Source organism: Electrophorus electricus, chromosome 2 (genome assembly GCF_041902795.1).
Source record: "Electrophorus electricus isolate QZ-2024a chromosome 2, ASM4190279v1, whole genome shotgun sequence".
NCBI lineage: Eukaryota > Metazoa > Chordata > Actinopteri > Gymnotiformes > Gymnotidae > Electrophorus > Electrophorus electricus.
In genome coordinates, this window is record NC_137498.1 from 27,585,705 (window position 1) to 27,657,793 (window position 72,089).

Genomic DNA, 72,089 nt, shown 5'->3' on the forward strand with positions numbered 1-72,089 from the left:
TGTTCCAAATCTATTTGAGCCACTTTATTACAGACACTTAAAATGTATGTGCATCATAGGTGTACAATTTCAAACTGTAATCCATCTGTTGGCATGTACAGCTGGTGAGCCTCTCTATAGCCCAATACTTATTCCTGGCACTCAAATTCAAACTAGGTAAAGGCCAGGTAAAAAATCTGCAGGAACCAGCCACAAAGGAACAAGGGATGCATATCAGGGGTTATCTGATTCATCACTAATACATTTCCTACTCTAGGACTGTCACTGACCAGATGTTCATTTGAGTGATGGACCACACAACACAGTATTAACACAGACAATGTAGTGTCATGGTTGTTTGGTGTTGAGCTGGTACCTCATCAAGCTAGGATTTTTACATGTCAGCACCTATGCTGGCTTGAGTGTGGAATTTTACTCAAAAATATCATGTCAATGAAGGGCTAGAGCAGGGCCACCAAATTCTAGTCCTGGAGGGCCAGACTCCAGTGTAGTTTGGTGATTTCACTGGTCAGACACCTACCAAATATGCCAATTAACTGACAGGTTGAAACTGGTGTGTTGGAAATAAATTATATAAAATGGCTGTCACTTGGTAGAACATTAGAAAGGAGGGTATCTAGTGTCAGAAGGTATCTTTGGATAGGAATTTTGAAACCTACCCTTAAAAATGACATCATGTTATGTATACAAAGGGTTTGTGAGCCATTAATGGTTCAGATATTAGAGATGTAGATGTTCTTAAATATCACTGACATTTTACATCTCATACTTACATTTGCAATTAGTTTAGCTGATTAATGACATCTATGGCTCTTCAGTAACAATGCAAAACAATCCATGTTGCAAAACATTTAGATTTGGATTTCATTTATGTGCTAATTTTTGCTATCAAATTGAATATTTTAATCTCCAACAGCTTACTTATTTAGGATCATTTATTTACATTCTTCAAGGAACTTCCATGCAAATATATGCAGCAGGGAATGTCAAAATAATAGGCACCTATCCAGCAGTTTGCTTTGCTCTTTCTTCCAAACTTTAATTATTGCATGATTCCACTTTATAACATGGATGTCTCATGGCAGTCTGTACTATATGCACACTTATGTGCTTGTATACATGTTTGTAATGCAATGTGTGTTTTTGTGCAGCATAATAGCTCTGTGAAGAGGCTTAGGAATTTATATGAATATGGGACCAGCAAAAGAAAAAATAATGTTTTTCAATAATGTTTGATGAAATTGTCCCAGTTTGCATACTATGTAACCCAGTTTTTTTTTTAAATGGCATTTGACTGTAAATTAAATACTAGATCAAGTTATCACTTTGTTAACAATAAATTTGATATTGTCTGTCTTTCAAACTTAAAGCAACAAATTGAGTTCCCAGAACTCCTTTTTACTAAACAGTCTTCAGGCATATGGCCATCCTCTCCAACATTCTGATAATTTAATTTATTTTGCTTATAATCAAGCACACAGTCATTTGCTTTCCTCCTGTAAATCACAAGGTTGTTCTAAATACTTAATTATTAATAAGCACTTTGGGTTTGTATACGTCAAACACTTCATAATTATTTTGCAATATTTTATTCTTGTTTAGTATATCAGTGACCACTGATTAGTAAATGTACAGTGCACTTACTACAAATTTGTAATAATTACATGTTTTATTGTAAGCATCCTGAGTCCCTACCTTTCTAATGAGAATTATACCATGTTTCTGTCATTTTAATGTGCTTGGTTAACAATATTCTATATAATATATATTACAAATATATTGGATGACATTCAGTATTTATATTAATTTCTGAGGTTTCTGAGGTTGAAGAAATTCATGATTTAATCTGTAACACATCAGTTCTTTCTAAGGTCCCTTAACTAATGATCTAATACATTTCACTTTGAATGTTTAGTCAGTGACAGACTTATGGGATATCTCATGAAATGATGTGGCAGATGATAAAATGATGATCAAAACTGGACCCAGTTCCCAGAAGTTGGTTCTTGTTGTGGTGCTGAAGAAGGAACAGAGCTGTAGGACAAATAACAGAGCAAAAAAAAAAAGTAATGATGTTGGAACACCATGTAAATGAGATGGCATATGCATCTCATGCTGTTTTTAGATCATGTTCATGTGGTCTCTTGCTCACCTGTTTTAATGATTAGGACTTTGAAAAGGTGGACTTAGAACAGCAGTTAAGATTGTCTGGGGTTGTTACCTTGCAGTGGAAGAGAAGTCACCCCACAGGTCTGAACTCAGGTTTGCCTGAACCACTGTATTGGAGTTACTACTATCCAATTCTAACAAACAACCTGAAGGGAGACCAAACATGCAGAGTAAACCAAACTCAATTACTTACATTTTGTCTATAAGTCCCTAAAACTTCAATACAGCTTCAATTACTTTACAAAGTGCAAGTAAGTGTAGGTTTGTTTTTTTGTATACAGAGGTAGCACTACAAGGGAGTTAACAGAATATATTAAGCACTGCGAGATTAATTATACTGTTGACAACTGTCAGACCAAGCATAAATAGTAATACCAAAAGTAGCTACACAAATTCAGACCTCATTTCTGTAGTGCAAGATATAAACACATTTGTGCCTTCTACAGGCTCAGCTAGAACAACACAGCAGTTCACATGAACATGTGCCCAGACACACCGTACCACACATTTACAGCATTTAGATGATGTATTTATCTAAAGCAACTTACAATTATGACTGAGTACATCTTGAGCAATTGAGGGTTAAGCGCCTTGCCTTAACAAGGCAACCTTATGATTACAATTCAAGTACCTTAACCACTGAGCTACCACTGCACACTTCTACCTACTGAGTGAGTAGGTGTTGCTACTGTATCAGCATGGGAGCAACAAACTCAGCTACAACATAATGGACCCTGAAGACAGCATGTCCATCCTGCATGCTTCATTTACTTGTAGAGTCCAAATGGGACATTTCTGTACTTCTGTACTGCTACAGGGTGTTGCAGAAACATTTGGGTTCCATCAAACAAAAGGTTGCATCAGAACTAGCAAGCATAACTTGAAAAATGGACATTTTCACTGAAAGAAATTTTACTTCTGTTAACGCCATTTCATATACACTAATCCAAAATTTTGCAATAAAAAAGTTGTATATTGATTACTTTTTATTTAGCTGCTGTAAACAAACAAAAACCATACCAATCTGTGCTCCCCCTAGGTGTTGTTCCATGTTATGTTTAGAAGAAGGTGGAGGGGCTATTTTGCCTCCAGGGGGAGGTGGGAGAAGGCCAAGGCCTCCTGAACTCTGGGGGCGGGGCTTATCCCTTTTTTTGCCTTGCTGAAAATAAAAATGGAAAATTATCAAAACAGCAAACAAGTGTACACACACACACGATACAATTTAATTAAACTATAAGACATTCAGTTTATTAAAACCATGAAAAGGTGACAAATATTGAAGTTCACTGGAATGATGAATCACTGCAAAAAACCCCCCCAAAAAACAGCATAAAGCCTGATGTGTTGTTAAGACCCTATATTTACCCCAATGTTGAGTGTAATGGTCTGTCCCTCCTTAAAGCCCAGCTCCATCTTTGGCCCAGAGTCTGCAGCCTGAGCACTTTTGCTGATTTCATTCTCCTGTTTCACCCACCTTACAAAGAGAGAGAGAGAGAGACAGAGAGAGAAAGAAAGACCCTTTGCATTTTGGCAACTAGTGAAAAAATTAGCCATGAAATATGAAATAAAAGCATGTACTAGAACTATATTTGCTTTGTTCAGGCAATGGCTGTTGATTGGCTTCTCTTCCAAAAGACAAAAAGTGCCTAGTCTTTGGATTCATTTAATGTTAATATGTTAGAAAAAGGAGACTGACTTGAAATGATCCTGCAGAGCAACACTGAAATCAAACGCATCACCCCTGTCACTGAATCCAACCCCAATGTATGCACTCCGACCTAAAATATGAAAATGCAGTGTTTATTAGTGCTTAAATCATTTCAGCACATTACTATTATACAAGGTATCTTTATATGCAACCATAAAACAACAAAAAATATGTACCAAAAATATTAAATAGTAAGCTATAATTGAAAATAAAAGCAAAAAAATAAAGAAAAACAGTGAAAAATGTAGTGATAAATGATTTAATATCTGGTTAAAGTCAGTAAGGCAGTCTAAGGCATGCAGATAGACACCGTTATCATCTTGTATTCGGAGCACGAAGTACCGGCTGGAATCATTAACCGTCTCCACGGCAATACCAGGGTATTCCTGAACTGGTGCCTGAGCAAACAGCTCACCTGATGAACAGGAATCAAACAGGATACACATTGATATTTGTTTGTTTTTTGTTTTTTTTGTCATATGTGGTAGTGCAGATTTTAAAATCAGAGGTGGCATATTTATTACATGGCACCAGAGACAAAAGCAAAATGAAGTGCAAAAAATCTGTACTTTTTAACTTATTCTTGTTTCTTCTATGTAAGTGTCTGAAAAAAAAAAATGCTTGCACTACTTCGGTTAAAAAATTATTCACTACTTAACTCTTCCTTCACCTGAGAGTTTGTCTTCCAGTTTGATATATGCCACCTTTCCCTTTGCAGTTATCCGCATCCGCCCTGTCCAATCAGGAGCATCCAACTTCCAGTCAGCCGCTCTGCCAACAGTAGAACAGCGGAGATTAGATTCACAATCATAACTAACAAATAGCTGTGCCCAAAATTCTCAATGTATTCTCTTGGTACCTCCAAATAAGGAAGATAAATAGGTGATCAGCAAACATAATATTGTAAAATCTATCCAGTGTTAAAACATTCTGTGCTGTAAACAGCACCATTACATATTGTATAGAATAAGGTTTCCTAACTTGCGATTCGTGATGGTATTGCAAGGGGTTTGTAAGATTATGAAAAACATTTCAATCTTACATCAAATTACTTTTTTAACAAATAAAAACAAACTTTAAAATGTCATTTTATTGTGACCTCATAAATAAAATATGACAGAAGTCATGTGATAACCATTTGCAAGTGAATGTCCAATGTTCATAATTTACAGTTAAGATCAAGTATGTTTTTAAATGTGGGAAAGGACTTAATTAAAAAAAAGATCATGAAAAGAAAATCAAGGGAAGATGAATATCCAAGCACAAGTCAGTTCCCAAGCAAGAAAAGCTCTGTATATACAATGAGGAATATTTAAAATTTGGGGGTTTACATGCACAGATAGTGACAAGGACAAACCTTTCCCCAAGGGTGTAGTATATCTGGAGCAGCTTTCTAATGAAAGCATGAAACCAGCTTTTTTTGAAAAGGCATCTGGAAACAAAACCTAAAAACCTATCTGAAGGTTTCAAAAATATCACTTTCTGATAGTAACATTTCTAGGAGAATACCAGAAATGTCACTCGATATGGCAGAAAAATTAAGGCCTGCATCTGGTTTGAATTTGCTGAAAGGCTGTTAAGCTGTAATTATAAGCTGGGAAACAGTAATATGAAAAACATTAATGGAAGTAATATTTTTCAGAAGTCAAACAAATCATGCCTAAATCTTTAGATTTTACAACTTAATATGTTATTCTAAATAAGGACTGGGGATCTAAGATTAGCAAAACCCTCCCTTCCCTTGAAATTCTTAAAAAGCTGTTGCTTTTTTAATTACATATGCCTTTGAGGTAAATCATCATGATTCTGACTATAAAAGTACCAATAAAGTTTGGAGACGAATAAATGTTTATTTATCTGCTTATACCTAGAGTTAACGTAAACAAAGTTTTCATTGTTTCACTAGAGCGTTTTCACTCTTGGGCTGTTTCAGCATTTCAAGTGGTCTCAGACTGCTGAGTAATAGACCAGTGACAGGTGAAGAACTTTGACGATATCTTTACAACTCGTATCACAATAAGCTTAAGATAAATGGCAATATACAATGAAAACCTTAAAGTAATGTCAAAGTGTCAGCATTTATTTGTAACACCAAAACTCAACATACTGTACATCTGCATAGTAACTATGTCCAAGTAATATGTTTTAAAAGTATAAGACAATTGTGCACAGCATACATCATCTTGTGAATTGTGAAAGGTCAGTCGCATAAAAACAAATTCAGTACTTAATTAAAAATATTTTCTATAAATACATTTAAAAAAATAAGACAACTCGGTATAAGATTGTGCACTATGCCTCTCTTGTATCTACAGCATGTATAGTGACAGTGTCTGGTTTCAGGGAGGCCTCTTGGCAAGTCACAAACCCATGGACACATTTTTTGCCAAATGGTTGAGCTTTGGAAATACTGCTTTGTGATGCACCACCAATCCAGTGAATTTTCAACACTATCTAACTTGGCAAGCTGCAAGAAGGTAGACAGGTTCATGTTATTGGCCTCCATCTGTGATTCAGTGGATGTGGAGGATACTGTTACACTTAAGTGTGGTCATCTTTTTCACCTTTTCTTTCTTTTCTGCATCCTCCTGAGGTGTAGGCATTGTAGTCGATGATGAATTAGATGGTCCCTTTGCTTCCTGAGTTACAGGCAGTTCTGTCATTCTCCAAACTGCCCTGGTCAACCATAAGGGACTCCATGCTTATCTTCTTCAATGTTGTCACAGGCAATGGCATGTACTCTTGAACCTGAGGTCTATGAAGGATACCATGGCCTATAGGCTCTGTGGATCATCAAATTTTACAATGAGCTAATCTAGAGTAGAAGAGTTGATGGCTTTTATAAGTGTTGTGTCCTCTTCCTGATAAACCAGAATGATGGTATTGAACAAAGGCACACTGGTTTGATGTAGGAGACAGTAACAATTTGCTCATCTTGTAATGCATTGGTGAGCTCCTGGAATTAGGACCTTGTTAATTCTAGGACTTCTACATTTTTGCCAGATTGGAACAAAAATCCAGATCATTTTGTCAGATGCCAAGACTTTTTACAATAGCTTGCTCCTGCTTCCGCACCCTCTCTGTAATTTTCTGCCTTGACCTCTACCTGGTAGGAGGCTCAGTGATAGGTTGGTGTTTAACTTTTTACAGTTAAATAAGTAACTGCTGACAACGTTCTTGTACACAGCTACAGCATGGTTGATTCACAAATATTTCATACTTTCATCCAATGTTTCTACACCAAAATAAAAGGTGTCAGTTGATACCTGCACAGACACACACACCCACACCATTTTTATCAAGGCAAAACAATATTTTTTATTTGAATAGTTCATTACACAAGCTATTTCGGAGCATATCATCTTCCAGAACATTACAATTTCAGACAAGTTTTATTTATAGTCCTCCGACATCTACATTTTCCATAATGTTACCACTTTCACCTATATGCTTTTCCTATTGATGGGTGACCAAGGCAATGCTTACTGCAATCATGGAACTCTATAAAGTGTCATTGCTAGCATTCTTATTAAAATTACTTACCTATTGCCAAGTGCAGGTGATGATCAAAACTCTGCAGCCTTGTCCACTTGTACGAACCGATGGGTTTGACAATGTTACTCACATTGTCTGTTGTAATACAAACTTTCCATTGTTCTTATAATCCCTAGGATTTCAGGGCATCTCTCAGGCCTTGGAGTCCTTTTGCAACTATGTCAGCTGTATGATCATTTGGAAGCATGCATGGCTTGCATCTGTTGCTTGACCACAAATATATGGTTGTAGTGAAGTAGCATTTGATAACTTTTGTGAAAGCCCATCTTGAACTTTATTGTACAGTTTAGGCAGTGCCTGCTTCGCAAAGTATTTACATCCAGGAAGTACTTGCGGTCAAATGGTACGCCACTGCAGCTGTTATTTCTTGCCATGATGCAACACTTTCCATTGTTATTTACTTTGTGACATTTTACTCATAGCAGAAGTGGTCTGTCAGTCTTCAGGGCATTACACTGACTCAGCACTCTAATCTGGGTGATGTTGCTTGAGGTGGTGGAATAAATTTGTTGGGCTGCTACTTTTAGTTGTGATGATTCTACATCATAATTGGCAAAAATTGTTCTCTAGTGAGCATCATTCCTCCAGAAATTGACCGTTCTTTATAGGAATTAAATCTTCTCCATTGGCGTCCTGTTTTTCCATTGTTGAATGGCTTATCAGTTATCACTGAGGTATGTGACAGTGTGGGAAAGTGAAGAAAATTGCTACAGTAACATAGGGTGGCAATGGTAGGCAGATGTGGGGATGCTGGTGTGCATGCAAATACAATATTACTAATATGGTCATTACTTCTATAAAATACCATCAAATATCAATATTCTTTATATTACGCACAGCTGTACTGTCAACAGGTTTGATACATTAGGCACTTATATTATATAAGGAAACAGTCAGTTCTAGAAGTTGAGTTCTGTTGGAACCAGGAAAAAAGAAATTAATAAAAATAAAATAAATAAAATAAAAAAAATCAGCAAGCATAAGGATCTGAGGTGCCACATTATTATGGCCAGATGATTGGGTCAGAGCATCTCCAAAATGGCAGTTTTTTCAGTTGTTCATGGTATGGCAGGGTTAGCACATACAAAAAGTGGTCCATGAAAAAACAATTGGTGAATCAGCAACAGGGTCATGGGCTCCCGAGGCCAAGTGTTGTATGTGGGGAATAGCCTGTCTGGTCTAATCTCACAGTAGAGCTACTGTTGCATATACTGTTGAAAAGGTTAATGCTAGGTATGATAGAAGTGTGTCAGAACAAACAATGCATCACAACCTGCTGCATATGAGGTTACACAGACATAGATTAGTCAGACAGAGCACCCAGGGTGACCTCTGACCACTGACAAAAGCACTGGACCATCAAGCATTGGAAGAAGTTGGCCTGGTATAATTAATTTTTTTTTAAAACAAGTGGATGGCCCAGTGTATGTGTATCACTTACCTGAGGGAGAGATGGTACCAAGACACACTATGGAAAGAAGTCAAGCCTGCAGAGGTAGTGTGATGCTCTGGGCAATGTTGAAACAGGGAAATCTTGGGCCATTCATGTGGAGTTACTTTGACATGTACCACCTTCCTAAAAACCACTGCAGACCAAGTAGACTGCTTCATGGCAATAGTATTCCTTAATGTCAGTGGGTTTTTTTTCAGCAGGATAATGTGCCCTGCCACATCACAAAAATTGTTTATGAATGGTTTGTGAAATGACAGTTCAAGGTATCGACTTCACCTCCAAATTCCACAAATCACAGTCCAAACAAGCATCTATGGGATGTGCTGGAAAAACAAGTGTGATCCATGGAGTCCCAGTTTGTAACTTAGAGGACATAAAGGATCTCCTGCTATTGTCTTAGTGCCAGATACCACAGGACATCTTCAGAAGTCTGTGAAGTCCATGCCTTGATGGCTCAAAGCTTTTTGGCTGCACAAAAGGGACCTACACAATTATATGGTCCGTTTTTGTTATATTTGAAATATGAAAACAGGATCATTAAATATGGCCATCTTGACTACAATACACTGTCACATAGATGGGGTCTAAGTTCTAAGGTAAGGGGCAAACTGACCTGAGTATCTGCCTACGGAGGGCATCAGGCAGTTGGATGGTGTTGGTGATGGACCCTTAACTGTATTAAGTGGGATGTGTTGGTTCGAGTCAGAGATTAGTCAAATTTATATTTAATTATATACATATATATACATACACACGGTCTTTTGACTAATTGTAGCTTGTCCTACCAAGGCAGTGTGCAAGGCTAATATTATATTTTGATACACAAAGTAATTTTGTTGAAATATCTAAAGAACAGGTGGAACATTAGTCATTACCTTGACATGACTGTGGGCAATCTTAAGAAATGAAGGAAGAATCACTCAGAACTCCACATACTCATTATAAGGAGCCTGCACCTTTAGGAAGCAACCATTCTCTTTTGAGCTTTCTTATTTTTTATTTATTCATTTTTGCACATGTACAGAATGTACTCGAACATCGTTCATCAGCTGTAGTCCGTTCGAGTGTAAATACACATGGATGACGAGCAGTGACAATGGGCTGACAGAAGGCTATCATCAGTTGCTCCTAGATTCCATTAGATCTTCAGTGTCAGTTTGGTGTGTCCCTAAGCATAAAGGAGCCTAAAGGGAATAAGTGGTCTTAAATCTCATCAGTGCTAAAGAGTACCAGAAAGAGAACTAGTTCAAATGTGAACTTAAAAAGAACTAGAAGGCAGTAGCCGCCAGTTCCTTTTCTGGTTAACTAATGAGTTCAGTTTATTAAGAACCACAATCTGCCTATGTGATGTGAAACTCAATTTCAACCATGGTTCTTCCCTCTTTAAATTTAGCGTGTTAAATACCAAAAAAAGTATACCATTTTTGTAACAAGGAAATTAGATATAGGATATTATGGGGTTTCAAATAAATTTGAGCAATATTTAATTATTTATAATATGAAGATTTTTTATTTATATAATGAATAGCCTAATAATATACTATAATTAAATACAATTAAAGACAAATGGTAGACCTTTCCTACACGTGTTTTAAAACTCACACGTTATATTTAATTGATTTATCTTGCTAGCATTTTCTTTACCCCAATAAATAAATAAATAAATAAATAAAAAATAAAATAAAATAAATACAAGTCGGTTAATATCATGTAGTCTAACGTTTAACTATTAGATTTGTTAGCGAGCCGTTGGCTAACTATGTTAAATAGGATAGCTCAGATAAACCGTGCAATAACACCACGCGAAATTACAGTGAATTTTACTAAGCGTAATAAAGACGTTCTACATTTATTTATAGGATAGCTTACAGGCTACTGTGGCGTGAGGCCTTCATTAGTCTGTATACAACATCCTTAAACTGGGTATTTTAAGAACTCTATATAACCAATCCTATAATTAAGGGTCCAACGTTAGTAGTCTATGTAATGGTACATCTTTCTGTAATACACTGTCCCCGACATCAATAATTGGAAAACTCCTTTGGTAGCTAAAAGATTAGCCTAAACGCTGTGCAAGCATTTAGATATTTGTTATCTTCATAAACGCTCCACGTACAGTGGCAAGTAGACAAATACAGCGACCCGGACGAAAAATGTTTAAGCAATTAACACAATTTACGGTACCTTAATGCAGACACCTGTCCTTGGATGAGGCCCACACATCTCATGATTTAGCCTACCTGTATCCACGATTCGTAGCTCGAGGTGGGATGCGGTAAACACTGATATCTGGTTTAACACAGATAATTGATTCGTATTCCCCCTCAGTCGTCATCTTGAAAGAAATCTACTTTATCGACGTGAGACGTTTTAAAAAAAAAACTTCATCCGATTTGGTTTTGGGGAACAGTCGCCTGCAGAGACAAAGACGTCGGTGACGTTTACGATATCTAGCTACTCAAATCATTGGCGCTTGGGTTAAGAATTACGCAATACGTATACCTCGAGCTAAAAGAAAAAAGGATCAGCTGATACAAGGATCAGCTGTCGCAATATTGATTAAACAAAAGAATATCCCACTTTTTAGTTTAGTTAATGAGTCCGTGTAATAGCAAATCACAATTTTTATTTTAGTCGTATGTTTAAAAATGACAACTACAGCGTTCAATGAAAACTAGGTCCCCTCCTTTACAATATATATACAATTAGGACGCATGTGCGAGTTTCTTTCTGACAGGTAGCTAGCCACGGAAGCGGAAATTTCCGCCCCTGTCGGAAATAGCACTATTATTGCATCTCCCAGCTACTCGTCTTACCTCTCCAAGGTAGGTATTATTAACATTTGCATCAGTGTCCTGTTGTAGTCTACAAAATGAATCATCCAACAAAAGAAATGCAACGAATTTTCTAACCATTAGGTTAGCTACACAATTCCATGTCAACGGGTGTGCTCATCTCCATGAAGGCTACATATAAACTAGCTCTCTAGCTAACTACCTAGCTATATCGCTAGCCTGCGTAGCTATCCGTGATACAGATAGCCTGCCTATCAAATTACTGTAAGCGCAAGATCAAGCGTGATAACCAAGTGAAAGTTGGCAATATCGTTGTTAACCTCTATCCTTGTACACGGGCAAACGTTAAAACTGTACTGGCTACCGTGATGCACTCTCCCTGTCTTAACAGCTCCCTGAAAATCAGTCATGCCTTGTTAGCACAACGACAGAGTAGGTTGCAAAAGCAACTGTAATTCTACACCTTGCCAAACGCTTCTATTTTGGCCCATGTACTGAAAATCATACCGTATACCTTATATACATTTCTGCCAAATAAACCATCAAGTTGCACGTTTAGGCTATATCTACCCATGACCTTAGAGACAAATGATTTACCCATTGACTTGCCTATATGGGCTGTTAAAATGTTTCCATGGTTATATTAGACATGCTAAAATAATTGATCGTTTTACAGGACCTCAGTTTGACCCTCTGATGTAAAGACCAGATGTTATCCTAAGGAAAGGTTCATGGATTGAGCATCCTGTAAAAAGGAACATTTATCAACAATAGCCATCTCCCTGCAATAGTAATAACTACAGACATATTTTAAAGGTAAATGCAAGCAGGAGGATATAGAAGTTTGAATAATATTTATTAGTTGGTGTAGAAGGGTTGACCCATTCTCACATTTATGAATATACATGGAGTGCATGCAAAATATACATTCACACATATGATTATTCTACTGTGTTATGCTTAGCGCTGATCAGTCTATATTTAATGATCCATTGAGAGAAAAAATCTCCTTTCACTCTTTACTCTTGTATCCTTTTGCCTTCTCTGATCAGCTCTTTGTAAGGCAACACATCCAGCACAATGACACAGTCAATGATACGTAGAACACTGAAGAACCTTGTGCAGAATTACTCTGAGGCTGAGGTGAAGGTAAGGAGAACCTTTAGGTTTTATAATCACTCCTCTCAAAAACCCATTATTCATTAATTTCCTTCATTTTGTGTTATTTTAACAGTTCATTCATTTACTCAACACTGCCACTTATTTATTTCTTTTGTCCCTTTCATATGTCATGTACCATTACCCGTGGCATGTTCTGTCAAATGTTCTACATGGTTATCCACAGGGAATCAGTGAGTGATATCTACAACATAATTATCATTTTAATTACAGCACTTCACATCTGTTTCTGTCTGCTTTTATTCTTAGGTGAGGGAGGCAACCTCCAATGACCCCTGGGGGCCATCCAGCTCACAGATGGCAGACATATCAGATCTGACATACAATGTAGTAGCCTGTGGTGAAATTATGGGCATGTTATGGAAGCGGCTCAATGATGACAAGAACTGGAGGCATGTCTACAAGGTGTGTGTGTGGACCAAACTATGGGGGGGAAATGTCCTGCTTGAATGTTTTATTTGTTTTAATTTTGAAATGTTTGTAGGTGTTAGTTCTTCTATGTACTACAATTCCTGGAATTTGTTGTAATCATTTAAATAGTCTATATATTTTAGATTGTGTATGATTCACACAGACTGTGTAATTTAACTAGCCAGCTATGTCACCAGCTGGCAAAACTGTGTTCTGCACTTCTTGTTCTGTTGTTGGCAGATTAGCTTCCCCTATCTCTCGGGTTTGAAGAAAAAAGATATTACATAAATTCAGATTACCACTGTAAGAACTGATGTATCTAAAAGAATAATGTATTTAATTAAAAAATGCAAAAATGTTGGAGTTTCTCTCTCTCTCTCTCTCTCTCTCTCTCTCTCTCTCATAGTCTTTAACACTGCTGGAGTATCTACTGAAAACTGGTTCTGAACGTATTCCGAAGCAGAGTCAAGAGAACATTCATATTATCAAACCTCTGTTAGAGTTTCGCTTCATAGACAAGGATGGGAAAGACCAGGTACTTTCATAACAATCACTGACTATTTGGTTGTCTAATAATTTTCAGTATGTTTTGCACTTCTAATGTTAATCATAAAGTGAAAAAACAATACCTGTGTAGTTTTTTTTTTTTTTATGCTAGTTTTAATTCTTAGAAACACTGAGTATTAAATATGTTGATAGCATATCACGCTTAACTGTCACTGTTATTGACAGACTATTAAAACAAGTTATATTACCTGAAACTCTTATTTTAAATGTGTTCTTATCTAGCATTATAGTATTATGACTTTGAAACAACAAATGATAATCAAGATGAAGTTAGCTTGAGGTAGCTAGTGATACAGCTCAGTGCAGTGTTAGCATAGTAATACAATATAGTACTAAATGTACAAAGCCTTCAGTTAGACCTGATGTAATATTATTGCACATCACAACAGTGCCCTCAAATCATGTATTATGTCACATCTTATTTTTTACAAAACAAACTCAAGAAACACTAAAGGAAGAGGGGTATATTTTACTATTAAATAACTGTTGACTGAAGTTGCTAATGGAATCTGTCTGCAGCTTTAGTGGTTACTTGTCCTCTTTAGGGTGTGAATGTCAGGGAGAAAGCCAAGATGGTACTGGCTCTTATACAAGATGAGGAGAAACGGAAAGAGGAGAGGGAGTGTGCTATGAAGACTAAGGACAAGTTGGCATCTGGTAAGATTCTCGTCAATAACCCATTATATATGACCAGTACCTGACAACCCTTTGGACTCATTTTTTATATTACTAGGTTATTTATTAGTGTATTTCTTCAAATAAAAAAAAAAACCTTTACACTTCAGGATAAAACAACACCTTCTTTTGTATCTGGCCATAACATCTCTGAAGTTTCTTCATCATGAAACTTGTTTACATTTCGTTTGTGCATTTGCTTCTCTTAAACTCTTTCCTTTATTCAGGCACCTCAGACTCAAGTGACAAAGCAAAGGCTGAGGTTCCTGCATATACAGGGCTACCATCCTTGGACAACATCCCCTCCGTAGCTGATCTAACAGCCTCTATGGCAAAGAAGAAGGAGGAGCAGAGACGCCTGGAGGAAGAAAGGAAAGAGACAGAGAGGCGGGTGAGTTGGTGTTTTTAGCACTTTGGGATGATTTTAGTATACCATATGTTAACATATATTAAACATTATGCAATTTTCTGTCAGGCAAAAGAAGGTGAAAAAGAACCTGACCTGTGGGAGCAGGCGGCACCGAAGGCTGTGCCATCCAGTTCTGATCCCTGGGGAGCTCCGTCTGGTGTACAAAAAGGCACTGGCTGTGCCAGCAATGATCCCTGGGGGGCGCCATCAAGTGATTCCAAAGATTCAGGTCCGGTTTCTGTTGATCCTTGGGGTGGGTTAGTGGATGGAAAAAAAGACTCAGCCACAGCTTCTGGGGATCCATGGGGTGGTTCAGCCATGGCTGAGAAACAATCACCACCTGCCCAGAATGAGCCATGGGGTGACACTGCACAGCCTACAGAAAACAAAGATCCAGCTTCTACAGACCCCTGGGGCACATCCAGCGACTTACTAGAAGATTCCCAACAGACAAAGGCAGATCCCTGGGGGACACTGCCTCAGCCACCCACAGCGAAGATAGACCCATGGGGTGGGGATGGCGGAATCTCAGCGGTGTCAACCACTGATCCATTCGGAGATGGGGCTAAAGTTGATAATCCATGGGGCACATCTGGTATGTGAAAGATGGGAGGAAAAAGCAGGCCTAATAAAAGATAAGGCACTTCATTCTTAATCATTTCTCTAGTCACACTATATTAGCTCCTTCCTCTTGCTTCTGTTGTACTACCTCAAAATAATGTGTTGGCAGGACTTTAGCTGACTGCCTTATTACAAGTTCTCCAAATAGATCAGATGTAATTTATAGGAGATTTTGCAGTGTGTTCTGTCAGGTATGCTTAATGGTATGCTTAACACACATTTATGCTACTCATTATTCCTCAATTATCTATATTTCAAGCTGTTGTCCTACAACAGTGCTGAGCTATTGCAGTTGCCATGGTTGGAGTGTCTTGCATACAGATTTATAAGTGCTAATGCTGGCAGTTTATACGTTGGTTGTCTGTAATGGTATCAGGTTAGAGAGGTGAATTGTAAATGCATCAGACTACAAGAATGTAAAATAAGTACAAATTGACAAGTGTATGAGGCTTTCAACACTTTGTCAGTACAAGTTACGTTGACCACCAACATGTATTTTCATTATGTGTGCTGTTATGAGGCTGCCAAAAAGCACACTTTGTAATGACCTCAAATATCAGCACTTCTGCATCAACTTAGTTTCTTGTTCTTCCTCTCAATTTACAATTCTGGGAAATACAGACTGTATCACTTCACATAGCTTAAATAAGCGTTTGTTTGATAAGCTAATTGCATTTGATATATCATATAGGCCAATATTGAGCATTAAATCAGATTTGGTACATTTTGACTGCAGCATCTGAAAAATCCTTTTCCTGTTCCTGATATTCAACCTTCACACCTGCTACTTTTCTGCAATAAACATGAGTTAGATTTTTTGTTTTTTCTCTTCCAACTTCAGGTTCTTCACCACTTTCTGCTAATGACCCCTGGGGTGCCCCACCAGCTCCAACTAATACTACAGTTGACCCCTTTGGCAATGGAGGGATCTCAGATTCCTGGACAGCTCCTACAGAGAGCAGGACCAATGGAACAGGTTTCTTCTTTTGACACTCCCAATTAACCTATCACCATATATTTAATTACCTATATAATTAATAAAAAGCTGTAAATTCAAATGTATGTGCCCTTAATCAATTCATCCATAGGTGACCTTGCTTCAGCTGTACCACCTGAAGACTCCAAAAAACCACCTAGTTTCCTTGGGGAAGGAGCCTCACTGGTGGACCTTGACTCTCTCATGTCTGTCAAACCCAAACAAAAACAGCTCCCTCTTAGTGCCCTTTCAGCCTCTGGCCAAAAGGCACAGGGTAAGGAGGGCTAAGGCAGAAAGAGTGATGGATAAAAAGGAAAGAGAAAATCAGATATCAAATTATCCTTTGTAATTTTGAACCATACAGCTGATATTACGTGGATAGTTGCCATTGTAGGATTTGTCCTCATTTTTTAAAGTGTAACCCTCTTTCCATCTCCTCTGTGTGTGCTCAACCCTACATTTCCTTCTCCTCCTCCCTCCACCTGCTTTCTTTTGCATTCCTTTTTGCTTCCCAGGTATTTTTCCCTCCCCTAAGCCTCATGATTGCATCATAACTAACAATAACACAGATATATTCACCACTTCCATCTACCCAGAATCTATTTGCTTTGGTCCCCATGACTGTTAGTTCTGTCCTTGCACACCTCGACCCTGCCCACGGGACACCAGACGCCCAGATGGCACCCACTGTACATGGGACTTCCCATAATGGTCTAGGTTTGGCCCCCATGTCTGTTCCTTATTCCCTTGCCCCCCTAAACCCTAATCCCATGAAACCAGAAGCCCACATGGCACCAACTGCACAAGTGACTACCCAGAACATTTTTGTTTTGGTCCCTGTAACTGTTCCCTCTTCCCTTGCCGCCATCAACCCAACCCCTGGAGCACCAGAAACCCACATGGCACCTACTGCTCTCGGAACTACCCTCACTGGGTTCAACTTGTCTGGAAAGGATTTTCCATTGGCTCATGCCTCTATGCAACCTGGAGTGATGCCATTCAGCACTATGGGGCCTCCTATTGATGGAATGCCACCTTTATCACTTGGGGAGGCAGCTGCTCATCCAGTGGGAGTTAGACCTGGCGTCCCTGAGCAGCCACTGTTTGGGGTACAGAAATTGGGGATTCCACAGGGGGGAATAAAGACTCTCTTTTTTTGAGTTTTTCAATAATTATCCGTCACCACCCACCTTTCATATGGTCTCATACCAGCCTCTAACCTAAAACCCACTGTGTATGTGCGTGTGGGAAAGCCTATTTACAATCATTAAGCGGCAATATACTGAATGTGTTGTCTTTATTCACTTTATAGGAGAAAATAAGCATGCATATATCGAACATATCCAGAAAGGTGGTGTGAGAACAATGGTAGCGTTTGGTTGATTGTTTATGTTCTAGTGTAAACTATGGTTATGTTGTGGTGTTCATCTGATATTTTTGAATAGTACTTTTATCTGATGGGTACAGTCGTAAGTTATAAAACATTTTCACATGCAAATCACAAAAAGGAACGAGTATTTTATGAAGCTGTTGGTTCAAATATTAATGAAAGTAATCACATCACAAATTGATTGAAAATTTGACAAATTGATAAAAAAATAATATAAACTTGAGTATAGTACATTTAGTGAAAGCCAAAATGTTTTAATCAAAGCTTGCTTTGTTCTGTAGTTTACATTCCGTTATTTTTGGACAGTACATTCTGTAGATGCTTTAGGTATGCTTAACCTACTATTTAGCTGCCTAATAGGTTTACAGTCAAAATTAAGTTGAAATGTACACATTTTGGACTGCTGTAATCAGGATTTAATCAAATGACTACCAGAGTCTTGTACCTTATGTATGACATCAGGCTGCGTACTACTCAGAAATGACTAAGGAATAGTGACCTATTAGCTAAACCTGTTGAGTAGGGATACCTAATAAACATGCTGCAGCGTGCATGTTTGCTCTTTGGCTGACAAAATGCTCATTTTATTTTTGTTTAGTATTCTTATATAATTTCACTTGGCTATTCACATTTCATCAAAAAAGTACTTAAATACTGAACTGAAGTGTTGAAAAGGATGGAGCACAAATTATGAAAAATGGTCTAATCCTTCCAATTCAATGTCAAAATATTGGTGAAGGGAGCTTATAACCAATATATGTCATGTTTGTGTTATGTATTTATTTATTTATGTATGTATTTATTTATTTATTTATTTAATCTCTTCTATTGCTCTTATGATGCAGGACAAGTAATTTTACTGTCATGTAATGAAATGAAAATGAAATAATTGAAAAACACATGACTGAAAGGAAGACAGTCATCCTCTGTATTTTCCTACAGTATTTTTCCCCCACTAAGCAGTAATGTAATTACAAGTTTGATTATAATTTTATTTTTAATTGCAAATCAATATATTTATTCAGCCATTATGTTTGGGTGTAATGTTTCTTGTGAATGTGTGTATTAGAAAAATAAAATGAAGAAACAGTTCTGGTCTAATTCAGCAAATACCTTTCTTTGGTTTTCTTTAGGTAAATGCAATATGCAGTCACAGTGGCAAGGCATTGTCAGATAGGGAGCCATATCCAGCTCACCACATTACACTAACAAAGGCAACACACAGAAAAGGTGAGGTACACTGTTTCAGAGCAAGTCATTAACTACATTATGCCAGTAGTAGTTCTGTGTTTAAAAGTGAGGATACTAGGTAGACAAATACATACTTAGATTTTACTGTCCAAGGCTAAAGGTCTCCATTGTCCAAAAAGTGTATTAGTAGTTGTGCCCAAACAAGTCCAGTCACACCATGTAATCTGTGAAAAGCCTCACGTTATGGAAAATGGAAATTTGAGACTAATTTTCAAGCTTTAAGCTTTGCACCAAGCAGTTAAGAATCAGCTGTATCCAAAACAGAACAATCAGAATGTGAAGGGAATTTGGGAAGATATAGTGTATAGTTGACATGTTATGCAGCCCAGCTGTGTTCATATGGAAGCTGATCATGAATAAAATAACTACTGTCAGTCACTCCTGTAAGCTTCCTTGATTTATTGGCCAGCTACCATCAGAAAGTATGTTAGCAGAAATGAATGCATCAATAAGACAATCCCAAAAACCAACATAATGGAAACCAAATATTTATGCTAAAAACCTCAATAGAAACATGAAAAATGACTGGTTTTACATATGCTGTTTGAAATGATGGTTAAATGTAGCATAATTATTTTATAACAAATTAATTTAGAACATGTAGTTGCTTTACAAATGATACTAAGTATTGTAAAATAAATAAATAAATAAAATGCAAGAGAAACAAGATTTTTTGTGTTTCTCCCACCTGGCCCACTGTAACATCTGGACACTTAAGGATGCAAATGCAAAGGATCTTTATTGAAATTCATGGGGGTTTTGGAATAAAAAACAGGATCGCTGAGAACTAAAACAAGACAAAAAAGGAACTTGTAGATAAAACACCAGAACTAGAAGCAAAACCTAACCAGAGAGGAGCACAAATACAAAAACACAAAACCAAGGAGCAGAGCCTAGACAAGGAGATAAAGGTCATATAACATCATACATACAAGACAAAAGGCTGTGGCTAACAATGTAATAATTACACAGAACACTAACTGGAGAAACCTAAGGCAGATTACACAAGGCAGGGGTAATGAAGCTGACAGGTGGATATGGGTGGAAACTAAACCAGAATGGAAACCATTTGGCTAGAACAAAATTTCTGAGCACATGAAAAAGCCTTGTGGAAAATTGCAACACCAGAAAAGGGGGAACCATGCCACCCACCAGCTTCTTGCAAAGGCCTGTAGCATATCTGATGCAATCACCTTTCACTGTGTGTTCTACAGAAAACACAATATAGCTACAAGTAATGACATATGTTTAAAAATGTACAAATACACTGCCTGGCCAAAAAAAAAAAGTCACCACCTGGATTTAACTAAGCAAATAGGTAAGAGCCCCAAGTTATTTAACCTTAACTGATGCAGCGAGTAGCTTCTCATTTGTTAACCATGTCGAAAGACACATCCCATGGTCATGGAAAAGACATTAATCTGTTTCAGAATGGTCAAATTATTGGCATGCTTCAAGCAGAGAAAACATCTAAGGAGATTGCTGCAACTACTAAAATCAGGTTAAGAACTGTCCAATGCATTATTAAAACGGGGACATACAGTGGGGAAACATCTTCGAGGAAGGAATGTGATCAGAAAAAAATCTTGAATGATCTTTATCGGCGATCACTTAACTGTGTGGTGAGATCAAATCTTAGAAAAAGAGTAGAACTCAGGGATATGTTTAATGAAAGTAAAAGCATTTCGACATGCATAATGTGAAGGGAACTCGAGGGATTGGAACTAAACAGCTGTGTAGCCTTAAGAAAACCAGTGAGGCTAACCAGCAAAAATGGCTACGATCTTTATGCTCCCTAGCAAATTGGTCTCTGGAGCAATATAAGGCAGTCATGTGGTCTGATGAGTCCAGATTTACCCAGTTCCAGAGTGATGGGTGCATCAGGGTAAGGAGAGAGGCTGCTGAATAACCAGGTTATTCCATAAATTGATTTTTTTCTTCCCTGATAGCATGGGCATATTCCAAGGTGACAAATTCATATTGTGATAAGTAGTTTGATTCAATTTCCTGAGCTGATTAATTTTTTATTGGGTAGTTCAGAATATTCACAGGATTTTCACCTCCTACAAGGAGAAAATCATTTTATAAGACAGTTTAGCATGATAAAATTTAAGCTTTGTGAAACTGTCCGAAATCAGAATCTTAATCAGAATGTTATGGTAGCGTAACTCAAGGGTCACATCCCAGTCAGCACCCAGCAAATCATCCATTCACACCAGCACCAATCACATCCTGTGTCTAACGTGTCACACCAAATTTATGTACTCACTAAATAGCCTAGTTACAATATAATTGTACAATATAATTACAATATAATTGTAATAGCAAATGTGTCCAATTTTCAGATGTAGCTCATCTGAAACACTGAAAATGGATCCATTTATTCAGAGTGGATGCCTTCATTGTGTTGGATGTATTGAAAAGCAGTTTGTTGCTCCTCCCATCAGCCCCACACTGCTAATACTACTTCCATTCCTTCCATCTTTGTGCTGGTGTGCATTCTTTCAGAACCAAATCTGCATGGTTGTTACTTCTACCTTCAATTTCTCCACTTCCTCAAAGCATTTGTAGTTCAAGTACATGTGTACTCGGAACCCTCTGAAAGGGGTTGCTAGCAAGCACCAGAAGCTCAAAGCATCACTTACTGACAAATCTTTCTACTAAGCTAGTCTAACCTAAGCATTCCTTATGTTAAATAATGAAAAGTGAGTACAGCAAGTGATAAGGTGCATCCACAGACCCTGTCTAATTAAGGAGGGGTGAACCCTATTAGTTATGAGCATGTGCATTTAAATACTACAAGTTGAGCAGTATAAAAAGGGCATAGGCTAAAATGTGGCTGGATGGTGTTTGGCAAGTGTTTGTCGGTGCCAACAGACATGGGAAAATAGCAGTGTTACAGCAGAGAAGTTTAGGTTCTGAATGAAAGGAGAGCGATGGAAAAACTGGGTTAGCGCAATTCCAGCAAATATGAAAAATTAAGTTTTTGCTTAATTTGTTATAAGGTAGGATAATTTGTATTTTGTGCACAGGGAGTGGAGTCACATTTTTTGTTCCTGCGACAAATGTTTGCCAATTCTATAAGATTGTGATGTAGACTTTTAACTGCAGGGTTTTATTAGGTTTCGTGTGGAAATATTTTAAAGTCATCAGGAATTGTACTGATTAAGTGATTTATTCACATGCGTGATGGTGACCACGTTAAATGTCAGTGAAGCCCTTTGAGCCTGAAGCTCAAAAGATTTTCTGCTTGTTGTATTTATGTAGTTGCTGGGGAAAGAAGCCACACCAATGACTTATGACCACTTTCATGTCTTTATTCCAACAGATCCCACTGACTGGGATTTAACAAAAAAAAAGAAACCTTAAGAAAAAAAAAATCATGTCAGTCTATTACAGGGGATTCATACACCTGGGATATCAAAAATTAAGTATTCACCTCTCCAGTGATCTTAAGTCAGAGACCCATAAACAAAATAACCCTAGTACTGGGTTATTGCCAACACATGATATTGGTATCTCACTCAGCTGCCTACGTACAGTGCTACTCTACATGGTACTCACTTCCAGCGGGTGAGACCCCAATGAAATATCTGGTTCCCCCTCTGTCAGACACACTCCTAAATAGTGTAACCCACTCAGACTACAAAATAAATTCTCCCCACTGGAACTGTCCCCCTAGTTAGGCACACTCACAGTACACAACTTAGCATGGTACTATATGCTAGCACAGATCAAAAATCAGCATACATCGGCCAAAACACTACCACAGATGCCCGCGAAACAATAGGGCAGTAGTGGCAACCTGTTGGAGTCAACACAATTATACGCTACTGGACACATTTATACACACAAATGTTCACACTCATCTCTGCTCACACCCTTTGCTTTAGGAATCCTTTCCCTTGATGACTTGAGAAACTCAGTACCCCACAAAATGGTCAGGACACATGTGAAGTACTCTATACATTTTCCCATCAATATACCATATATACATATCAATATACACACCTACTGAGGTTCATTATCCTTTTACATACACAATCCAATTTTGCTACCTCTTTCTATTGACATCCAACCAGGATGACTTGACAACTCTTCTAGTTCAACCATCAATTCTATTTTCCATCTTCTATCAAGTTTCCAACATCATGAGGAATGACATCATGCATTTGCGTTCTCAGTACCTATTGCCACACCCATGTTCTGGTTCACACACACTTCACATTTATCACCCCGTTGCATTTAATTTTATGGTTAAATTATATTAAACCTGAAGTTTGCCCTGGCACTGTTGCTTTTTTAAAAAGGCCTAAGGGGGTACCCATTACACCTTGTTCAACTACAAGAAAGCACACAGCTCAATGCCACACACCTTGATATCTGAATGCCTTGCCCTGTATAGTCAATAAGTACCTTAACCACTGAGCTACCACTGCCCACAAGACAGGTTCAGGCTCACTCTTCCATCTTAGGCATCACAGCCTGTGGAAGTTCATATAATGAGTCAAATATGTAGAGATAGATTTTATCATGTACTCTTAGCTTGTGTTTAAAATGTGCCAATAAGTAGAAACTTTTTGCAGAACTTGGTCACAGCCTGAAGCCATCTTCGGGTGTTTCTCCTTGATACAAAACAAGTGTTACTGTTAGTTAAGCTACGTGGTAGTAGATAAGACCAAACCAGTTAGATCCAGGCTTTTCTGTAACTTTTAAGGTGCTCCTCACTCACATCGGGCAGAGCGTGCCCTCGTTGCTTTCCTGGTGCCTTCACCTCTTCTCTTAAATAAATCTTTGAACATGCAAGGACACCTGACTATTATAGATTACCATGACAAATTGGCATCCCTGGGTAGGCAACACTAGTCCTGCTTTCTCTTGTGGATGTCAAGAACCAAAGGAAGCTTGAAATCCAGGAAATTCAACCATGACCATGATGAGGGAGGCAGTTCAGGCTTCTACTTGAGGAGCAGACTGTCAATGCCCTCTGAATCACAAACAAAGTGGTAATTATAATTTCTTCCATTATGAGTAGTACAACACAAGTTGGCATGTTGAGTATTGTAGTGCATGTGGTTGCAGATGTTCATCAGAGCTGAGAAATGAACAAGGAATTAAAATAATTCTGAGAGATTATAGGATAATCTCAAAAGACTAAGAGATAGTAAGTGTTCACTGTACTGTTGATCAGTGTTCCTAGTTCTCCACTTCAACTAGGTGAACCTTATATGATGAGTATTTGGGTTTAGTGAAGACACACCAGTGTGAATGGAACAGTCTGATGAGCATGCGTAAGACACATACTGTCAAACATTCTGTATTTTGTTTTTGCTGTTTAGTAAAGTGTATTGCGTGAGGCCTTTATATAATTAATACTATTGTTGATGGTGGGAAGATGGGACAGAATCATATCTTTAAAAAAAAGAAAAGCCAATGAACAAACTCCCAGTTAAGGGTCAGGATCCACTGTCACCCCACATCATATGAGAAAGCATACATTTGTCAGTCCAAATAAAGTTAATGAAGGCCAATTATGGAGAATAATGTTTGACGCACAATTTGACATGGGTTCCCAGATAAGGGAAGTCTGAGCACTAGACAGAGCTCATTGAAATTAGGGAGGCTGAGACAAGCCACCACAGAATGTGCAACCACTTCCGCCTGTGCACCGACCAACAGCTTTTCCAAGTCCAGGAACATCAGCTCTACCTCCTGACTGCAAAGATAACCCCCTACTCTCCCTGCCACATACATGCTATGGGACTGCTCATTGTGTTGAGGAGATGAGGCATGATGAAGGGTGCATGCCAAACAGTCCCATGATTGCTGATTCACAAGGTCATATCCACAAAGAATTTGCACTACCAATGATCGAGGTGTCAGGACCAGAAGGCATGATTCTTGTCCACAGGCCATGGACTAAGAGCAATATCAAAAAGAGAGCATGACCACCCTGTCAGATGTGCAAGAGTTGGGAGGAAGGTTTGGTGAAGAATCTTTTGCAGGAAGTTCTGCCCAACAACTCATGAACTCCATTGCCTAACAGTGATCCCACACCTTATAGTTGCATGAGAAACACCGGCATTGAAAAGCCAGAAGCACTAGCAGCAGGTGAAGTGGCCCCAGGAGTGTGAGGCCCACCTTCAAAATAGCTTCATTAATGGCCTGCAACCAGATATTGTACACAGTGAAGCAGCTTTGTATCTTGTGGGACACTCAAAAGATCGAGCAGTATGTTGTACATGCTAAGAAACTGCTGCAGGGCAAGGAAAAGCAAAAGAAGGAAAAACTGCATGCAGCCACCCTTATGTTCCAAGCTACACTTAGCTGAGGGAGGAAGAGGAATGAGGAGAGGAGGATATGAGTCAGGTGGACAGAGAGGAGCCCGTTTCACCTGTAGGAGCTTTGGAGACTTTGCTAAAAACTGTCCCAAGAAAGAGGAAGACAACCTAGTCTCCATACAAGATCAAGCAGACTGATGGGTGGTGGACACAGATGGGTTAAGTACAACATGGTAAAACTGGTACACTGGTAAAAAAAATGTAGGCTGTGGTGGTCACAGATCATGAGATATTGAAAGCAGCAACTCTCCCATCACAAGCAGCTGAGCTCCATGCACTAATAGAAACAGATAAAATTGCCAAGGCTCACTCAGCCACCATATACACTGACAGCAGGTATGCCTTTGGCGTAACTCACGATTGTGGAAACACTGCAAGTTTCACAAGCTCAGGCACTAGAATAGCCCATCAACTCATGTCTGATCTCATCCAACTGCTCAAAGCAATTGCAGTATGTAAATGTTCAGGAACCGTTTCTTGCCCACAGCTTGTGACCCCTGCCTTACAGCTAACAGAACTCCAAGCCAGAGCCACAGTGGACGAGAAAGCTCTCTGGAGAAAGTTTGGATGCATCCTCAAAGAAGGGGTGTAGACATGTCCACAAGGGCGTCTGTGCTTACCCAAATGCATGTTTCCATTCTTCGCCGAGTTGACAGATGGTAAGGGGGGATGGTAGCCGAAGTAAACAAAAGATGGTTCACTAAGGGTTTTTTATAATTCTCAATTTTTGCAAACAATGTTGCACACAACACAAAGCAGGAAGGGGTTTTAGAGTGAAACAGGCAGCACACACTTTACCAGACAAGCCATCTGACCATTTACAAATGGACTTTATAGAACCAACATCTAGTGAGGCAAAGATAGTTAGGCAATAGTTGATATTTTCTCTGAATTGAGGGCCCCGCCCCCAGTATTGTGCTTACCACCCAGCTAGTGCAAGAGCAGTAGAGAGGGATAACTCATGCAAATGAGTTTAGACCAAAAACACAGGCTAAGCCCATTTAAAATTGTTGACCACTCAAGACTGGAATAGGACCTGCGAAACCTTGCATATCTGACCTGCCCATTTATGATTATGCTATGCTGAACTATTGTGCAACCCTGCCCTGTGTTCGTAAATCTATTCACAAGCAGGTGAAAACAGCCCTACTGGCTCCAGAAACAGGACTCCTACACGACCTGAAACAAGAGGACTGGGCGGTAATCAAAGACTTCCAAAGAATGAGATGGAACAAGCCTAGGTCCTATTTCACAAAAGGCCAGATCTTGGGTGTGGTCCCAAGTACACAGCAGAGAAGACAGCAGGAAGAACCATGTAGGTCCACCCCAGTCACTGCAGGAAGAGTCCTTGAGCCAGTGGAACAACCCGAATCAGAAGAACCAAGTCAGCCAGACCAATAGATAAGGTGTACCTGTTAACTAGCCTTGGGTACCACTAAGCCCTGATGAGGTGGGAAGAGTGCAAATTGGGAATACCCGAACTCTGAGCACCAACAAATGTCAAGGGCAAGATTCTACCCTAAATGGACCACACCCAAGATCTGGCCTTTTGCAAAATAGGACCTAGTGTCCACACATTTCCATTGATGAGCATTACAACAAAATCATGGCATCCCCACGACAGCTGCCAATTCTGCTTGCATCATTAGTGTACCTGATGAGCCAAAAGGGAGTGGTGAGGGAATTTCATACTCCTCAATGTATAGCAGGTGACCTGTGGGGTCCCTATTTAAAAAAAAAATGTTTTAAAAGAGGGAGAAACAGGACTGTTCACCTGCAATGTTATCAAGGCAAGTGCTAAGATTTATGGGTATATAGATTCTAACAAGTATGTGTAGTCGCCCTTGCAATGATTGGAGTCAGGTCAAAGGAGACATAACATGGGTATAGTGAGGTGCAGGTCAGTGAGAAAGATGGAAATACCATCCAGGTAAAGTGGACATATCCGAGGATGACTGATTCAGGTATATTGGTGTTGTGTTGAATGAACTAGCAGAGATTATTGCTCTGAGGTGACATTTATAGTGACTGGAGTCCTCCCCAGATCCTGAGGCATTGACTGATGATCCTCAGGAACATGACAAATGAAGATTAAATAAGAGCTGAAGTATTTAGTTATAGTCCCAGAACATCCATAGTAGCCCAATACATGCTATATCACAATTTCATGGCAATATGGCCTGCACTTTGGTGGTACTGCAGAAGGAGGCATTACCATTTACTGGTGATTGCAGGGTATGTCAGGCTCCGTCACAAAGATTGAGCATGGTATCCCGTACATACAAATTAGTGCAGAATGTCACTGACATCTAACCACTCAGTACCCGAGTCCTGAGCACATCCAGAGATGGAGTGGCTCGCAGATGAATGGAGCTTTATTAGAGAACACGCTTAGGCCACAAACAGAATCCAAAGTACTTAGCCAAGGTCATAATCCAGAAAAGCAGTCTATGATGCAAACTAACAAGGAACAGGCAAAGAGTAATAAAACAGGCAGAGATTCAACAAACCAGAAGTAACAAACATACAGCTCAGAAACAAGGGTTGACAAGACTTCGCAAAGAATGATCACAAACACAGGGTTAAATACAGAGACTAATGGGGACTAACAATTCAGATGGGTACAGTAACAGGTAGGTAATGAACAAATTAAGGGGTGGATCCAAAGGAAACTAAAACCTTACTGTATGTAAAACCACAATTATTTTTCCCCACATCAGTTTTGGATGACTTTGGTAAACTTGCCACCACCTGCTGGACACTGGCCTGCCTCTCCTGACTTGATCCCTGCTCAACAGGCTGACAGACAGACCCTGAATTGGTTCTGTTCCTGTTAAGGTGGAGTAGGTTTCTTGCAGCCCTTTCAATATCGGCATACTCTGGCTTCTAAAAGCAAATGCATAAAACATTCAACAATAAATTACCCACAATCTTCCCAGCCTTTCCACATAAACGATTTAAAGTAATTTTCAGTAATCAGCATGTCACCAATGTAAGGTAATTTATTTCAAGGAAGTGTTGTCAACAGCAAAGTATTAAGTAATATGACAGTTTCTTAATTGTCCTGCTAACCCACTCCCATGCAGTTTCAACTATTCCCTGCTCCACCATACTTGATAGCTAATCAATCAATTGCTTTAATCAGTGAGTTGGCTCCTTGACTTTGAATCAAACTTCATTACAAGGCTGCCAAGAGCATGATTAAGAAAAACTCTTCTAGGCCAACAACTCAAGGATTAAAAAAGGCTTCCCCAACCTTGGCCTTGGTGATCTTCCACCCTGCAGATTTAAGCACCATGCCTAATGGAACAACTGATTCAGGTAATGATAGCCTTCAGGGACCCAAATATAAGAGCCAGGGGTGTTGGATCTGAACTCCCCAGGGCGGTAGATCTCCCAAAACAGAACTGCGTGCCTCTGTTTAAAAATAAAATGTAAAGAAATTTCAAGATCTAACAAACTAAGAAGTCTTCATCACACAGACTGCTTTATAACTTTATGCTACAAAAGCAGTTGCATTTGGACACTGGCATAAATTACTGTTTATCAGGGTTTTTTTCACAGGATCCTGCAGACAAACATATTTAGAGCCATTTCTCAGACATACCATTACTCACAATGGACAGGATGTAATTTAACCAACTAGGTAATAATTTGCTTCATTTCAAGGTTAGCCAAGACACCCATTTTGCACAGCCAGAAAACATACACATTATCATCATCAAGACTTACCTTTGCCTACTGATTTAAGCCAGCATTATCCTATAACTTTATGACATGGAAGAAGCCATACATGGTAGAAGCTCTATTAGAAGAGATAAATGTTTATGAATATGAAGGGACCATTGAATCTACTTCAGCTGAAAACTAGCCTAGAGACCAACAAAGAGGCACACACCAACAGGCATTTAAGTACATACATAAATGACAGTGAACCAGGTGCAGGTGTGTGCTACCAAGGGGGCATGGTTACATATAAGACAGTCAGTGAACTCCCACTGGACATGGCGGGCCATACCACAGGGGAGCATTCCGTGACATTCATCTAAAAGGAAAACTAAATACAAACCAATCTTTAAAAAAGGTTTTTCCGCTTAAAGCATAGCACATCTATTTTTGCCATGTATATACTTGGATTATAATAATTCAACATATGAGCAGACATATCATGAACCAGAATTTTTAAAAAATGTTCTCAGAGTAGCATTAAATCCATAATTGGGTAAGATGTCACTATTGCACTGCAGCCCTTCAGAGGCTGACTAATGTGAAAACAATTAGACTGAAGCATACATGCTCACAATAGGCAGTGGATGTCTGCTGAGGAGTTTGCAACAATCCATACCATTAAGGAGGCATGAACTGTCAATCCATACTGTTAAGGAGGTACAACTGTCCATCCAGCATTTTTCAGAGCAACTGGTAAACAGACACAATGTTCCTGACAGCTTGGGTTTTCCCCAAGAGTGGAGCTGACAGAAACAAAATGATACATGACTAGATTGCATGAACTCTACTTTAAGAGTGAGGAGCCTTGAACAGTTTCAAATGAAGCATAGAAATACAGAACTAGAAAGAGTCCTGACCCCAGAAGGACCCATATTGAATTGCCCACCAGATGAAGAGTTTGGTTAGTTCCTTCCTTGCTTCTGGAAAGGAAAGCTCAGCAGACTTTCATGTTCCTGAATTCCATAAAAAGTTGTGTACAGAATTTGTTGCACTGTATTGTAAAATTATTATTCCTATTCCTACAATCATACAAAAGCCAGTCATGTGTTACATGCTAAAAATGTTATCACATCACCATGTGGGCCTTTCAGATAAACTCAAAGCAATGTTTTTTAGAAAATGCTAGATTCCCCAATATCCTTCATGCCTAAGAGGATCAAGAAAAAAGTATTTCAGGGGATATATCTATGGGACAGATGGAGCTGTGAACAGCTAAAGATTTAATTCAGGAACTCCCTTCTCAATTTGTCCATGACTGGATGAAGATTACAGGCAGTTCACATCAGGTGCACTTCCTTTAGTTCCATATATCATATGTAGACTGTGGGAGGAAAACTCATTGTGGGTCCCTTGCCCAGAAGTGACTAATGGTGTTATAGATGTCATCAGAGTAAGTTAAGACATACATTTATGGTTTCAGTGGGACTGGATATGGTCATAGTCACCAGAGAGGCCAGTGTGAATTTATGATCTTGAAGGGAGGTGGGTATGGGACACCAGACCTCACATGTTAGCCTTTTGGTGTGTTGTGGTCTTAATTTGGTGAATCACAGATGAAGGGAGCTGACTACCTGATGACCACTGTGAAGAGCTTGTGATGTAGTGGTGAGTTTTAAAAGTTTATTATGAATGAATTGAGTGGGAGAGGTGTGCATAGGGGTGGGTTGCTGCGACTGACAGGGGCCTTAAAAAATTACAAGATTATTAGGTGGTGATATATTTAATGTTTTATATATATTGTTGTCCTATGTTATTAATTGAGTTTCAGTGAAGTAACTTGCTAGCTTTTTAAACAGACACTTTCTTACCTTTACTTAAGTAATAAGGTAAATGACTACTTTTACTTCTACTTTAGTAATTATTATATTAAGTAACAGTACTTTTACATGAGGACAGTTTTGGCTACTCTACCTATGTCTATATTACAGAGGCTTTTTTTTGTTTGTTTGGTGTTTTTTTTTCACAATTGCTTACATGCATTTCAGGACACTTAATGTCTCAATCTTTAACAATAAACCCATGTGGTGCATTCCTGGAAGGGGAATGACTTTGTGTTGCATTGGAAAACTGTAATAAATGTCTGTACCCATCTATCAGCTACTTACTTGGCTGCCACTAAAAATGGGGATTTCAAATATTTTTTGAACTGAAGACATTTTCCCAATGAACAAAATGTCAGCGAAGAATTATAGTAATGTCAAAATCCATATGACCTCACTACAATTATATTAAGGGTGAATGCAACCATTTATACTTCATTTCACTGGACACGCTTAAGCAGTTCTAAAGTTGGGAGACAATGGAGTGAATTAAAACTAACTATAGGTGGAGGATTCCTACTGAATTTTCCAGAACAAGGTATGGTTGAATCAGACAATTTTGTAATTACAGTAGGTAATTTTCCATCTAATTGTATGTGTTTTGGCAATGTAAGTGTGTCTATCTAAATGTCTGCTTAGCTACTATAACTAGAGTTATTCTAATTTTATGGTGAATGGTCTGTCTGATGTAGTTTTTTATTAATGGAATGCATTGAAGTTCCACATATTTCCTCATGTGAGGGAGGCTTGTATGTCACACATAAGCAACCACTTTTGGCGCTGTTTAAATGCTGCTGTTTTAAAGGTACAAGACAAGTAATATAAGTGGTTAAAGGAAATTTCTTCACCATACCGTCCCTTTCTCATCTGCTCACACTTATTTCGGTGGTGTATTTCGATGTGGTATGTACACACTGCAGGTGTGTTTAAGGTTCCTAAGCGAGGGGAGTTTGAGACATACAGCTAGCTACTTTGTATAGAAGACTCAGTCCACACTAATGTCCCTCTCTCTACATCTAACTCTGTTCACTCAGTAGAAACAATCTGCATTGTTAGCTCCTGTTTGCTTAAACAGGACCATTTTGACCATTAACACTCTGTGCACTTTGCGAGAGAAAAAAACACATTTTATATATATATATATATATATATATATATATATATATATATATATATATATATATATTCTGTGGTTTCTAACTTTTACAGCTGCTGTCGGTTATGTGTTGATTTTGTCAGATGCTATGATGGTTATAAAATCATTTTAGCAGTGCAGAGCACCATTTTAAAGATTTGGAAGTGACTGTTGGTTAACATGTAAGATATTGTTAATTGGTGTGTTTCAGTCACTGTGTCATACTCGTCCCATTGTCTGAAACTGAAAAAAAAATATATAAATGAGAACAGCTTTATTAGGAATATGAAGCGATTGCAAATAAATGTGCAAGGAGTCATTTGGTGACATTTATCTAGTTTTTGAGCAGGCATTTGTTGCATGCTTTCAACTGGTTGGTAACTCTGAGAAATGGGGTTGCACATTTTGCATATTTCTTACAAGTCACAAGTCTGGATAGCAGAACAACTTAGAGAATCATGTTTTTTTTTGTTGCTCCCTGAACAACAAAAGTAGTGTACTGTCAGGAGTGGCTACCATCCTGTTGTCCCTGTTGTCATGGTTTCCCAGTTGTCTGTTTTCCTGGTTCCTCTCTTTAGTTTTGTTTTTGCTACCCCTCATCTGTTCTTTCATTCCAGTCTGTGTTTTGGTTCTCCCTGTTCCCATGTTCACCTGAGTCTGTTCTGTGCCTGATTGTCTTGGTTATTTAAAACCTGTGTTTTGGCCTCTGTGTGGTTGGTTATTTGGCAAGTCACATTCCTGCTGGCATGTCTATGTTATGCTCACTGTACAGTTGTCACCATTGCCATTGTTAATGGCTATTAATCACCATATCAATCACCATTACATCTGGTCAGATATTTGTTACCTAATAGGTTACTTCCATATAACCACCAACACATTCTACAGGTGTACACATTCCTACTGCCCTTTTTGTGTATGTGCTATGATTGTTTAATGAATTCTTTTTTTCCTTATGACCAAAGAAAGTATTAACCACAAAGTCAATTCAGAATTGACGATTCATAAATCTTTGTGTATTCAGTGCAGTTGCAATGGAGAGCAGTACGGAGGCAGATGTGTGTGAGGAGGAGAGATTTGTTAGGGGCAAATCCAGATGCAGACTTGTTAGGGTAGTTCAGGGTCATAGAGGCAACATGGAGATTCCAAGAATACATGACAAAGAAACAAAGCACAAAAAGTCAAATGGGGGAAGAAAGATATAACAGAGGGTAAGAAATGGGAAGGTTAGGATAAACAAACAGATGAGGAGGCGTACAGGCTTTGAAACATCAATAGAAACATCCACCCAAACAAAGAACAGCCAATACACGAGAACAATATACTGTGTATTTAAGAAAAGGTTAAGAAAGGATTCAGAACTGGGACAGATTCTGCTTCTGAGATAAGAATTTCTATATTTTCTTTCTTATATATTAATATTTTCCTCCTATCACTTTCTATATTTCTAAAAAAAAGATGCTAAAGTTGGAGCACACTTTTATACATATTGAGAAAATATGTATTTATCGTAATAGTTTCCATTGATGTGTACACCAAAATACATTTCAAAACAAACTAGATTGTCATTTTACAGAAAAAAATACCCAGGAAAATAAAACAGAGAGGAGCAAATACCCAGAAACAACCTTTTTTTTTTTCATAATAATTTCCAAATGATGAAAACACCATTAAAAGTAAAAAAAAAAGGGAATCAAATAATCTGCATAAAAATATACCCCAACTTGGTAGCACTTTCTAGATTCCTAAAAGAAAGATGCTAAAGTTGGAGCACACTTTTTTACATGTTCACAACATATGTATGTATTCCATTTTGTGCAGTTTGTGATTGCACAATTTAATCCCCATATCTTCAATTATAATCACCGATGGTTATCCCAGTAAATTAACAGTTACAGGAAAATTCAGGTATGGGTCCTCCAGAGTACGAAACAGAGAAAGACATGCTGCACTGATCATATAGAAGGAAATTACACAGATGAAAATACTCCAAACTGAAGCACTTATGGCAGATTTCCATATCATTGCTCCAATTTGAAGTCATTTCAATGTGCATTCTTTGCAACTCATCTCCATTGGTATGCCATGTACAATTGTTATACACAGATGTATCTCTGGTTGATAGAGTCACTTACAACTACACCAACAAAAAGCACTTACCAAATTTTGAAACAGGTCAGTGCAATTGTTAGGGTATCTCATGTGACATTGCTGGATGCTGAACACTTTTTTTTTTTTCAAATGTTGGTGTATCACCTGTGGCAACTGTTGTCTTCAGAAAACCTAAGTGGATAAAATTGGATATTAGTGACATACCTTGTATTTAACAAAATACTTGAGGAAAGATTCAAAACTGGAACAGATTCTCCTTCTGAGTTGCATGATCTCATGTGTAGGATTTTTAAATGCACCTAAAGATCACCAAATCACAAGGCCATTAACAGCACAGCCCACTTGAAACTCATACATTTCTACTACAATTAGATGAATGTCCAAATTTTCTTTCCTACGACCAGAGTGATTTACACATAGGAAAGCTGAAGACCTTGCCAAATGATATGCAAATTATTATTTGTTGAAATGGTGAAGATCACAGAGTTCATTTCTGTATTTTCTTTCTGGTGAAATAATATTTGGACAAGATAGATTTCAAAATAAACTAGACTGACAACCTACAGAAAAAAAAAAACCTTTAAAATACTCCAAGCAGAAACCATTCCCCATTATAAGAAACTACTTTTTTTTTTTTTTAAATCTTTTTAGATTACAATTGATGTAAAAACCATTACAAGAAAAACAATGTGAGTCAAATGATGTGTAAAAAAATATACCCCAACTTGGTAGGACTTTCTAGATTCCGAAAAGAAAGATGCTAAAGTTGGAGCACACTTTTTTACATGTTCACAACATATGTATGTATTCCATTTTGTGCAGTTTGTGGGATTGCACAATTTAATCCCCATATCTTCAACTATAATCACCGATGGTTATCCCAGTAAATTAGCAGTTACAGGAAAATTCAGGTATGGGTCCTTCAGAGTACGAATCAGAGAAAGACATGCTGCACTGATCATATAGAAGGAAATTACACAGATGAAAATACTCCAAACTGAAGCACTTATGGCAGATTTCCATATCATTGCTCCAATCTGAAGTCATTTCAATGTGCATTCTTTGCAACTCATCTCCATTGGTATGCCATGTACAATTGCTATACACAGATGTATCTCTGGTTGATAGAGTCACTTACAACTACCCCAACAAAAAGCACTTACCAAATTTTGAAACAGGTCAGTGCAATTGTTAGGGTATCTCATGTGACATTGCTGGATGCTGAACACTTTTTTTTTTTCAAATGTTGGTGTATCACCTGTGGCAACTGTTGTCTTCAGAAAATCTAAGTGGAAAAATTTGGATATTAGTGACATACCTTGTATTTAAGAAAATACTTGAGGAAAGATTCAAAACTGGAACAGATTCTCCTTCTGAGTTGCATGATCTCATGTGTAGGATTTTTATATGCACCTAAAGATCACCAAATCACAAGGCCATTAACAGCCCAGCCCACTTGAAACTCATACATTTCAACTACAATTAGATGAATGTCCAAATTTTCTTTCCTAGCTGAAGACCTTGCCAAATGATATGCAAATTATTATTTGTTGAAATGGTGAAGATCTCAGAGTTCATTTCTGTATTTTCTTTCTGGTGAAATAATATTTGGACAAGACAGATTTCAAAATAAACTAGACTGACAACCTACAGAAAAAAAAAAAACCTTTAAAATACTCCAAGCAGAAACCATTCCCCATTATAAGAAACTACTGTTTTTTTTTTTAAATCTTTTTAGATTACAATTGATGTAAAAACCATTACAAGAAAAACAATGTGAGTCAAATGATGTGTAAAAAAATATACCCCAACTTGGTAGGACTTTCTAGATTCCGAAAAGAAAGATGCTAAAGTTGGAGCACACTTTTTTACATGTTCACAACATATGTATGTATTCCATTTTGTGCAGTTTGTGGGATTGCACAATTTAATCCCCATATCTTCAATTATAATCACCGATGGTTATCCCAGTAAATTAGCAGTTACAGGAAAATTCAGGTATGGGGCCTTCAGAGTACGAATCAGAGAAAGACATGCTGCACTGATCATATAGAAGGAAATTACACAGATGAAAATACTCCAAACTGAAGCACTTATGGCAGATTTCCATATCATTGCTCCAATTTGAAGTCATTTCAATGTGTATTCTTTGCAACTCATCTCCATTGGTATGCCATGTACAATTGCTATACAGAGATGTATCTCTGGTTGATAGAGTCACTTACAACTACCCCAACAAAAAGCACTTACCAAATTTTGAAACAGGTCAATGCAATTGTTAGGGTATCTCATGTGACATTGCTGGATGCTGAACACTTTTTTTTTTTCAAATGTTGGTGTATCACCTGTGGCAACTGTTGTCTTCAGAAAAACTAAGTGGATAAAATTGGATATTAGTGACATACCTTGTATTTAACAAAATACTTGAGGAAAGATTCAAAACTGGAACAGATTCTCCTTCTGAGTTGCATGATCTCATGTGTAGGATTTTTAAATGCACCTAAAGATCACCAAATCACAAGGCCATTAACAGCACAGCCCACTTGAAACTCATACATTTCTACTACAATTAGATGAATGTCCAAATTTTCTTTCCTAGCTGAAGACCTTGCCAAATGATATGCAAATTATTATTTGTTGAAATGGTGAAGATCTCAGAGTTCATTTCTGTATTTTCTTTCTGGTGAAATAATATTTGGACAAGATAGATTTTAAAATAAACTAGACTGACAACCTACAGAAAAAAAAAAAAACCTTTAAAATACTCCAAGCAGAAACCATTCCCCATTATAAGAAACTACTGTTTTTTTTTTAAATCTTTTTAGATTACAATTGATGTAAAAACCATTACAAGAAAAACAATCTTAGTCAAATGATGTGTAAAAAAATATACCCCAACTTGGTAGCACTTTCTAGATTCCTAAAAGAAAGATGCTAAAGTTGGAGCACACTTTTTTACATGTTCACAACATATGTATGTATTCCATTTTGTGCAGTTTGTGGGATTGCACAATTTAATCCCCATATCTTCAATTATAATCACCGATGGTTATCCCAGTAAATTAGCAGTTACAGGAAAATTCAGGTATGGGTCCTTCAGAGTACGAATCAGAGAAAGACATGCTGCACTGATCATATAGAAGGAAATTACACAGATGAAAATACTCCAAACTGAAGCACTTATGGCAGATTTCCATATCATTGCTCCAATCTGAAGTTATTTCAATGTGCATTCTTTGCAACTGATCTCCATTGGTATGCCATGTACAATTGCTATACACAGATGTATCTCTGGTTGATAGAGTCACTTACAACTACCCCAACAAAAAGCACTTACCAAATTTTGAAACAGGTCAGTGCAATTGTTAGGGTATCTCATGTGACATTGCTGGATGCTGAACACTTTTTTTTTTTCAAATGTTGGTGTATCACCTGTGGCAACTGTTGTCTTCAGAAAATCTAAGTGGAAAAATTTGGATATTAGTGACATACCTTGTATTTAAGAAAATACTTGAGGAAAGATTCAAAACTGGAACAGATTCTCCTTCTGAGTTGCATGATCTCATGTGTAGGATTTTTATATGCACCTAAAGATCACCAAATCACAAGGCCATTAACAGCCCAGCCCACTTGAAACTCATACATTTCAACTACAATTAGATGAATGTCCAAATTTTCTTTCCTACGACCAGAGTGATTTACACCTAGGAAAGCTGAAGACCTTGCCAAATGATATGCAAATTATTATTTGTTGAAATGGTGAAGATCTCAGAGTTCATTTCTGTATTTTCTTTCTGGTGAAATAATATTTGGACAAGATAGATTTCAAAATAAACTAGACTGACAACCTACAGAAAAAAAAACCTTTAAAATACTCCAAGCAGAAACCATTCCCCATTATAAGAAACTACTGTTTTTTTAAAATCTTTTTAGATTACAATTGATGTAAAAACCATTACAAGAAAAACAATGTGAGTCAAATGATGTGTAAAAAAATATACCCCAACTTGGTAGCACTTTCTAGATTCCTAAAAGAAAGATGCTAAATTTGGAGCACACTTTTTTCCATGTTCACAACATATGTATGTATTCCATTTTGTGCAGTTTGTGGGATTGCACAATTTAATCCCCATATCTTCAATTATAGTCGCCGATGGTTATCCCAGTAAATTAGCAGTTATAGGAAAATTCAGGTATGGGTCCTTCAGAGTACGAATCAGAGAAAGACATGCTGCACTGATCATATAGAAGGAAATTACACAGATGAAAATACTCCAAACTGAAGCACTTATGGCAGATTTCCATATCATTGCTCCAATTTGAAGTCATTTCAATGTGTATTCTTTGCAACTCATCTCCATTGGTATGCCATGTACAATTGCTATACAGAGATGTATCTCTGGTTGATAGAGTCACTTACAACTACCCCAACAAAAAGCACTTACCAAATTTTGAAACAGGTCAATGCAATTGTTAGGGTATCTCATGTGACATTGCTGGATGCTGAACACTTTTTTTTTTTCAAATGTTGGTGTATCACCTGTGGCAACTGTTGTCTTCAGAAAAACTAAGTGGATAAAATTGGATATTAGTGACATACCTTGTATTTAACAAAATACTTGAGGAAAGATTCAAAACTGGAACAGATTCTCCTTCTGAGTTGCATGATCTCATGTGTAGGATTTTTAAATGCACCTAAAGATCACCAAATCACAAGGCCATTAACAGCACAGCCCACTTGAAACTCATACATTTCTACTACAATTAGATGAATGTCCAAATTTTCTTTCCTAGCTGAAGACCTTGCCAAATGATATGCAAATTATTATTTGTTGAAATGGTGAAGATCTCAGAGTTCATTTCTGTATTTTCTTTCTGGTGAAATAATATTTGGACAAGATAGATTTTAAAATAAACTAGACTGACAACCTACAGAAAAAAAAAAAACCTTTAAAATACTCCAAGCAGAAACCATTCCCCATTATAAGAAACTACTGTTTTTTTTTTAAATCTTTTTAGATTACAATTGATGTAAAAACCATTACAAGAAAAACAATCTTAGTCAAATGATGTGTAAAAAAATATACCCCAACTTGGTAGCACTTTCTAGATTCCTAAAAGAAAGATGCTAAAGTTGGAGCACACTTTTTTACATGTTCACAACATATGTATGTATTCCATTTTGTGCAGTTTGTGGGATTGCACAATTTAATCCCCATATCTTCAATTATAATCACCGATGGTTATCCCAGTAAATTAGCAGTTACAGGAAAATTCAGGTATGGGTCCTTCAGAGTACGAATCAGAGAAAGACATGCTGCACTGATCATATAGAAGGAAATTACACAGATGAAAATACTCCAAACTGAAGCACTTATGGCAGATTTCCATATCATTGCTCCAATCTGAAGTTATTTCAATGTGCATTCTTTGCAACTGATCTCCATTGGTATGCCATGTACAATTGCTATACACAGATGTATCTCTGGTTGATAGAGTCACTTACAACTACCCCAACAAAAAGCACTTACCAAATTTTGAAACAGGTCAGTGCAATTGTTAGGGTATCTCATGTGACATTGCTGGATGCTGAACACTTTTTTTTTTTCAAATGTTGGTGTATCACCTGTGGCAACTGTTGTCTTCAGAAAATCTAAGTGGAAAAATTTGGATATTAGTGACATACCTTGTATTTAAGAAAATACTTGAGGAAAGATTCAAAACTGGAACAGATTCTCCTTCTGAGTTGCATGATCTCATGTGTAGGATTTTTATATGCACCTAAAGATCACCAAATCACAAGGCCATTAACAGCCCAGCCCACTTGAAACTCATACATTTCAACTACAATTAGATGAATGTCCAAATTTTCTTTCCTACGACCAGAGTGATTTACACCTAGGAAAGCTGAAGACCTTGCCAAATGATATGCAAATTATTATTTGTTGAAATGGTGAAGATCTCAGAGTTCATTTCTGTATTTTCTTTCTGGTGAAATAATATTTGGACAAGATAGATTTCAAAATAAACTAGACTGACAACCTACAGAAAAAAAAACCTTTAAAATACTCCAAGCAGAAACCATTCCCCATTATAAGAAACTACTGTTTTTTTAAAATCTTTTTAGATTACAATTGATGTAAAAACCATTACAAGAAAAACAATGTGAGTCAAATGATGTGTAAAAAAATATACCCCAACTTGGTAGCACTTTCTAGATTCCTAAAAGAAAGATGCTAAATTTGGAGCACACTTTTTTACATGTTCACAACATATGTATGTATTCCATTTTGTGCAGTTTGTGGGATTGCACAATTTAATCCCCATATCTTCAATTATAGTCGCCGATGGTTATCCCAGTAAATTAGCAGTTATAGGAAAATTCAGGTATGGGTCCTTCAGAGTACGAATCAGAGAAAGACATGCTGCACTGATCATATAGAAGGAAATTACACAGATGAAAATACTCCAAACTGAAGCACTTATGGCAGATTTCCATATCATTGCTCCAATTTGAAGTCATTTCAATGTGTATTCTTTGCAACTCATCTCCATTGGTATGCCATGTACAATTGCTATACAGAGATGTATCTCTGGTTGATAGAGTCACTTACAACTACCCCAACAAAACGCACTTACCAAATTTTGAAACAGGTCAATGCAATTGTTAGGGTATCTCATGTGACATTGCTGGATGCTGAACACTTTTTTTTTTCAAATGTTGGTGTATCACCTGTGGCAACTGTTGTCTTCAGAAAAACTAAGTGGATAAAATTGGATATTAGTGACATACCTTGTATTTAACAAAATACTTGAGGAAAGATTCAAAACTGGAACAGATTCTCCTTCTGAGTTGCATGATCTCATGTGTAGGATTTTTATATGCACCTAAAGATCACCAAATCACAAGGCCATTAACAGCCCAGCCCACTTGAAACTCATACATTTCAACTACAATTAGATGAATGTCCAAATTTTCTTTCCTACGACCAGAGTGATTTACACATAGGAAAGCTGAAGACCTTGCCAAATGATATGCAAATTATTATTTGTTGAAATGGTGAAGATCTCAGAGTTCATTTCTGTATTTTCTTTCTGGTGAAATAATATTTGGACAAGATAGATTTCAAAATAAACTAGACTGACAACCTACAGAAAAAAAAAAACCTTTAAAATACTCCAAGCAGAAACCATTCCCCATTATAAGAAACTACTGTTTTTTTTTTTAAATCTTTTTAGATTACAATTGATGTAAAAACCATTACAAGAAAAACAATGTGAGTCAAATGATGTGTAAAAAAATATACCCCAACTTGGTAGCACTTTCTAGATTCCTAAAAGAAAGATGCTAAAGTTGGAGCACACTTTTTTACATGTTCACAACATATGTATGTATTCCATTTTGTGCAGTTTGTGGGATTGCACAATTTAATCCCCATATCTTCAATTATAATCACCGATGGTTATCCCAGTAAATTAACAGTTACAGGAAAATTCAGGTATGGGTCCTTTAGAGTACGAATCAGAGAAAGACATGCTGCACTGATCATATAGAAGGAAATTACACAGATGAAAATCCTCCAAACTGAAGCACTTATGGCAGATTTCCATATCATTGCTCCAATCTGAAGTCATTTCAATGTGCATTCTTTGCAACTCATCTCCATTGGTATGCCATGTACAATTGCTATACACAGATGTATCTCTGGTTGATAGAGTCACTTACAACTACCCCAACAAAAAGCACTTACCAAATTTTGAAACAGGTCAGTGCAATTGTTAGGGTATGTCATGTGACATTGCTGGATGCTGAACACTTTTTTTTTTTTTTCAAATGTTGGTGTATCACCTGTGGCAACTGTTGTCTTCAGAAAACCTAAGTGGATAAAATTGGATATTAGTGACATACCTTGTATTTAACAAAATACTTGAGGAAAGATTCAAAACTGGAACAGATTCTCCTTCTGAGTTGCATGATCTCATGTGTAGGATTTTTAAATGCACCTAAAGATCACCAAATCACAAGGCCATTAACAGCACAGCCCACTTGAAACTCATACATTTCTACTACAATTAGATGAATGTCCAAATTTTCTTTCCTACGACCAGAGTGATTTACACATAGGAAAGCTGAAGACCTTGCCAAATGATATGCAAATTATTATTTGTTGAAATGGTGAAGATCTCAGAGTTCATTTCTGTATTTTCTTTCTGGAGAAATAATATTTGGACAAGATAGATTTCAAAATAAACTAGACTGACAACCTACAGAAAAAAAAAAACCTTTAAAATACTCCAAGCAGAAACCATTCCCCATTATAAGAAACTACTGTTTTTTTTTTTTAAAACTTTTTAGATTACAATTGATGTAAAAACCATTACAAGAAAAACAATGTGAGTCAAATTATGTGTAAAAAAATATACCCCAACTTGGTAGGACTTTCTAGATTCCGAAAAGAAAGATGCTAAAGTTGGAGCACACTTTTTTACATGTTCACAACATATGTATGTATTCCATTTTGTGCAGTTTGTGGGATTGCACAATTTAATCCCCATATCTTCAACTATAATCACCGATGGTTATCCCAGTAAATTAGCAGTTACAGGAAAATTCAGGTATGGGTCCTTCAGAGTACGAATCAGAGAAAGACATGCTGCACTGATCATATAGAAGGAAATTACACAGATGAAAATACTCCAAACTGAAGCACTTATGGCAGATTTCCATATCATTGCTCCAATCTGAAGTCATTTCAATGTGCATTCTTTGCAACTCATCTCCATTGGTATGCCATGTACAATTGCTATACACAGATGTATCTCTGGTTGATAGAGTCACTTACAACTACCCCAACAAAAAGCACTTACCAAATTTTGAAACAGGTCAGTGCAATTGTTAGGGTATCTCATGTGACATTGCTGGATGCTGAACACTTTTTTTTTTCAAATGTTGGTGTATCACCTGTGGCAACTGTTGTCTTCAGAAAATCTAAGTGGAAAAATTTGGATATTAGTGACATACCTTGTATTTAAGAAAATCCTTGAGGAAAGATTCAAAACTGGAACAGATTCTCCTTCTGAGTTGCATGATCTCATGTGTAGGATTTTTATATGCACCTAAAGATCACCAAATCACAAGGCCGTTAACAGCCCAGCCCACTTGAAACTCATACATTTCAACTACAATTAGATGAATGTCCAAATTTTCTTTCCTAGCTGAAGACCTTGCCAAATGATATGCAAATTATTATTTGTTGAAATGGTGAAGATCTCAGAGTTCATTTCTGTATTTTCTTTCTGGTGAAATAATATTTGGACAAGATAGATTTTAAAATAAACTAGACTGACAACCTACAGAAAAAAAAAAACCTTTAAAATACTCCAAGCAGAAACCATTCCCCATTATAAGAAACTACTGTTTTTTTTTTTTAAAACTTTTTAGATTACAATTGATGTAAAAACCATTACAAGAAAAACAATGTGAGTCAAATTATGTGTAAAAAAATATACCCCAACTTGGTAGGACTTTCTAGATTCCGAAAAGAAAGATGCTAAAGTTGGAGCACACTTTTTTACATGTTCACAACATATGTATGTATTCCATTTTGTGCAGTTTGTGGGATTGCACAATTTAATCCCCATATCTTCAACTATAATCACCGATGGTTATCCCAGTAAATTAGCAGTTACAGGAAAATTCAGGTATGGGTCCTTCAGAGTACGAATCAGAGAAAGACATGCTGCACTGATCATATAGAAGGAAATTACACAGATGAAAATACTCCAAACTGAAGCACTTATGGCAGATTTCCATATCATTGCTCCAATCTGAAGTCATTTCAATGTGCATTCTTTGCAACTCATCTCCATTGGTATGCCATGTACAATTGCTATACACAGATGTATCTCTGGTTGATAGAGTCACTTACAACTACCCCAACAAAAAGCACTTACCAAATTTTGAAACAGGTCAGTGCAATTGTTAGGGTATCTCATGTGACATTGCTGGATGCTGAACACTTTTTTTTTTCAAATGTTGGTGTATCACCTGTGGCAACTGTTGTCTTCAGAAAATCTAAGTGGAAAAATTTGGATATTAGTGACATACCTTGTATTTAAGAAAATCCTTGAGGAAAGATTCAAAACTGGAACAGATTCTCCTTCTGAGTTGCATGATCTCATGTGTAGGATTTTTATATGCACCTAAAGATCACCAAATCACAAGGCCGTTAACAGCCCAGCCCACTTGAAACTCATACATTTCAACTACAATTAGATGAATGTCCAAATTTTCTTTCCTAGCTGAAGACCTTGCCAAATGATATGCAAATTATTATTTGTTGAAATGGTGAAGATCTCAGAGTTCATTTCTGTATTTTCTTTCTGGTGAAATAATATTTGGACAAGATAGATTTTAAAATAAACTAGACTGACAACCTACAGAAAAAAAAAAAAACCTTTAAAATACTCCAAGCAGAAACCATTCCCCATTATAAGAAACTACTGTTTTTTTTTTTAAATCTTTTTAGATTACAATTGATGTAAAAACCATTACAAGAAAAACAATCTTAGTCAAATGATGTGTAAAAAAATATACCCCAACTTGGTAGCACTTTCTAGATTCCTAAAAGAAAGATGCTAAAGTTGGAGCACACTTTTTTACATGTTCACAACATATGTATGTATTCCATTTTGTGCAGTTTGTGGGATTGCACAATTTAATCCCCATATCTTCAATTATAGTCGCCCATGGTTATCCCAATAAATTAGCAGTTACAGGAAAATTCAGGTATGGGTCCTTCAGAGTACGAATCAGAGAAAGACATGCTGCACTGATCATATAGAAGGAAATTACACAGATGAAAATCCTCCAAACTGAAGCACTTATGGCAGATTTCCATATCATTGCTCCAATCTGAAGTCATTTCAATGTGCATTCTTTGCAACTCATCTCCATTGGTATGCCATGTACAATTGCTATACACAGATGTATCTCTGGTTGATAGAGTCACTTACAACTACCCCAACAAAAAGCACTTACCAAATTTTGAAACAGGTCAGTGCAATTGTTAGGGTATCTCATGTGACATTGCTGGATGCTGAACACTTTTTTTTTTCAAATGTTGGTGTATCACCTGTGGCAACTGTGGTCTTCAGAAAACCTAAGTGGATAAAATTGGATATTAGTGACATACCTTGTATTTAAGAAAATACTTGAGGAAAGATTCAAAACTGGAACAGATTCTCCTTCTGAGTTGCATGATCTCATGTGTAGGATTTTTATATGCACCTAAAGATCACCAAATCACAAGGCCATTAACAGCCCAGCCCACTTGAAACTCATACATTTCAACTACAATTAGATGAATGTCCAAATTTTCTTTCCTAGCTGAAGACCTTGCCAAATGATATGCAAATTATTATTTGTTGAAATGGTGAAGATCTCAGAGTTCATTTCTGTATTTTCTTTCTGGTGAAATAATATTTGGACAAGATAGATTTTAAAATAAACTAGACTGACAACCTACAAAAAAAAAAAACTTTAAAATACTCCAAGCAGAAACCATTCCCCATTATAAGAAACTACTGTTTTTTTTTAATCTTTTTAGATTACAATTGATGTAAAAACCATTACAAGAAAAACAATGTGAGTCAAATGATGTTTAAAAAAATATACCCCAACTTGGTAGCACTTTCTAGATTCCTAAAAGAAAGATGCTAAAGTTGGAGCACACTTTTTTACATGTTCACAACATATGTATGTATTCCATTTTGTGCAGTTTGTGGGATTGCACAATTTAATCCCCATATCTTCAATTATAGTCGCCGATGGTTATCCCAGTAAATTAGCAGTTACAGGAAAATTCAGGTATGGGTCCTTCAGAGTACGAATCAGAGAAAGACATGCTGCACTGATCATATAGAAGGAAATTACACAGATGAAAATACTCCAAACTGAAGCACTTATGGCAGATTTCCATATCATTGCTCCAATCTGAAGTCATTTCAATGTGCATTCTTTGCAACTCATCTCCATTGGTATGCCATGTACAATTGCTATACACAGATGTATCTCTGGTTGATAGAGTCACTTACAACTACCCCAACAAAAAGCACTTACCAAATTTTGAAACAGGTCAGTGCAATTGTTAGGGTATCTCATGTGACATTGCTGGATGCTGAACACTTTTTTTTTTCAAATGTTGGTGTATCACCTGTGGCAACTGTTGTCTTTAGAAAATCTAAGTGGAAAAATTTGGATATTAGTGACATACCTTGTATTCAAGAAAATACTTGAGGAAAGATTCAAAACTGGAACAGATTCTCCTTCTGAGTTGCATGATCTCATGTGTAGGATTTTTATATGCACCTAAAGATCATCAAATCACAAGGCCATTAACAGCACAGCCCAATTGAAACTCATACATTTCTACTACAATTAGATGAATGTCCAAATTTTCTTTCCTACGACCAGAGTGATTTACACATAGGAAAGCTGAAGACCTTGCCAAATGATATGCAAATTATTATTTGTTGAAATGGTGAAGATCTCAGAGTTCATTTCTGTATTTTCTTTCTGGTGAAATAATATTTGGACAAGATAGATTTCAAAATAAACTAGACTGACAACCTACAGAAAAAAAAAAAACCTTTAAAATACTCCAAGCAGAAACCATTCCCCATTATAAGAAACTACTGTTTTTTTTTAAAAAATCTTTTTAGATTACAATTGATGTAAAAACCATTACAAGAAAAACAATGTGAGTCAAATGATGTGTAAAAAAATATACCCCAACTTGGTAGCACTTTCTAGATTCCTAAAAGAAAGATGCTAAAGTTGGAGCACACTTTTTTACATGTTCACAACATATGTATGTATTCCATTTTGTGCAGTTTGTGGGATTGCACAATTTAATCCCCATATCTTCAATTATAGTCGCCCATGGTTATCCCAATAAATTAGCAGTTACAGGAAAATTCAGGTATGGGTCCTTCAGAGTACGAATCAGAGAAAGACATGCTGCACTGATCATATAGAAGGAAATTACACAGATGAAAATCCTCCAAACTGAAGCACTTATGGCAGATTTCCATATCATTGCTCCAATCTGAAGTCATTTCAATGTGCATTCTTTGCAACTCATCTCCATTGGTATGCCATGTACAATTGCTATACACAGATGTATCTCTGGTTGATAGAGTCACTTACAACTACCCCAACAAAAAGCACTTACCAAATTTTGAAACAGGTCAGTGCAATTGTTAGGGTATCTCATGTGACATTGCTGGATGCTGAACACTTTTTTTTTTCAAATGTTGGTGTATCACCTGTGGCAACTGTTGTCTTCAGAAAACCTAAGTGGATAAAATTGGATATTAGTGACATACCTTGTATTTAAGAAAATACTTGAGGAAAGATTCAAAACTGGAACAGATTCTCCTTCTGAGTTGCATGATCTCATGTGTAGGATTTTTATATGCACCTAAAGATCACCAAATCACAAGGCCATTAACAGCCCAGCCCACTTGAAACTCATACATTTCAACTACAATTAGATGAATGTCCAAATTTTCTTTCCTAGCTGAAGACCTTGCCAAATGATATGCAAATTATTATTTGTTGAAATGGTGAAGATCTCAGAGTTCATTTCTGTATTTTCTTTCTGGTGAAATAATATTTGGACAAGATAGATTTTAAAATAAACTAGACTGACAACCTACAAAAAAAAAAAACTTTAAAATACTCCAAGCAGAAACCATTCCCCATTATAAGAAACTACTGTTTTTTTTTAATCTTTTTAGATTACAATTGATGTAAAAACCATTACAAGAAAAACAATGTGAGTCAAATGATGTTTAAAAAAATATACCCCAACTTGGTAGCACTTTCTAGATTCCTAAAAGAAAGATGCTAAAGTTGGAGCACACTTTTTTACATGTTCACAACATATGTATGTATTCCATTTTGTGCAGTTTGTGGGATTGCACAATTTAATCCCCATATCTTCAATTATAGTCGCCGATGGTTATCCCAGTAAATTAGCAGTTACAGGAAAATTCAGGTATGGGTCCTTCAGAGTACGAATCAGAGAAAGACATGCTGCACTGATCATATAGAAGGAAATTACACAGATGAAAATACTCCAAACTGAAGCACTTATGGCAGATTTCCATATCATTGCTCCAATCTGAAGTCATTTCAATGTGCATTCTTTGCAACTCATCTCCATTGGTATGCCATGTACAATTGCTATACACAGATGTATCTCTGGTTGATAGAGTCACTTACAACTACCCCAACAAAAAGCACTTACCAAATTTTGAAACAGGTCAGTGCAATTGTTAGGGTATCTCATGTGACATTGCTGGATGCTGAACACTTTTTTTTTTCAAATGTTGGTGTATCACCTGTGGCAACTGTTGTCTTTAGAAAATCTAAGTGGAAAAATTTGGATATTAGTGACATACCTTGTATTCAAGAAAATACTTGAGGAAAGATTCAAAACTGGAACAGATTCTCCTTCTGAGTTGCATGATCTCATGTGTAGGATTTTTATATGCACCTAAAGATCATCAAATCACAAGGCCATTAACAGCACAGCCCAATTGAAACTCATACATTTCTACTACAATTAGATGAATGTCCAAATTTTCTTTCCTACGACCAGAGTGATTTACACATAGGAAAGCTGAAGACCTTGCCAAATGATATGCAAATTATTATTTGTTGAAATGGTGAAGATCTCAGAGTTCATTTCTGTATTTTCTTTCTGGTGAAATAATATTTGGACAAGATAGATTTCAAAATAAACTAGACTGACAACCTACAGAAAAAAAAAAAACCTTTAAAATACTCCAAGCAGAAACCATTCCCCATTATAAGAAACTACTGTTTTTTTTTAAAAAATCTTTTTAGATTACAATTGATGTAAAAACCATTACAAGAAAAACAATGTGAGTCAAATGATGTGTAAAAAAATATACCCCAACTTGGTAGGACTTTCTAGATTCCGAAAAGAAAGATGCTAAAGTTGGAGCACACTTTTTTACATGTTCACAACATATGTATGTATTCCATTTTGTGCAGTTTGTGGGATTGCACAATTTAATCCCCATATCTTCAATTATAATCACCGATGGTTATCCCAGTAAATTAGCAGTTACAGGAAAATTCAGGTATGGGTCCTTCAGAGTACGAATCAGAGAAAGACATGCTGCACTGATCATATAGAAGGAAATTACACAGATGAAAATACTCCAAACTGAAGCACTTATGGCAGATTTCCATATCATTGCTCCAATCTGAAGTTATTTCAATGTGCATTCTTTGCAACTCATCTCCATTGGTATGCCATGTACAATTGCTATACACAGATGTATCTCTGGTTGATAGAGTCACTTACAACTACCCCAACAAAAAGCACTTACCAAATTTTGAAACAGGTCAGTGCAATTGTTAGGGTATCTCATGTGACATTGCTGGATGCTGAACACTTTTTTTTTTTCAAATGTTGGTGTATCACCTGTGGCAACTGTTGTCTTCAGAAAATCTAAGTGGAAAAATTTGGATATTAGTGACATACCTTGTATTTAAGAAAATACTTGAGGAAAGATTCAAAACTGGAACAGATTCTCCTTCTGAGTTGCATGATCTCATGTGTAGGATTTTTATATGCACCTAAAGATCACCAAATCACAAGGCCATTAACAGCCCAGCCCACTTGAAACTCATACATTTCAACTACAATTAGATGAATGTCCAAATTTTCTTTCCTACGACCAGAGTGATTTACACCTAGGAAAGCTGAAGACCTTGCCAAATGATATGCAAATTATTATTTGTTGAAATGGTGATAGATCTCAGAGTTCATTTCTGTATTTTCTTTCTGGTGAAATAATATTTGGACAAGATAGATTTTAAAATAAACTAGACTGACAACCTACAGAAAAAAAAAACCTTTAAAATACTCCAAGCAGAAACCATTCCCCATTATAAGAAACTACTGTTTTTTTTTTAAATCTTTTTAGATTACAATTGATTTAAAAACCAATAGAAGAAAAACAATGTGAGTCAAATGATGTGTAAAAAAATATACCCCAACTTGGTAGCACTTTCTAGATTCCTAAAAGAAAGATGCTAAAGTTGGAGCACACTTTTTTACATGTTCACAACATATGTATGTATTCCATTTTGTGCAGTTTGTGGGATTGCACAATTTAATCCCCATATCTTCAATTATAGTCGCCGATGGTTATCCCAGTAAATTAGCAGTTACAGGAAAATTCAGGTATGGGTCCTTCAGAGTACGAATCAGAGAAAGACATGCTGCACTGATTATATAGAAGGAAATTACACAGATGAAAATACTCCAAACTGAAGCACTTATGGCAGATTTCCATATCATTGCTCCAATTTGAAGTCATTTCAATGTGCATTCTTTGCAACTAATCTCCATTGGTATGCCATGTACAATTGCTATGCACAGATGTATCTCTGGTTGATAGAGTCACTTACAACTACCCCAACAAAAAGCACTTACCAAATTTTGAAACAGGTCAGTGCAATTGTTAGGGTATCTCATGTGACATTGCTGGATGCTGAACACATTTTTTTTTTCAAATGTTGGTGTATCACCTGTGGCAACTGTTGTCTTCAGAAAACCTAAGTGGATAAAATTGGATATTAGTGACATACCTTCTATTTAAGAAAATACTTGAGGAAAGATTCAAAACTGGAACAGATTCTCCTTCTGAGTTGCATGATCTCATGTGTAGGATTTTTATATGCACCTAAAGATCACCAAATCACAAGGCCATTAACAGCCCAGCCCACTTGAAACTCATACATTTCAACTACAATTAGATGAATGTCCAAATTTTCTTTCCTACGACCAGAGTGATTTACACCTAGGAAAGCTGAAGACCTTGCCAAATGATATGCAAATTATTATTTGTTGAAATGGTGAAGATCTCAGAGTTCATTTCTGTATTTTCTTTCTGGTGAAATAATATTTGGACAAGATAGATTTTAAAATAAACTAGACTGACAACCTACAGAAAAAAAAAAACTTTAAAATACTCCAAGCAGAAACCATTCCCCATTATAAGAAACTACTGTTTTTTTTAAATCTTTTTAGATTACAATTGATGTAAAAACCATTACAAGAAAAACAATGTGAGTCAAATGATGTTTAAAAAAATATACCCCAACTTGGTAGCACTTTCTAGATTCCTAAAAGAAAGATGCTAAAGTTGGAGCACACTTTTTTACATGTTCACAACATATGTATGTATTCCATTTTGTGCAGTTTGTGGGATTGCACAATTTAATCCCCATATCTTCAATTATAGTCGCCGATGGTTATCCCAGTAAATTAGCAGTTACAGGAAAATTCAGGTATGGGTCCTTCAGAATACGAATCAGAGAAAGACATGCTGCACTGATCATATAGAAGGAAATTACACAGATGAAAATACTCCAAACTGAAGCACTTATGGCAGATTTCCATATCATTGCTCCAATCTGAAGTCATTTCAATGTGCATTCTTTGCAACTCATCTCCATTGGTATGCCATGTACAATTGCTATACACAGATGTATCTCTGGTTGATAGAGTCACTTACAACTACCCCAACAAAAAGCACTTACCAAATTTTGAAACAGGTCAGTGCAATTGTTAGGGTATCTCATGTGACATTGCTGGATGCTGAACACTTTTTTTTTTTCAAATGTTGGTGTATCACCTGTGGCAACTGTTGTCTTCAGAAAAACTAAGTGGATAAAATTGGATATTAGTGACATACCTTGTATTTAAGAAAATACTTGAGGAAAGATTCAAAACTGGAACAGATTCTCCTTCTGAGTTGCATGATCTCATGTGTAGGATTTTTATATGCACCTAAAGATCACCAAATCACAAGGCCATTAACAGCCCAGCCCTCTTGAAACTCATACATTTCAACTACAATTAGATGAATGTCCAAATTTTCTTTCCTACGACCAGAGTGATTTACACCTAGGAAAGCTGAAGACCTTGCCAAATGATATGCAAATTATTATTTGTTGAAATGGTGAAGATCTCAGAGTTAATTTCTGTATTTTGTTTCTGGTGAAATAATATTTGGACAAGATAGATTTTAAAATAAACTAGACTGACAACCTACAGAAAAAAAAAACCTTTAAAATACTCCAAGCAGAAACCATTCCCCATTATAAGAAACTACTGTTTTTTTTAAATCTTTTCAGATTACAATTGATGTAAAAACCATTACAAGAAAAACAATCTGAGTCAAATGATGTGTAAAAAAATATACCCCAACTTGGTAGCACTTTCTAGATTCCTAAAAGAAAGATGCTAAAGTTGGAGCACACTTTTTTACATGTTAACAACATATGTATGTATTCCATTTTGGGCAGTTTGTGGGATTGCACAATTTAATCCCCATATCTTCAATTATAGTCGCCCATGGTTATCCCAATAAATTAGCAGTTACAGGAAAATTCAGGTATGGGTCCTTCAGAGTACGAATCAGAGAAAGACATGCTGCACTGATCATATAGAAGGAAATTACACAGATGAAAATACTCCAAACTGAAGCACTTATGGCAGATATCATTGCTCCAATTTGAAGTCATTTCAATGTGCATTCTTTGCAACTCATCTCCATTGGTATGCCATGTACAATTGCTATACACAGATGTATCTCTGGTTGATAGAGTCACTTACAACTACCCCAACAAAAAGCACTTACCAAATTTTGAAACAGGTCAGTGCAATTGCTAGGGTATCTCATCTGACATTGCTGGATGCTGAACACTTTTTTTTTCAAATGTTTCTGTATCACCTGTGGCAACTGTTGTCTTCAGAAAACCTAAGTGGATAAAATTGGATATTAGTGACATACCTTGTATTTAAGAAAATACTTGAGGAAAGATTCAAAACTGGAACAGATTCTCCTTCTGAGTTGCATGATCTCATGTGTAGGATTTTTATATGCACCTAAAGATCACCAAATCACAAGGCCATTAACAGCCCAGCCCACTTGAAACTCATACATTTCAACTACAATTAGATGAATGTCCAAATTTTCTTTCCTACGACCAGAGTGATTTACACCTCCTTGCCAAATGATATGCAAATTATTATTTGTTGAAATGGTGAAGACCTCAGAGTTCATTTCTGTATTTTCTTTCTGGTGAAATAATATTTGGACAGGATAGATTTTAAAATAAACTAGACTGACAACCTACAGAAAAAAAACCTTTAAAATACTCCAAGCAGAAACCATTCCCCATTATAAGAAACTACTGTTTTTTTTTAATCTTTTTAGATTACAATTGATGTAAAAACCATTACAAGAAAAACAATGTGAGTCAAATGATGTGTAAAAAAATATACCCCAACTTGGTAGCACTTTCTAGATTCCTAAAAGAAAGATGCTAAAGTTGGAGCACACTTTTTTACATGTTCACAACATATGTATGTATTCCATTTTGTGCAGTTTCTGGGATTGCACAATTTAATCCCCATATCTTCAATTATAGTCGCCGATGGTTATCCCAGTAAATTAGCAGTTACAGGAAAATTCAGGTATGGGTCCTTCAGAGTACGAATCAGAGAAAGACATGCTGCACTGATCATATAGAAGGAAATTACACAGATGAAAATACTCCAAACTGAAGCACTTATGGCAGATATCATTGCTCCAATTTGAAGTCATTTCAATGTGCATTCTTTGCAACTCATCTCCATTGGTATGCCATGTACAATTGCTATACACAGATGTATCTCTGGTTGATAGAGTCACTTACAACTACCCCAACAAAAAACACTTACCAAATTTTGAAACAGGTCAGTGCAATTGTTAGGGTATCTCATGTGACATTGCTGGATGCTGAACACTTTTTTTTTCAAATGTTTGTGTATCACCTGTGGCAACTGTTGTCTTCAGAAAACCTAAGTGGATAAAATTGGATATTAGTGACATACCTTGTATTTAAGAAAATACTTGAGGAAAGATTCAAAACTGGAACAGATTCTCCTTCTGAGTTGCATGATCTCATGTGTAGGATTTTTATATGCACCTAAAGATCACCAAATCACAAGGCCATTAACAGCCCAGCCCACTTGAAACTCATACATTTCAACTACAATTAGATGAATGTCCAAATTTTCTTTCCTACGACCAGAGTGATTTACACCTAGGAAAGCTGAAGACCTTGCCAAATGATATGCAAATTATTATTTGTTGAAATGGTGAAGATCTCAGAGTTCATTTCTGTATTTTCTTTCTGGTGAAATAATATTTGGACAAGATAGATTTTAAAATAAACTAGACTGACAACCTACAGAAAAAAAAAACCTTTAAAATACTCCAAGCAGATAGCATTCCCCATTATAAGAAACTACTGTTTTTTTTTTAATCTTTTTAGATTACAATTGATGTAAAAACCATTACAAGAAAAACAATGTGAGTCAAATGATGTGTAAAAAAATATACCCCAACTTGGTAGCACTTTCTAGATTCCTAAAAGAAAGATGCTAAAGTTGGAGCACACTTTTTTACATGTTCACAACATATGTATTTATTCCATTTTGTGCAGTTTGTGGGATTGCACAATTTAATCCCCATATCTTCAATTATAGTCGCCGATGGTTATCCCAGTAAATTAGCAGTTACAGGAAAATTCAGGTATGGGTCCTTCAGAGTACGAATCAGAGAAAGACATGCTGCACTGATCATATAGAAGGAAATTACACAGATGAAAATACTCCAAACTGAAGCACTTATGGCAGATATCATTGCTCCAATTTGAAGTCATTTCAATGTGCATTCTTTGCAACTCATCTCCATTGGTATGCCATGTACAATTGCTATACACAGATGTATCTCTGGTTGATAGAGTCACTTACAACTACCCCAACAAAAAACACTTACCGATTTTGAAACAGGTCAGTGCAATTGTTAGGGTATCTCATGTGACATTGCTGGATGCTGAACACTTTTTTTTTTCAAATGTTGGTGTATCACCTGTGGCAACTGTTGTCTTCAGAAAACCTAAGTGGATAAAATTGGATATTAGTGACATACCTTGTATTTAAGAAAATACTTGAGGAAAGATTCAAAACTGGAACAGATTCTCCATCTGAGTTGCATGATCTCATGTGTAGGATTTTTATATGCACCTAAAGATCACCAAATCACAAGGCCATTAACAGCCCAGCCCACTTGAAACTCATACATTTCAACTACAATTAGATGAATGTCCAAATTTTCTTTCCTACGACCAGAGTGATTTACACCTAGGAAAGCTGAAGACCTTGCCAAATGATATGCAAATTATTATTTGTTGAAATGGTGAAGATCTCAGAGTTCATTTCTGTATTTTCTTTCTGGTGAAATAATATTTGGACAAGATAGATTTTAAAATAAACTAGACTGACAACCTACAGAAAAAAAAAACCTTTAAAATACTCCAAGCAGAAACCATTCCCCATTATAAGAAACTACTGTTTTTTTAAAAAATCTTTTTAGATTACAATTGATGTAAAAACCATTACAAGAAAAACAATGTGAGTCAAATGATGTGTAAAAAAATATACCCCAACTTGGTAGCACTTTCTAGATTCCTAAAAGAAAGATGCTAAAGTTGGAGCACACTTTTTTAGATGTTCACAACATATGTATGTATTCCATTTTGTGCAGTTTGTGGGATTGCACAATTTAATCCCCATATCTTCAATTATAGTCGCCGATGGTTATCCCAGTAAATTAGCAGTTACAGGAAAATTCAGGTATGGGTCCTTCAGAGTACGAATCAGAGAAAGACATGCTGCACTGATCATATAGAAGGAAATTACACAGATGAAAATACTCCAAACTGAAGCACTTATGGCAGATATCATTGCTCCAATTTGAAGTCATTTCAATGTGCATTCTTTGCAACTCATCTCCATTGGTATGCCATGTACAATTGCTATACACAGATGTATCTCTGGTTGATAGAGTCACTTACAACTACCCCAACAAAAAGCACTTACCAAATTTTGAAACAGGTCAGTGCAATTGTTAGGGTATCTCATGTGACATTGCTGGATGCTGAACACTTTTTTTTTTTTCAAATGTTGGTGTATCACCTGTGGCAACTGTTGTCTTCAGAAAACCTAAGTGGATAAAATTGGATATTAGTGACATACCTTGTATTTAAGAAAATACTTGAGGAAAGATTCAAAACTGGAACAGATTCTCCTTCTGAGTTGCATGATCTCATGTGTAGGATTTTTATATGCACCTAAAGATCACCAAATCACAAGGCCATTAACAGCCCAGCCCACTTGAAACTCATACATTTCAACTACAATTAGCTGAATGTCCAAATTTTCTTTCCTACGACCAGAGTGATTTACACCTAGGAAAGCTGAAGACCTTGCCAAATGATATGCAAATTATTATTTGTTGAAATGGTGAAGACCTCAGAGTTCATTTCTGTATTTTCTTTCTGGTGAAATAATATTTGGACAGGATAGATTTTAAAATAAACTAGACTGACAACCTACAGAAAAAAAACCTTTAAAATACTCCAAGCAGAAACCATTCCCCATTATAAGAAACTACTGTTTTTTTTTTAATCTTTTTAGATTACAATTGATGTAAAAACCATTACAAGAAAAACAATGTGAGTCAAATGATGTGTAAAAAAATATACCCCAACTTGGTAGCACTTTCTAGATTCCTAAAAGAAAGATGCTAAAGTTGGAGCACACTTTTTTACATGTTCACAACATATGTATGTATTCCATTTTGTGCAGTTTGTGGGATTGCACAATTTAATCCCCATATCTTCAATTATAGTCGCCGATGGTTATCCCAGTAAATTAGCAGTTACAGGAAAATTCAGGTATGGGTCCTTCAGAGTACGAATCAGAGAAAGACATGCTGCACTGATCATATAGAAGGAAATTACACAGATGAAAATACTCCAAACTGAAGCACTTATGGCAGATATCATTGCTCCAATTTGAAGTCATTTCAATGTGCATTCTTTGCAACTCATCTCCATTGGTATGCCATGTACAATTGCTATACACAGATGTATCTCTGGTTGATAGAGTCACTTACAACTACCCCAACAAAAAACACTTACCAAATTTTGAAACAGGTCAGTGCAATTGTTAGGGTATCTCATGTGACATTGCTGGATGCTGAACACTTTTTTTTTTCAAATGTTGGTGTATCACCTGTGGCAACTGTTGTCTTCAGAAAACCTAAGTGGATAAAATTGGTTATTAGTGACATACCTTGTATTTAAGAAAATACTTGAGGAAAGATTCAAAACTGGAACAGATTCTCCTTCTGAGTTGCATGATCTCATGTGTAGGATTTTTATATGCACCTAAAGATCACCAAATCACAAGGCCATTAACAGCCCAGCCCACTTGAAACTCATACATTTCAACTACAATTAGATGAATGTCCAAATTTTCTTTCCTACGACCAGAGTGATTTACACCTAGGAAAGCTGAAGACCTTGCCAAATGATATGCAAATTATTATTTGTTGAAATGGTGAAGATCTCAGAGTTCATTTCTGTATTTTCTTTCTGGTGAAATAATATTTGGACAAGATAGATTTTAAAATAAACTAGACTGACAACCTACAGAAAAAAAAAACCTTTAAAATACTCCAAGCAGATAGTATTCCCCATTATAAGAAACTACTGTTTTTTTTTAAATCTTTTTAGATTACAATTGATGTAAAAACCATTACAAGAAAAACAATGTGAGTCAAATGATGTGTAAAAAAATATACCCCAACTTGGTAGCACTTTCTAGATTCCTAAAAGAAAGATGCTAAAGTTGGAGCACACTTTTTTACATGTTCACAACATATGTATTTATTCCATTTTGTGCAGTTTGTGGGATTGCACAATTTAATCCCCATATCTTCAATTATAGTCGCCGATGGTTATCCCAGTAAATTAGCAGTTACAGGAAAATTCAGGTATGGGTCCTTCAGAGTACGAATCAGAGAAAGACATGCTGCACTGATCATATAGAAGGAAATTACACAGATGAAAATACTCCAAACTGAAGCACTTATGGCAGATATCATTGCTCCAATTTGAAGTCATTTCAATGTGCATTCTTTGCAACTCATCTCCATTGGTATGCCATGTACAATTGCTATACACAGATGTATCTCTGGTTGATAGAGTCACTTACAACTACCCCAACAAAAAACACTTACCGATTTTGAAACAGGTCAGTGCAATTGTTAGGGTATCTCATGTGACATTGCTGGATGCTGAACACTTTTTTTTTTCAAATGTTGGTGTATCACCTGTGGCAACTGTTGTCTTCAGAAAACCTAAGTGGATAAAATTGGATATTAGTGACATACCTTGTATTTAAGAAAATACTTGAGGAAAGATTCAAAACTGGAACAGATTCTCCTTCTGAGTTGCATGATCTCATGTGTAGGATTTTTATATGCACCTAAAGATCACCAAATCACAAGGCCATTAACAGCCCAGCCCACTTGAAACTCATACATTTCAACTACAATTAGCTGAATGTCCAAATTTTCTTTCCTACGACCAGAGTGATTTACACCTAGGAAAGCTGAAGACCTTGCCAAATGATATGCAAATTATTATTTGTTGAAATGGTGAAGACCTCAGAGTTCATTTCTGTATTTTCTTTCTGGTGAAATAATATTTGGACAGGATAGATTTTAAAATAAACTAGACTGACAACCTACAGAAAAAAAACCTTTAAAATACTCCAAGCAGAAACCATTCCCCATTATAAGAAACTACTGTTTTTTTTTTAATCTTTTTAGATTACAATTGATGTAAAAACCATTACAAGAAAAACAATGTGAGTCAAATGATGTGTAAAAAAATATACCCGAACTTGGTAGCACTTTCTAGATTCCTAAAAGAAAGATGCTAAAGTTGGAGCACACTTTTTTAGATGTTCACAACATATGTATGTATTCCATTTTGTGCAGTTTGTGGGATTGCACAATTTAATCCCCATATCTTCAATTATAGTCGCCGATGGTTATCCCAGTAAATTAGCAGTTACAGGAAAATTCAGGTATGGGTCCTTCAGAGTACGAATCAGAGAAAGACATGCTGCACTGATCATATAGAAGGAAATTACACAGATGAAAATACTCCAAACTGAAGCACTTATGGCAGATATCATTGCTCCAATTTGAAGTCATTTCAATGTGCATTCTTTGCAACTCATCTCCATTGGTATGCCATGTACAATTGCTATACACAGATGTATCTCTGGTTGATAGAGTCACTTACAACTACCCCAACAAAAAACACTTACCAAATTTTGAAACAGGTCAGTGCAATTGTTAGGGTATCTCATCTGACATTGCTGGATGCTGAACACTTTTTTTTTCAAATGTTTGTGTATCACCTGTGGCAACTGTTGTCTTCAGAAAACCTAAGTGGATAAAATTGGATATTAGTGACATACCTTGTATTTAAGAAAATACTTGAGGAAAGATTCAAAACTGGAACAGATTCTCCTTCTGAGTTGCATGATCTCATGTGTAGGATTTTTATATGCACCTAAAGATCACCAAATCACAAGGCCATTAACAGCCCAGCCCAATTGAAACTCATACATTTCAACTACAATTAGATGAATGTCCAAATTTTCTTTCCTACGACCAGAGTGATTTACACCTAGGAAAGCTGAAGACCTTGCCAAATGATATGCAAATTATTATTTGTTGAAATGGTGAAGATCTCAGAGTTCATTTCTGTATTTTCTTTCTGGTGAAATAATATTTGGACAAGATAGATTTTAAAATAAACTAGACTGACAACCTACAGAAAAAAAAACCTTTAAAATACTCCAAGCAGAAACCATTCCCCATTATAAGAAACTACTGTTTTTTTTTTTAATCTTTTTAGATTACAATTGATGTAAAAACCATTACAAGAAAAACAATGTGAGTCAAATGATGTGTAAAAAAATATACCCCAACTTGGTAGCACTTTCTAGATTCCTAAAAGAAAGATGCTAAAGTTGAAGCACACTTTTTTACATGTTCACAACATATGTATGTATTCCATTTTGTGCAGTTTGTGGGATTGCACAATTTAATCCCCATATCTTCAATTATAGTCGCCGATGGTTATCCCAATAAATTAGCAGTTACAGGAAAATTCAGGTATGGGTCCTTCAGAGTACGAATCAGAGAAAGACATGCTGCACTGATCATATAGAAGGAAATTACACAGATGAAAATACTCCAAACTGAAGCACTTATGGCAGATATCATTGCTCCAATTTGAAGTCATTTCAATGTGCATTCTTTGCAACTCATCTCCATTGGTATGCCATGTACAATTGCTATACACAGATGTATCTCTGGTTGATAGAGTCACTTACAACTACCCCAACAAAAAACACTTACCAAATTTTGAAACAGGTCAGTGCAATTGTTAGGGTATCTCATCTGACATTGCTGGATGCTGAACACTTTTTTTTTTCAAATGTTTGTGTATCACCTGTGGCAACTGTTGTCTTCAGAAAACCTAAGTGGATAAAATTGGATATTAGTGACATACCTTGTATTTAAGAAAATACTTGAGGAAAGATTCAAAACTGGAACAGATTCTCCTTCTGAGTTGCATGATCTCATGTGTAGGATTTTTATATGCACCTAAAGATCACCAAATCACAAGGCCATTAACAGCCCAGCCCACTTGAAACTCATACATTTCAACTACAATTAGATGAATGTCCAAATTTTCTTTCCTACGACCAGAGTGATTTACACCTAGGAAAGCTGAAGACCTTGCCAAATGATATGCAAATTATTATTTGTTGAAATGGTGAAGATCTCAGAGTTCATTTCTGTATTTTCTTTCTGGTGAAATAATATTTGGACAAGATAGATTTTAAAATAAACTAGACTGACAACCTACAGAAAAAAAAAACCTTTAAAATACTCCAAGCAGATAGCATTCCCCATTATAAGAAACTACTGTTTTTTTTTAATCTTTTTAGATTACAATTGATGTAAAAACCATTACAAGAAAAACAATGTGAGTCAAATGATGTGTAAAAAAATATACCCCAACTTGGTAGCACTTTCTAGATTCCTAAAAGAAAGATGCTAAAGTTGGAGCACACTTTTTTACATGTTCACAACATATGTATTTATTCCATTTTGTGCAGTTTGTGGGATTGCACAATTTAATCCCCATATCTTCAATTATAGTCGCCGATGGTTATCCCAGTAAATTAGCAGTTACAGGAAAATTCAGGTATGGGTCCTTCAGAGTACGAATCAGAGAAAGACATGCTGCACTGATCATATAGAAGGAAATTACACAGATGAAAATACTCCAAACTGAAGCACTTATGGCAGATATCATTGCTCCAATTTGAAGTCATTTCAATGTGCATTCTTTGCAACTCATCTCCATTGGTATGCCATGTACAATTGCTATACACAGATGTATCTCTGGTTGATAGAGTCACTTACAACTACCCCAACAAAAAACACTTACCGATTTTGAAACAGGTCAGTGCAATTGTTAGGGTATCTCATGTGACATTGCTGGATGCTGAACACTTTTTTTTTTCAAATGTTGGTGTATCACCTGTGGCAACTGTTGTCTTCAGAAAACCTAAGTGGATAAAATTGGATATTAGTGACATACCTTGTATTTAAGAAAATACTTGAGGAAAGATTCAAAACTGGAACAGATTCTCCATCTGAGTTGCATGATCTCATGTGTAGGATTTTTATATGCACCTAAAGATCACCAAATCACAAGGCCATTAACAGCCCAGCCCACTTGAAACTCATACATTTCAACTACAATTAGATGAATGTCCAAATTTTCTTTCCTACGACCAGAGTGATTTACACCTAGGAAAGCTGAAGACCTTGCCAAATGATATGCAAATTATTATTTGTTGAAATGGTGAAGATCTCAGAGTTCATTTCTATATTTTCTTTCTGGTGAAATAATATTTGGACAAGATAGATTTTAAAATAAACTAGACTGACAACCTACAGAAAAAAAAACCTTTAAAATACTCCAAGCAGAAACCATTCCCCATTATAAGAAACTACTGTTTTTTTTTTTAATCTTTTTAGATTACAATTGATGTAAAAACCATTACAAGAAAAACAATGTGAGTCAAATGATGTGTAAAAAAATATACCCCAACTTGGTAGCACTTTCTAGATTCCTAAAAGAAAGATGCTAAAGTTGAAGCACACTTTTTTACATGTTCACAACATATGTATGTATTCCATTTTGTGCAGTTTGTGGGATTGCACAATTTAATCCCCATATCTTCAATTATAGTCGCCGATGGTTATCCCAATAAATTAGCAGTTACAGGAAAATTCAGGTATGGGTCCTTCAGAGTACGAATCAGAGAAAGACATGCTGCACTGATCATATAGAAGGAAATTACACAGATGAAAATACTCCAAACTGAAGCACTTATGGCAGATATCATTGCTCCAATTTGAAGTCATTTCAATGTGCATTCTTTGCAACTCATCTCCATTGGTATGCCATGTACAATTGCTATACACAGATGTATCTCTGGTTGATAGAGTCACTTACAACTACCCCAACAAAAAACACTTACCAAATTTTGAAACAGGTCAGTGCAATTGTTAGGGTATCTCATCTGACATTGCTGGATGCTGAACACTTTTTTTTTTCAAATGTTGGTGTATCACCTGTGGCAACTGTTGTCTTCAGAAAACCTAAGTGGATAAAATTGGATATTAGTGACATACCTTGTATTTAAGAAAATACTTGAGGAAAGATTCAAAACTGGAACAGATTCTCCTTCTGAGTTGCATGATCTCATGTGTAGGATTTTTATATGCACCTAAAGATCACCAAATCACAAGGCCATTAACAGCCCAGCCCACTTGAAACTCATACATTTCAACTACAATTAGATGAATGTCCAAATTTTCTTTCCTACGACCAGAGTGATTTACACCTAGGAAAGCTGAAGACCTTGCCAAATGATATGCAAATTATTATTTGTTGAAATGGTGAAGATCTCAGAGTTCATTTCTGTATTTTCTTTCTGGTGAAATAATATTTGGACAAGATAGATTTTAAAATAAACTAGACTGACAACCTACAGAAAAAAAAAACCTTTAAAATACTCCAAGCAGATAGCATTCCCCATTATAAGAAACTACTGTTTTTTTTTAATCTTTTTAGATTACAATTGATGTAAAAACCATTACAAGAAAAACAATGTGAGTCAAATGATGTGTAAAAAAATATACCCCAACTTGGTAGCACTTTCTAGATTCCTAAAAGAAAGATGCTAAAGTTGGAGCACACTTTTTTACATGTTCACAACATATGTATTTATTCCATTTTGTGCAGTTTGTGGGATTGCACAATTTAATCCCCATATCTTCAATTATAGTCGCCGATGGTTATCCCAGTAAATTAGCAGTTACAGGAAAATTCAGGTATGGGTCCTTCAGAGTACGAATCAGAGAAAGACATGCTGCACTGATCATATAGAAGGAAATTACACAGATGAAAATACTCCAAACTGAAGCACTTATGGCAGATATCATTGCTCCAATTTGAAGTCATTTCAATGTGCATTCTTTGCAACTCATCTCCATTGGTATGCCATGTACAATTGCTATACACAGATGTATCTCTGGTTGATAGAGTCACTTACAACTACCCCAACAAAAAACACTTACCGATTTTGAAACAGGTCAGTGCAATTGTTAGGGTATCTCATGTGACATTGCTGGATGCTGAACACTTTTTTTTTCAAATGTTGGTGTATCACCTGTGGCAACTGTTGTCTTCAGAAAACCTAAGTGGATAAAATTGGATATTAGTGACATACCTTGTATTTAAGAAAATACTTGAGGAAAGATTCAAAACTGGAACAGATTCTCCATCTGAGTTGCATGATCTCATGTGTAGGATTTTTATATGCACCTAAAGATCACCAAATCACAAGGCCATTAACAGCCCAGCCCACTTGAAACTCATACATTTCAACTACAATTAGATGAATGTCCAAATTTTCTTTCCTACGACCAGAGTGATTTACACCTAGGAAAGCTGAAGACCTTGCCAAATGATATGCAAATTATTATTTGTTGAAATGGTGAAGATCTCAGAGTTCATTTCTGTATTTTCTTTCTGGTGAAATAATATTTGGACAAGATAGATTTTAAAATAAACTAGACTGACAACCTACAGAAAAAAAAAACCTTTAAAATACTCCAAGCAGAAACCATTCCCCATTATAAGAAACTACTGTTTTTTTTAAAAATCTTTTTAGATTACAATTGATGTAAAAACCATTACAAGAAAAACAATGTGAGTCAAATGATGTGTAAAAAAATATACCCCAACTTGGTAGCACTTTCTAGATTCCTAAAAGAAAGATGCTAAAGTTGGAGCACACTTTTTTACATGTTCACAACATATGTATGTATTCCATTTTGTGCAGTTTGTGGGATTGCACAATTTAATCCCCATATCTTCAATTATAGTCGCCGATGGTTATCCCAGTAAATTAGCAGTTACAGGAAAATTCAGGTATGGGTCCTTCAGAGTACGAATCAGAGAAAGACATGCTGCACTGATCATATAGAAGGAAATTACACAGATGAAAATACTCCAAACTGAAGCACTTATGGCAGATATCATTGCTCCAATTTGAAGTCATTTCAATGTGCATTCTTTGCAACTCATCTCCATTGGTATGCCATGTACAATTGCTATACACAGATGTATCTCTGGTTGATAGAGTCACTTACAACTACCCCAACAAAAAGCACTTACCAAATTTTGAAACAGGTCAGTGCAATTGTTAGGGTATCTCATGTGACATTGCTGGATGCTGAACACTTTTTTTTTTTTCAAATGTTGGTGTATCACCTGTGGCAACTGTTGTCTTCAGAAAACCTAAGTGGATAAAATTGGATATTAGTGACATACCTTGTATTTAAGAAAATACTTGAGGAAAGATTCAAAACTGGAACAGATTCTCCATCTGAGTTGCATGATCTCATGTGTAGGATTTTTATATGCACCTAAAGATCACCAAATCACAAGGCCATTAACAGCCCAGCCCAATTTAAACTCATACATTTCAACTACAATTAGATGAATGTCCAAATTTTCTTTCCTACGACCAGAGTGATTTACACCTAGGAAAGCTGAAGACCTTGCCAAATGATATGCAAATTATTATTTGTTGAAATGGTGAAGATCTCAGAGTTCATTTCTGTATTTTCTTTCTGGTGAAATAATATTTGGACAAGATAGATTTTAAAATAAACTAGACTGACAACCTACAGAAAAAAAAACCTTTAAAATACTCCAAGCAGAAACCATTCCCCATTATAAGAAACTACTGTTTTTTTTTTTAAACTTTTTAGATTACAATTGATGTAAAAACCATTACAAGAAAAACAATGTGAGTCAAATGATGTGTAAAAAAATATACCCCAACTTGGTAGCACTTTCTAGATTCCTAAAAGAAAGATGCTAAAGTTGGAGCACACTTTTTTACATGTTCACAACATATGTATGTATTCCATTTTGTGCAGTTTGTGGGATTGCACAATTTAATCCCCATATCTTCAATTATAGTCGCCGATGGTTATCCCAATAAATTAGCAGTTACAGGAAAATTCAGGTATGGGTCCTTCAGAGTACGAATCAGAGAAAGACATGCTGCACTGATCATATAGAAGGAAATTACACAGATGAAAATACTCCAAACTGAAGCACTTATGGCAGATATCATTGCTCCAATTTGAAGTCATTTCAATGTGCATTCTTTGCAACTCATCTCCATTGGTATGCCATGTACAATTGCTATACACAGATGTATCTCGGGTTGATAGAGTCACTTACAACTACCCCAACAAAAAGCACGTACCAAATTTTGAAACAGGTCAGTGCAATTGTTAGGGTATCTCATGTGACATTGCTGGATGCTGAACACTTTTTTTTTTCAAATGTTGGTGTATCACCTGTGGCAACTGTTGTCTTCAGAAAACCTAAGTGGATAAAATTGGATATTAGTGACATACCTTGTATTTAAGAAAATACTTGAGGAAAGATTCAAAACTGGAACAGATTCTCCATCTGAGTTGCATGATCTCATGTGTAGGATTTTTATATGCACCTAAAGATCACCAAATCACAAGGCCATTAACAGCCCAGCCCACTTGAAACTCATACATTTCAACTACAATTAGATGAATGTCCAAATTTTCTTTCCTACGACCAGAGTGATTTACACCTAGGAAAGCTGAAGACCTTGCCAAATGATATGCAAATTATTATTTGTTGAAATGGTGAAGATCTCAGAGTTCATTTCTGTATTTTCTTTCTGGTGAAATAATATTTGGACAAGATAGATTTTAAAATAAACTAGACTGACAACCTACAGAAAAAAAAACCTTTAAAATACTCCAAGCAGAAACCATTCCCCGTTATAAGAAACAACTGGGTTTTTTTTAATCTTTTTAGATTACAATTGATGTAAAAACCATTACAAGAAAAACAATGTGAGTCAAATGATGTGTAAAAAAATATACCCCAACTTGGTAGCACTTTCTAGATTCCTAAAAGAAAGATGCTAAAGTTGGAGCACACTTTTTTACATGTTCACAATATAAGTATGTATTCCATTTTGTGCAGTTTGTGGGATTGCACAATTTAATCCCCATATCTTCAATTATAGTCGCCGATGGTTATCCCAGTAAATTAGCAGTTACAGGAAAATTCAGGTATGGGTCCTTCAGAGTACGAATCAGAGAAAGACATGCTGCACTGATCATATAGAAGGAAATTACACAGATGAAAATACTCCAAACTGAAGCACTTATGGCAGATATCATTGCTCCAATTTGAAGTCATTTCAATGTGCATTCTTTGCAACTCATCTCCATTGGTATGCCATGTACAATTGCTATACACAGATGTATCTCTGGTTGATAGAGTCACTTACAACTACCCCAACAAAAAACACTTACCAAATTTTGAAACAGGTCAGTGCAATTGTTAGGGTATCTCATCTGACATTGCTGGATGCTGAACACTTTTTTTTTCAAATGTTTGTGTATCACCTGTGGCAACTGTTGTCTTCAGAAAACCTAAGTGGATAAAATTGGATATTAGTGACATACCTTGTATTTAAGAAAATACTTGAGGAAAGATTCAAAACTGGAACAGATTCTCCTTCTGAGTTGCATGATCTCATGTGTAGGATTTTTATATGCACCTAAAGATCACCAAATCACAAGGCCATTAACAGCCCAGCCCACTTGAAACTCATACATTTCAACTACAATTAGATGAATGTCCAAATTTTCTTTCCTACGACCAGAGTGATTTACACCTAGGAAAGCTGAAGACCTTGCCAAATGATATGCAAATTATTATTTGTTGAAATGGTGAAGCTCTCAGAGTTCATTTCTGTATTTTCTTTCTGGTGAAATAATATTTGGACAAGATAGATTTTAAAATAAACTAGACTGACAACCTACAGAAAAAAAAACCTTTAAAATACTCCAAGCAGAAACCATTCCCCATTATAAGAAACTACTGTTTTTTTTTTAATCTTTTTAGATTACAATTGATGTAAAAACCATTACAAGAAAAACAATGTGAGTCAAATGATGTGTAAAAAAATATACCCCAACTTGGTAGCACTTTCTAGATTCCTAAAAGAAAGATGCTAAAGTTGGAGCACACTTTTTTACATGTTCACAACATATGTATGTATTCCATTTTGTGCAGTTTCTGGGATTGCACAATTTAATCCCCATATCTTCAATTATAGTCGCCGATGGTTATCCCAATAAATTAGCAGTTACAGGAAAATTCAGGTATGGGTCCTTCAGAGTACGAATCAGAGAAAGACATGCTGCACTGATCATATAGAAGGAAATTACACAGATGAAAATACTCCAAACTGAAGCACTTATGGCAGATATCATTGCTCCAATTTGAAGTCATTTCAATGTGCATTCTTTGCAACTCATCTCCATTGGTATGCCATGTACAATTGCTATACACAGATGTATCTCTGGTTGATAGAGTCACTTACAACTACCCCAACAAAAAACACTTACCAAATTTTGAAACAGGTCAGTGCAATTGTTAGGGTATCTCATCTGACATTGCTGGATGCTGAACACTTTTTTTTTCAAATGTTTGTGTATCACCTGTGGCAACTGTTGTCTTCAGAAAACCTAAGTGGATAAAATTGGATATTAGTGACATACCTTGTATTTAAGAAAATACTTGAGGAAAGATTCAAAACTGGAACAGATTCTCCTTCTGAGTTGCATGATCTCATGTGTAGGATTTTTATATGCACCTAAAGATCACCAAATCACAAGGCCATTAACAGCCCAGCCCACTTGAAACTCATACATTTCAACTACAATTAGATGAATGTCCAAATTTTCTTTCCTACGACCAGAGTGATTTACACCTAGGAAAGCTGAAGACCTTGCCAAATGATATGCAAATTATTATTTGTTGAAATGGTGAAGATCTCAGAGTTCATTTCTGTATTTTCTTTCTGGTGAAATAATATTTGGACAAGATAGATTTTAAAATAAACTAGACTGACAACCTACAGAAAAAAAAACCTTTAAAATACTCCAAGCAGATAGCATTCCCCATTATAAGAAACTACTGTTTTTTTTTTAATCTTTTTAGATTACAATTGATATAAAAACCATTACAAGAAAAACAATGTGGGTCAAATGATGTGTAAAAAAATATACCCCAACTTGGTAGCACTTTCTAGATTCCTAAAAGAAAGATGCTAAAGTTGGAGCACAGTTTTTTACATGTTCACAACATATGTATTTATTCCATTTTGTGCAGTTTTTGGGATTGCACAATTTAATCCCCATATCTTCAATTATAGTCGCCGATGGTTATCCCAGTAAATTAGCAGTTACAGGAAAATTCAGGTATGGGTCCTTCAGAGTACGAATCAGAGAAAGACATGCTGCACTGATCATATAGAAGGAAATTACACAGATGAAAATACTCCAAACTGAAGCACTTATGGCAGATTTCCATATCATTGCTCCAATTTGAAGTCATTTCAATGTGCATTCTTTGCAACTCATCTCCATTGGTATGCCATGTACAATTGCTATACACAGATGTATCTCGGGTTGATAGAGTCACTTACAACTACCCCAACAAAAAGCACGTACCAAATTTTGAAACAGGTCAGTGCAATTGTTAGGGTATCTCATGTGACATTGCTGGATGCTGAACACTTTTTTTTTTCAAATGTTGGTGTATCACCTGTGGCAACTGTTGTCTTCAGAAAACCTAAGTGGATAAAATTGGATATTAGTGACATACCTTGTATTTAAGAAAATACTTGAGGAAAGATTCAAAACTGGAACAGATTCTCCTTCTGAGTTGCATGATCTCATGTGTAGGATTTTTATATGCACCTAAAGATCACCAAATCACAAGGCCATTAACAGCCCAGCCCACTTGAAACTCATACATTTCAACTACAATTAGATGAATGTCCAAATTTTCTTTCCTACGACCAGAGTGATTTACACCTAGGAAAGCTGAAGACCTTGCCAAATGATATGCAAATTATTATTTGTTGAAATGGTGAAGATCTCAGAGTTCATTTCTGTATTTTCTTTCTGGTGAAATAATATTTGGACAAGATAGATTTTAAAATAAACTAGACTGACAACCTACAGAAAAAAAAAACCTTTAAAATACTCCAAGCAGATAGCATTCCCCATTATAAGAAACTACTGTTTTTTTTTTAATCTTTTTAGATTACAATTGATATAAAAACCATTACAAGAAAAACAATGTGGGTCAAATGATGTGTAAAAAAATATACCCCAACTTGGTAGCACTTTCTAGATTCCTAAAAGAAAGATGCTAAAGTTGGAGCACAGTTTTTTACATGTTCACAACATATGTATTTATTCCATTTTGTGCAGTTTTTGGGATTGCACAATTTAATCCCCATATCTTCAATTATAGTCGCCGATGGTTATCCCAGTAAATTAGCAGTTACAGGAAAATTCAGGTATGGGTCCTTCAGAGTACGAATCAGAGAAAGACATGCTGCACTGATCATATAGAAGGAAATTACACAGATGAAAATACTCCAAACTGAAGCACTTATGGCAGATTTCCATATCATTGCTCCAATTTGAAGTCATTTCAATGTGCATTCTTTGCAACTCATCTCCATTGGTATGCCATGTACAATTGCTATACACAGATGTATCTCGGGTTGATAGAGTCACTTACAACTACCCCAACAAAAAGCACGTACCAAATTTTGAAACAGGTCAGTGCAATTGTTAGGGTATCTCATGTGACATTGCTGGATGCTGAACACTTTTTTTTTTCAAATGTTGGTGTATCACCTGTGGCAACTGTTGTCTTCAGAAAACCTAAGTGGATAAAATTGGATATTAGTGACATAACATGTATTTAAGAAAATACTTGAGGAAAGATTCAAAACTGGAACAGATTCTCCTTCTGAGTTGCATGATCTCATGTGTAGGATTTTTATATGCACCTAAAGATCACCAAATCACAAGGCCATTAACAGCCCAGCCCACTTGAAACTCATACATTTCAACTAGAATTAGATGAATGTCCAAATTTTCTTTCCTACGACCAGAGTGATTTACACCTAGGAAAGCTGAAGACCTTGCCAAATGATATGCAAATTATTATTTGTTGAAATGGTGAAGATCTCAGAGTTCATTTCTGTATTTTCTTTCTGGTGAAATAATATTTGGACAAGATAGATTTTAAAATAAACTAGACTGACAACCTACAGAAAAAAAAAAACCTTTAAAATACTCCAAGCAGAAACCATTCCACATTATAAGAAACTACTGTTTTTTTTAAATCTTTTTAGATTACAATTGATGTAAAAACCATTACAAGAAAAACAATGTGAGTCAAATGATGTGTAAAAAAATATACCCCAACTTGGTAGCACTTTCTAGATTCCTAAAAGAAAGATGCTAAAGTTGGAGCACACTTTTTTAGATGTTCACAACATATGTATGTATTCCATTTTGTGCAGTTTGTGGGATTGCACAATTTAATCCCCATATCTTCAATTATAGTCGCCGATGGTTATCCCAGTAAATTAGCAGTTACAGGAAAATTCAGGTATGGGTCCTTCAGAGTACGAATCAGAGAAAGACATGCTGCACAGATCATATAGAAGGAAATTACACAGATGAAAATACTCCAAACTGAAGCACTTATGGCAGATATCATTGCTCCAATTTGAAGTCATTTCAATGTGCATTCTTTGCAACTCATCTCCATTGGTATGCCATGTACAATTGCTATACACAGATGTATCTCTGGTTGATAGAGTCACTTACAACTACCCCAACAAAAAGCACTTACCAAATTTTGAAACAGGTCAGTGCAATTGTTAGGGTATCTCATGTGACATTGCTGGATGCTGAACACTTTTTTTTTTACAAATGTTGGTGTATCACCTGTGGCAACTGTTGTCTTCAGAAAATCTAAGTGGAAAAATTTGGATATTAGTGACATACCTTGTATTTAAGAAAATACTTGAGGAAATATTCAAAACTGGAACAGATTCTCCTTCTGAGTTGCATGATCTCATGTGTAGGATTTTTATATGCACCTAAAGATCACCAAATCACAAGGCCATTAACAGCCCAGCCCACTTGAAACTCATACA

At 36.3% G+C, this 72,089-nt stretch overlaps 2 protein-coding genes across 5 annotated transcripts; one reads left to right on the plus strand and one right to left on the minus strand.

The window, feature by feature from the left end:
* Positions 1–1,573: 1,573 nt before the first annotated feature.
* Positions 1,574–12,079, minus strand: necap1 (NECAP endocytosis associated 1). Of its 3 annotated transcripts, XM_027002285.3 has the most exons (9): positions 11,702–12,079; positions 11,126–11,299; positions 4,548–4,648; positions 4,188–4,292; positions 3,866–3,947; positions 3,535–3,643; positions 3,190–3,328; positions 2,222–2,315; positions 1,574–2,034 (listed from the first exon to the last, which is right to left on the minus strand). In XM_027002285.3, exons 2-9 carry the CDS (start codon positions 11,218–11,220, stop codon positions 1,974–1,976), a joined length of 786 nt encoding a protein of 261 aa, XP_026858086.1. In that variant the 5' UTR covers positions 11,221–11,299; positions 11,702–12,079; the 3' UTR covers positions 1,574–1,973. The 3 variants fall into 3 exon arrangements, 2 of the variants coding, with proteins under 2 accessions (XP_026858086.1, XP_081553860.1); XR_003410136.3 differs by lacking the exon at positions 11,702–12,079 and having other exon boundaries at positions 2,153–2,315; positions 11,126–11,612; XM_081697734.1 differs by lacking the exon at positions 11,702–12,079 and having other exon boundaries at positions 11,070–11,612.
* On the plus strand, positions 11,572–19,009 carry epn1b (epsin 1b). Of its 2 annotated transcripts, XM_027002283.3 has the most exons (10): positions 11,572–11,710; positions 12,357–12,496; positions 12,733–12,829; positions 13,109–13,264; positions 13,677–13,805; positions 14,383–14,494; positions 14,740–14,903; positions 14,988–15,516; positions 16,384–16,518; positions 16,631–19,009. In XM_027002283.3, exons 3-10 carry the CDS (start codon positions 12,761–12,763, stop codon positions 16,804–16,806), a joined length of 1,470 nt encoding a protein of 489 aa, XP_026858084.2. In that variant the 5' UTR covers positions 11,572–11,710; positions 12,357–12,496; positions 12,733–12,760; the 3' UTR covers positions 16,807–19,009. The 2 variants fall into 2 exon arrangements, with proteins under 2 accessions (XP_026858084.2, XP_026858085.2); XM_027002284.3 differs by lacking the exon at positions 12,357–12,496 and having other exon boundaries at positions 11,608–11,710.
* The last annotated feature ends 53,080 nt before the right edge of the window (positions 19,010–72,089 follow it).

Bases quoted from the DNA above. Each gene is read 5' to 3' on its own strand.
- necap1 (XM_027002285.3), bottom strand. From the start codon at position 11,220: ATGACGACTGAGGGGGAATACGAATCAATTATCTGTGTTAAACCAGAT. The intron at 4,649-11,125 runs GTAGGCTAAATC...TACTGTTGGCAG, and splicing joins GCTACGAATCGTGGATACAG to AGCGGCTGACTGGAAGTTGG. The intron at 3,948-4,187 runs GTGTCTATCTGC...TTCATATTTTAG, and splicing joins CCGAATACAAGATGATAACG to GTCGGAGTGCATACATTGGG.
- epn1b (XM_027002283.3), top strand. From the start codon at position 12,761: ATGACACAGTCAATGATACGTAGAACACTGAAGAACCTTGTGCAGAAT. The intron at 13,806-14,382 runs GTACTTTCATAA...TGTCCTCTTTAG, and splicing joins ACAAGGATGGGAAAGACCAG to GGTGTGAATGTCAGGGAGAA. The intron at 14,495-14,739 runs GTAAGATTCTCG...TCCTTTATTCAG, and splicing joins TAAGGACAAGTTGGCATCTG to GCACCTCAGACTCAAGTGAC.